Source organism: Pyrus communis, chromosome 11 (genome assembly GCF_963583255.1).
Source record: "Pyrus communis chromosome 11, drPyrComm1.1, whole genome shotgun sequence".
In the NCBI taxonomy this organism is placed as follows: domain Eukaryota; kingdom Viridiplantae; phylum Streptophyta; class Magnoliopsida; order Rosales; family Rosaceae; genus Pyrus; species Pyrus communis.
The window spans coordinates 11,135,769-11,207,857 of NC_084813.1; the positions used below are offsets into that span (position 1 = coordinate 11,135,769).

A 72,089-nucleotide genomic window follows, 5' to 3' on the forward strand; every position below is an offset into this window, starting at 1 on the left:
ACAATATGCCCAACCAAACTCAGGTTCGTCAATAGATTATAATCAAATTCTTAATGAATTGATTTCTTTGGTGCAGGGCTCACAAAATCAAGTTAAGGAGACTCAACAAGGAGAATATTGGCAGCCATATGAGGAGTTCTATACAACACCTATGCAGCCACCACAACCTACCGAAACAAATTCAGGTACGTCTTTGTATAATGATATGCTTATTAAGTTACTCACCAATTTGTCTTAGGGGCAAGAAAATCAAAACAAAGCAATGCAAAATCAAGACAAAAGGTTGGACCACTTGGAAAAGCAAATTGGGCAGATAACGGAGTTCGTAGGATAATTTCGAGACCAAGGCAAACTCCCTAGTTCAACCATTGCAAATCCGAAGGGAGGATTTGAAACTGCCAAGGAAATCATCTTGAGAAGTAGCAAGGAGGTTGGAACAAACCCTAAACCATCAAAATCAAACTACAAGGAAGATGAAAGATTGCAATTTGAGGAAGAGGAACACACCCAACCCACGACAAGGGTGGAAACACCTTTGCCGCAGGCACCTATTGCTCATACGCCATCCAATTCAGGTAAGGTTGTTCCAAATTTAATTATTTCTAACCCCGTTCCACCAAATATCCCTATTCCTTGCAGGATCATGCAATCCAAAGAAGAAGAGGATGAGAAAGGCATCTTCGAATCCTTTCCAAAGAATCAAGAGCAAGATGTGGCTGGGGAATGTCTAGAATTCATCAAAGAGGATATACTTAAGACAACAATTCGCAAAGAAATTGGATTTTATGACACGGGACAAGTCATAACTCTCAAAACACCAAATCTAGCTGAATTTTCTAGTCCTACAACTTTCGAGGGGTGTTTATTCTTGGGTTCATATCGGAGCACACAGGTAAGCCGCCTCCCCGAATTTCAATTTTGTTTTATACTAATATGTTGTTAATGATTCAGGCACCCACTCTAGAATTTAAACCATTACCGGATCATCTCAAGTATTTCCTCCCATTCAAAGATCAATTCCATGCCATGGGACCTAAGCTAGCTTAAAAAGAGGTATCGTCTGGCTGGTAGACGTTAAAGCAAGCGCTTCTTGGGAAGCAACCCATGCATGAAAATAAAGAAGACCTAGGAATCTCCAACACTCCATAACTAGATTTGCGTTCCTAAACACTACTCTTTATTGCTTTTACTTTGCCATGATTGTCGTGTTTGTTAGTTGTGTTATTTGGTTGTTTGTTTGTGAGTCTAATCTTAAAACATTGAGGACAATGTTTGGTTTAAGTGTGGGGGGGGTAAATAAAGTGTTTTTCTTGAAAATTCGTGGGATTTTATCACCTATCACTTCTAAAGTTGTTTCTCACTGTTTTTAAGTGATTTTAGTGTGTTTTGAAGTGTTTTTACGTGTCTTAAACATAGAATTTTAAGAAAAAACCCAAAAAGAGTTGTTTATAGAGTCGGTTTTGTTTTTATGTTTGTTTGTGTCTTAGGATACCTTCCAACACAATGATGAGGATTTGGTTTTAAATTGCATGACTATTAAAGAAGGTTACAAACATGGACGGAAGTTTGATATACTCTTTGGTTTACGCTTAGTTGTAGTTGACATTTACGAATTCACATGTAATCACAAAGGAAAAAAATCAGTTTTTGTAACATGCTTGAAGGAAGAAACTCAAAATAACACTACAACCCTGAGAGACTTGAGCCTAAACTTTATTTGGAGAGTATTAATCTTGATGTTCTTGTTTTCTAAAGTCGTTGCATGATCTCATCATTCTTTGTTTGGTTGTTACTTAGAATGCGCTTCATCATTATAGTTGTCACATCCCAGCCCGGGGCGGATCACTTCCCGGGCCCGCTCCACCACCATAGCACAATATTATCCACTTTGGGCTTACCATTCCCTCACGGTTTTGTTTTTGGGAACTCACGAGCAACTTCCTAACGGGTCACCCATCATGGGATTGCTCTAGCCCCTTTCTCGCTTAACTTCGGAGTTCCTACGGAACCCGAAGCCAGTGAGCTCCCAAAAAGCCTCCTGCAAGGAAGAGATGAGAATATACATATAAGGATCACTACCCTGGACGATGTGGGATGTCACAATCCACCCTCCTTAGGGGCCCGACGTCCTCATCGGCACACTCGCGACCAGGGTTAGGCTCTGATACCAAATTGTCACATATCGGCCAGGGACGGCTCACTTCTCGGGCCCGCTCCACCACCGTAGCACGATATTGTCCGCTTTGGGCTTACCATTCCTTCACGGTTTTGTTTTTGGGAACTCACAAGCAACTTCCCAGTGGGTCACCCATCATGGGATTGCTCTAGCCCCCTTCTCACTTAACTTCGCAGTTCCTACGGAACCCAAAGCCAGTGAGCTCCCAAAAGGCCTCGTCCTAGGCAGGGATGGGAATATACATTGAAGGATCACTCCCTTGGGCGATGTGGGATGTCACAATCCACCCCCCTTAGGAGCCCGACGTCCTCGTCGGCACACACGCGGCCAGGGTTAGGCTATGATACCAATTTGTCACATCCCGGCCCGAGGGGACCACTTCCCGGCCCGCTCTACCACCGTAGCACGATATTGTCCGCTTTGGGCTTACCATTCCCTCACAGTTTTGTTTTTGGGAACTCATGAGCAATTTCCCAGTGGGTCACCCATCATAGGTTCGCTCTAGCCCCGTTCTCGCTTAACTTCGGACTTCCTACGGAACCCGAAGCCAGTGAGCTCCCAAAAAGCCTCGTGCAAGGTAGAGATGGGAATATACATATAAGGATCACTCCCCTGGGCGATGTGGGATGTCACAATCCACCCCCCCTTAGGGGCCCGATGTCCTCGTCGGCACACTCGCGACCAGGGTTAGGCTCTAATACCAAATTGTCACATCTCGGCCCAGGACGACTTACTTCACGGGCCCGCTCCACCACCGTAGCACGATATTGTCCGCTTTGGGCTTACCATTCCTTCACGGTTTTATTTTTGGGAACTCACGAGGAACTTTCCAGTGGGTCACCCATCATGGGATTGCTCTAGCCCCCTTCTCACTTAACTTCGGAGTTCCTATGGAACCCAAAGCCAGTGAGCTCCCAAAAGGCCTCGTCCTTGGTAGAGATGGGAATATACATTGAAGGATCACTCCCTTGGGCGATGTGGGATGTCACAATCCACCCCCCTTAGGAGCCCGACGTCCTCGTCGGCACACACGCGGCCATGGTTATGGTCTGATACCAATTTGTCATATCCCGGCCCGGGGGGATCACTTCCCGGCTCGCTCCACCACCGTAACATGATATTGTCCACTTTGGGCTTACCATTCCCTCACGGTTTTGTTTTTGGGAACTCACGAGCAATTTCCCAGTGGGTCACCCATCATGGGATCGCTCTAGCCCCCTTCTCGCTTAACTTCGGAGTTCCTACGGAACCCGAAGCCAGTGAGCTCCCAAAAAGCATCGTGCAAGGTAGAGATGGGAATATACATATAAGGATCACTCCCCTGGGCAATGTGGGATGTCACAATCCACCCCCCTTAGGGGCCCGACGTCCTCGTCGGCACACTCGCCACCAGGGTTAGGCTCTGATACCAAATTGTCACATCTCGGCCCGGGGCGGCTTACTTCACCGGCCCACTCCACCACTGTAGCACGATATTGTCCACTTTGGGCTTACCATTCCCTCACAGTTTTGTTTTTGGGAACTCACGAGCAATTTCCCAATGGGTCACCCATCATGGGATTGCTTTAGCCCCCTTCTCGCTTAACTTCGGAGTTCCTACGGAACCCGAAGCCAGTGAGCTCCCAAAATGCCTCGTACCAGGTAGGGATGGGAATATACATTTAAGGATCACTCCCCTGGGCTATGTGAGATGTCATAATCTACTCTCCTTAGGAGCCCGATGTCCTCGTCGGCACACACGCGGCCAGGGTTAGGCTGTGATACCAATTGTCATATCCCGGCCCGGGGTGGATCACTTCCCGGGCCCACTCCGCCACCGTCGTACAATATTATCCTCTTTGGCCTTACCATTCCATCACGGTTTTGTTTTTGGGAACTCACGAGCAACTTTCCAGTGGGTCACCCATCATGGGATTGCTCTAGCCCCATTCTCGCTTAACTTCGGAGTTCTTACCGAACCCGAAGCCAGTGAGCTCCCAAAAGGCCTCGTGCTAGGTAGGGATGGGAATAAACATTTAAGGATCACTCCCCTAGGCGATATGGGATGTAACAATCCACCCCCCTTAGGAGCCCGTCGTCCTCGTCAGCACACACGCGGCCGGGGTTAGGCTAGCCTAGGGGAGTGATCCTTAAATGTATATTCCCATCCCTACCAAGTACGAGGCCTTTTGGGAGCTCACTGGCTTTAGGTTCCGTAGGAACTCCGAAGTTAAGCGAGAAGGGAGCTAGAGCAATCTCATGATGGGTGAACCACTGGGAAGTTGCTCGTGAGTTCCCAAAAACAAAACTGTGAGGGAATGGTAAGCCCAAAACGGACAATATCGTGCTACGGTGGTGGAACGGGCCCAGGAAGTAATCCGCCCCGGGCTGAGATGTGACAATTTGGTATCAGAGCCTAACCCTGGTCGCGAATATGCAGACGAGGACGTCGAGCCCTTAAGGGGGGTGGATTGTGACATCCCACATCGCCCAGGGGAGTGATCCTTATACATATATTCCCATCTCTACCTTGCACGAAGCCTTTTGGGAGCTCACTGGCTTCGGGTTCCATAGGAACTCCGAATTTAAGCGAGAAGGGGACTAGAGCAATCCCATGATGGGTGACCCAATGGGAAGTTGCTCGTGAGTTCCCAAAAACAAAACCGTGAAAGAATGGTAAGCCCAAAGCGAACAATATTGTGCTACGGTGGTGGAGCGGGCCCAGGAAGTGTTCCGCCCTAGGCCGGGATGTGACAATTCGTATCAGAGCCTAACCCTGGCCGCGTGTGTGCCGACGAGGACGTCGGGCTCCTAAGGTGGGTGGATTGTGACATCCCACATCGCACAAGGTAGTGATCCTTAAATGTATATTCCCATCATGGGATTGTTCTAGACCCCTTATCGCTTAACTTCGGAGTTCCTACGGAACCCGAAGCCAGTGAGCTGCCAAAAGGCCTCGTGCTAGGTAGGGATGGGAATATACATATAAGGATCACTCCCCTGGGCGATGTGGGATGGCACAATCCACCCCCTTTAGGAGCCCGACGTCCTCGTCGGCACACACGCGACCAGGGTTAGGCTCTGATACCAATTTGTCACATCTCGGCCCAGGGCGGATTACTTCTCGGGCCCGTTCCACCACCTTAGCACGATATTGTCCGCTTTGGCTTTTGACATGTATCTCTATCATGCGTTTCATATTGGACACTTAAGAAAGATAATTTGGTTTAGATGCGTATTCCATCTAATTTAATGAAATAAGGAACATCTGATGGTTAGTTGTGCAATGCAACTAACTTGGGGTGTTGTCATTCATAGTCTAAAGGAAAAATAACTTGAAATTGGTCTATATGCATATATCATGTGTGGAGAAGGACCCTCTAACTAGCCTTTCACCCATTTAATTCACCTAATTTCGTTTTTACAAAGTGTATTCTACAAAGTTTTTGTTTTATGTTTTAAATTCGTCAAAAACAATCCCCCTTTCATTTAGTCTTGTTATTTGAGTCAAAATCTGTTTTCTTTGAGTCTTTTGAGTCAAGTTAAGGTTTATTTTTGTCTAAAACACTTGTTAGGTCTAAAATTGAGTCTTTTTAAGCGTTTATTGCTGTTTGAGTGTTTTAAGTTAGTTTAGAGTCTATATAGTCTAGTTTAGTGTTTTGAGTCTTAATAGTCTAAAATTCATCCAAAGAACTTCTTAGAGTCTGTTTTGAGTCAATTTAACTTGTTTTGTGCTGCTTTGAGTCTTTTTAGTTTGCTTTGAGTCATATAAGCCTATTTCCTTGACCTTTCTTCTAGAAACAAAAGCCTATTTCCATTCACCATCCGCAGCCACCAAAGAAACCACGCAGCCGCGCTATTCTTCGAAAAGTTCAACATCCGAATTGCTTCAAAGGGGTTTCTTCTATGAACTTTAATTTCACTCATGTTGTTCTTGATATTAATATATTTTGTAATAATGTTGTGTAATTAAGTTCATAGCTGGGGATTTTGATGTAGCCTTGCAAACCTAATCTATGTTACTAAGTTAAAGTAATCAAATTACGAATCTGTGTTCCTATTTCATTCACTGATTTTATAGTATAATTTGTTTGTTAATCTTAATGTTTGATCACCATTAGGGCTGCTTACAGATTATTTGATCAAGGTTATAGTTCACATCCTGCTTAATCTTGGTAGGCATGTGAATGAATGAAGAAACTGCTATGCATACATCCTGCCATGTGATTTCTTTGGTTATTTGAAGTTTTCTTGTTCTTAATGGATTCTTATTTGGTAATCTAAGTTGAACATCACCGCTAGGTTGTAGATTAGGATTTCTTGATCACAACTGCATATCAAATGGATGATGTTAAATGAGTAAAATGAACCCTATTATTCATATTTACATTATCTTGCATTTTAAGTTACTTTACTTCTCAAATCAAAATCCAAACTCAATTTGTTAGTTTCATTGTTTAGTTAGGGTTCACGTAAAGCTAGTAATTTGCAGAAGTCTAATCAGTCCCTGTGGTTCGATACCTTTACTTGTGCCATTATACTATCCTTATATTTTCACTTGAAAGGAACATAACATTGACCCACAAAAAGAACATAAGGCTACGTCTATAAGAGTTGGAAGCGTTAGATGAGAGAAAACAACACTTAGATTATTATCAAGCATGACTCTCCAATGTGTTTGACAAAAAGGTCTATCTTCGATCTTTTCAAGTGGGAGACCTCCTCCTAGCAGTACATAGGGCTATCATCATGACGCACAAGACGGGAAACAAGTCTACTTCGAAATCGGATGGCCCTTACATTGTGTGAGAAGTTTACACCAATGGTGCCTACAAGATCGTGGGGGAAGATGACTTAAAGATCGGCGCCATTAATGGCATGTTCTTAAAGCAGTACTATGCCTACGGAGAAGAGAAACCATGCTCCTGGCGCGTAAAAGCCTAAACTGTGTACAATACTAAAAAAAAACAATAATATTGTCCGTTGAGTTGAAAACTTGAAAGGGCAGCTCAAGCAAAATTTAGGACATATATATATAATGTATGTTAAGTTGAAAACCTGAAAGGTCAACTTAAGCAAAAGTTAGGACAAAAAAAAAAAAAAGACCATTAAACTACATGATGACTTGATCCTTCCCCAAATAAGGGTACGTCGGCATCTTGAACCTTCAACTCCTAGTTCAGTTACATCAAAATAAAATAAAGGGTTTGTTCAAGAATTTATACGTTATTCCTCAAAAGGTTCGACTAATGAACATTAGTCTTATCTAAAAAAATACAACTAATGACGGTACTCTAAAACTAAGTCCTTGAAGCCATGACGCCGAGTTTCAAGCAAGCCCTCTAAGGTCATCAAAGTGTTGGCATCAGTCGAAGACAATGTTGGTAGCTCTACAATCATAACTTTCTCACCCTCTAACCGAGTGATCTCATCTCGATGCAGGAAAGGAAAGCCTCTTGCTCAGAAAGATAATGTTGAAGTCGGGATGCCTATTCTTCTAACTGCTCCTGATCCTTCTTCAACGCCTCTATTCGCAAGTTTGTATAAGCTAGAGAGTCTCCCATGAGTTGATAACGATTGGTAGCAGCTTGCTAAAGTGATCGAGCCTGAGTAAGAGACAAGTCAATAGCCGCAAGCTGCTGGTTGAACCTCTAGAGTTAACTCCTTTGAAGAAATGACATGCAGAGATGAGTACTCACACATGTAAAGAGAGTTGGAAATTAAAGATGCAAAGAGAGGTGGGAATTAAATAAAGATAGGAAATGGGAGTTAATGAACTGTGCAAGGAGAGGTAGGAAATAAAAAGTTAAAAATCCCCAAAAATTATGGAGATGCTCGGGATCACACCTCTACGTGATGGTCATGGTCATATGGCGATGTGAAATTATGGAACGATCGAAACGGTGGTACATAGTGTTTCCACTAGATTAGCCATAAATTTGTAAAAAATGAAGTAATTTTTTCATAAATGGAAAAAATGTGAAAAAAATAATAGCAATGCTCGTATAGACAAGGGATACAACTTTCATGAAGAACGGAAGTCCAACCCATGCACCCATAATGCAAAATCCATTGCGGCCAATAGTAACCATCGGATTGTTGTTAACACTTATGCCTTGTTTGGTCATCACTGTTAGGTTTTTTTGGTCATTTTTTTTTTGTTGCAAAGTTTCATAATTTGGGGGATTGCGAGAGATGAATCGTTTGGATTGTTCACATAACGTTCATAAATGTATTTATGATGCGTGGCTTTAAATGGCAGGCTGTGGGGATTAGAGAAATTGTTCAGACTGAAATGGATAGGAACAACGCGTACTGGATGTGGTGGACGATGCTGATGTTGTGGTTTAGGTAAGCATGTCAGCAGGTATAGGCACCATTTATTAATTTTCAAATGCCCATGGATTAATCATTAATCGGGGTGGTGGCCAACCGCTTAGCGCCTAGGCGGGGCCTAGGTGACGCTAGGCGGGGAGTTTTTGAACAGTGAAAGGCGAGGCCTAGGTGACGCTAGTCATGATTGTGTTAAGTAAATTCTAGGCAAGAGTATCATGCAGTTCATAGTTACGAATGCCTTGTCAATGCTTATAATTTTCATAAAACTTAATGACTTTTGATATGTATCTTTATCATGCGTTTCATATAGAGAACTTGAGAAAGATAATTTGGTTGTGATACGTATTCCATCCAATTCAATGAAACTAGGAAAATCTGAAACATGCGAAATATATAAGCACACAAATTAAAACCCTCTTTTGACAATTGTAGTATATGAATAAGTAGGGATCGTTCTAGACCGGGGATTAGGAGGGATTGCTAAATCACTTGAAAACTGACTCAAAAACGTAAAACAAAGGTTAAAACACTAAACTAGACTCAAAGAATGCAAAACTAAACACTTAAATCACTAAAACAAACCAAAAGACTCAAAACAGCACCAAAACACTCAAAACTGCCTTAAAAACACAATCTGGGCAGTTTTGGGCACTTACACTAATTTGGATGAAATTGGGTGATAAATTGAATCAAAACACTTAGAAACACAAACTAAGACACTTTCTAACTAAATTGGACACTAAAGTAAAGGGGGATTTAGTTTTTGACGAAATTAAACAAAATGCACAGATTGTAATAAAGACAGAATGTAATTACGAATTTGATGAAAATATGGATGGAATGCTAGCTAGAAGGTTCTTCTCCACACATGTCACACTTGCATACAAGATGATTTTCAGTTGGTCTTTCGATGAATCATGAAACTCAACACCCCGGGTTAATTAGGTTCGCTTAAATTAACCTTCAAGTTCTCCTTAAGTTAATGAATTGGATGGGACAACGCATACACAATTCAAAACATTCTCCAAAAGTCCTTTACGTGAAAAGCACAATAAAGATACAATCAAAGATCATTAAGCAATATGAAAACTATAAGTGTTGACGAGGCATTCGTTACTATGATGAGCATGAAACTAGTGCCAAGAATTCATTTAACGCGATCGTTTATAAGCGACCTCCACTACTTGTGAATATAAGATTGTAACTATTAGGTGAAACTCACTTATATTCTAGCATCATATTCATGCATGAAAACTAAGCGTGCACTCTCAATAAACATACACAAATAAGTTATCAATCAAGCAGTTAAACAAATTGAATCCACAACTCATGAAATTCCAACCAAAGGTAATCAATTCATATTGCAAGCATAAACATGGTTTTGAATCACCCCCTAGCTAACTAGGGATTTAGCCTCTCATGTTCACAGAAAGAGAAACAAAATTGAAATTAAACATAAAGAACAAAAGATTGATTACACCTAGAACGCCCAACGAATCCACTTTGAATTTCTGCACGTTTCAAGCTCCTCTTTCTTTCTTTCTTCTTCCTGCGGCAGAGAGGGTTTTAGGGTGAGTTTGGATGATTTTCTGGGTTGGGAATGGATTTATGGGGATATGGTGGTGCGGCAAGGAGGTGGGAAGGTGTATGGAGGTTGGGAATGGTGGCTGGAAGGGTGGAGTGGCTGCGGCAACAAGGTTTCTGGGTGATGGTGGCTGCAGATTGAAGGAAGAAAGGGATGGGAGTTGCGGCTGAATGGAATGGTGGCTGAATGAAATAATAGAATGAATGAAAATGTCTCCCCTAGGGTGCGGCTAGGCTTTAGATTATATAGGGTTTCAGAAAATAAAACCCTAGCTTATTTTGGTTAATTAAAATTAAATCAAAGGCTTCTAGAATTAGGAAATAAAATCAGAAATTAAAAGGGGAGTGGCTGCAAGGTGCGGCTAGGGTTTAGTTTAGGAGAGGAGCATGTGATTAATTGCATAACCTAGGACAAAATTGCCCCCCTTGCACGGCAAGGGAAGGAAAGAAAGGGAGAGGCCACGGCAAAGGGGTTTAAGGGGCCTAGGGCCTTTGTTTTGTGTCCTAAAGTGCCTACAAGGTCTTCAAAGTGGCTAGAAAATACGGACGTTTAAGATTAGGAAAGGTTACCAAAACGGGAAACCTAGGGTTAACTTTCCTACTTCAAGTAGGAATCCTCGTTGAAGTAGGAATCCTCGTTGGAGTAGGAATTCATCGTTTCTTCAAGTCTTCCACACATTCATTCCTCTTTTGCTCCAAAAGACTCCAATTTGCATCTTCTTGCACACTTTGGCTTTATAATCTGAAAATGCACAAAAGTGACTTTAAACACTAAAATAACTAAGGAAACACAACATAAATGCACGAGAACAAGCTAATTAAGTCGCATGAATATGCTCCTATCAATTCCATCCAATTCAATGAAACTAGGAAAATCTGAAACTTAATTTGTGCTTCTCATGATTAATTTGGGGCATTGTCATTCATGGTTTAAAGGGATAATAACTGGAAATCAATTTGTGTTTGATATGTGCATGTGTGGAGAAGGATCCTCTAACTAGCCTTTCACCCATTCAATTCACTTAATTTAATGTCTAATCTGTTTAGTTTAATTAATTTCATCCAAATCAATCTCCCATTTTATTAAGTATGTTAGATTAGTTAGAAAAGTGTTTGAATCTGTCCAATTTAGTGTTTTGAGTCTTACTAGTCTAAAATTCATCCAAATAACTCCTTAGAGTCGGTTTTGAGTCCATTGCTAGTATTGTGCTGTTTAGAGTCAGTTTGGTGTTTCTAAGTCTAGTTTAGTGTTATTTAGTCTTTTGAGTCAAGTTAAGTCTAATTTTCGTCAAAATCACTTCTTAGGTCTAGAATTGAGTCTTTTTTATTGTTTGTTGTTGTTTTGAGTGTTTTAATTTAGTTGTGAGTCTATAGAGTCTAATTAAGTGTTTTAAGGTCTTATTTGTGTTGATTAGCATCCCTAGTTAATTCCCGGTCTAGAACAATCCCTACTTGCATATATACTACAATTGTCAACAATAGGGTTTAATTTGTGTGTCAAGTTAATTTTCACATCACCCTACAAGGAAAGATTGGTCACTTAGGTTGAATGATGCACTTTGGGCTTATCAAACGGCATACAAGACCCCAATTGGAATGAGCCTTTATCGACTTGTGTTCGGAAAGGCATGTCATTTGCCAATGGAGCTTGAGCACCACGCATATTGGGCTATAAAAAAGTTCAATTTTGATCTCCAGGAAGCTGGTGTAGCAAGGAAGCTCCAACTTAATAAGTTAGAATAGCTCAGAAATGAAGCATATGAGAATGCTAAAATCTACAAAGAAAGAACCAAGCTCTATCATAACAAAGCAATTCTCCGGAAAGAGTTCCAACCAGGTATGAAAGTGCTTTTGTATGACTCACGTTTGCGACTTTTTCCAGGTAAATTGAAGTTTGGATGGGTTAGACCCATCAAAGTGCTTCAAATATTTCCCCATGGAGCTATGGAGATAGAGAACATCAAGAATGGCACCTATTTTAAGGTCAATGGGCAGCGTTTAAAGCCTTATTTGAAGAATGTTCCCGAGGAGCAGGCCTATCAAGTTGTAGATTCTCTCGAGTTTACGACAACTTAGACACGCTGCCAAGTCTTGCCTAGACATTAAATAAAGCGCTTGCTAGGAGGCAACCTAGTTGGGTTTGTGTTCTTTCCTTTTATTAGTTTTATTTTATTCCACATACTCTGCCTATTTGCACTGCATACATTCCATTCATTTTTAAGCATTGAGCACAATGCTTAGTTGAGGTTTGGGGGTGTGGGATTGAAAATTTTCGTTTGTTTTTAGTTTTGGTTAAGTTTACTTTTGCTTACTAATGTGAATGTATATGAGGGCTATGTTTATAAACAAAACTACAGTGTTGTCATCAAAAAGTTTCGTATCTTATTTTCTTTTGCAAAGTTGTTACTCTTGGAATTATGATGTTTAAAGTACCATGCTCAAATTATGGACGAAGAATAGTGGAGACTACCCTAGTGAGTTCTTTTGAGCCTATTTGCTTTTTTGAAAGGGTTTAAAGTGTTTCTGCCCCTATCGTTTTCTTTCAATTTCACTTTAAATGATCTCATTATTTCTGTTTGATTGAATGCTAAGAATTATTCTTTTTTGCAGATACCATGTGTTTGGTTTCACTCATGAATGAACTCAATGAGACGATGTTAGGCTATGCATGTTTTAACCACCAAAAGGCCAAATTCGCTACCTTTATGTGTGTGCCATTACCGCGTTTTGAAGCCAAATACTTTTAGCATTTTTCTTTTCTCACCACTATATTTCCCTACCATTTCATCTCAATTAGAGATACTTAGCATATTACAGCCATACCCTATAGTTTGGGGAATACCAAAGTGATAAAGCCAAAGATAATGATTGAGCTCTACATCAAGAAAATGGTGTGTATCAAGGTAACATATGCTGGAATTGCAAAATAAAAGAAATTCCAAGACGAAAAGAGAAATAGAAAATAATGAAAAAGAAAAAGAAAAAAAAAAGATGATAAAAGAAAATGCAATTTCCAAGTCCTTTCACTATCGCACATGGGTCGTGGACGCCAAACAACTAAGGTCAATTGAAGAGGAGAGCTTGCTAGTTTCAGAAGGAAGACACTTTGGTATGTTCCAAGCTTTACTATTTCCTATCCATTTTTTTCATAGCCCTTCGCCTAAGCCTTACATTACAACCGTGTGAAAGAACTAGCTGATCTTTGAGGATGTATTCATAGGTGATGGTAAGTATGTGTGTTATCCATATTCTTAGTGTTCGATTCATTTCATGAGATCTGTTCAGAAATTGTGCTTTTATTTCATATTTCATAAGTGAGAATTTTGATTCCCTTTTTTGTAATTTGATTCACATATGTTTGTGGATAGACTACACCTTAGGATCTGAGTGAAAATTTGAGTGATATCTGAGAGGAATAGAGTTGAGGCGAATTCTATCTTTAGCATTTGAGTATGGTGTCTTTGAAGTCATGAGTCATGGAGTAATATTCTTACACTTTACCCATGATACGATTATTTGAAGTGGCAGACTTTTGGTTTGAATGTATGACTAAGCTTTCATTGGTTCGTATTAGTTTGTTTTAAGTATGTTTTAACCAATTTGTTTGCAGAGTCTATAGATGTTTGTGGGCGTCATCACTATAAACCCTTAGGAGACACAACTCCTCCGACTAGGGACACCTAGAGGTTTAAAGGCTTGTTGCACATGCTCAGTGCAATCGTTTAGCCAACGAAATTGGTATAGTTAGATTTTATTGTTTTTGTGTGCTTTTAGTGATAGTTTTGCTCGAGGACTAGCAAAAACCAAGTTTGGGGGTATTTGATAACTCATATATTTCATGCATTTATACCATCCATTTATAGTCTCTTTGTGATGTTTTTGAGTTAAACTGGTTGCATTTTACCCTATTTTGTATTAGTGTGCAGTTACATGTACTTTAGGATCAATTTGAGGGCAAAACAAGTGAAAACATGCCCTTTTGGAAGTTGATCCTTATTCAAACGTGGAGAGAAGTTTAGTGGCCTGTTTTGGAGCCCAGATAAAGTTGTTACTTGTTTTGAAGTTTAAATAAAGAATCCAAGATGAATCTGGCTTGTTAAATGATCAAGTACAGAATGGGAAAGGAAATGGGATATCTAGCCTGATTTGGAGGTGCCAAATAAGGCAAAAACGTGCAAAATAAAGGCTAAGTTGCTGGGATCACTTTGGAATATCTTGTTGCCTTTTTTACCTTATAAAAACTTGCCTTTTAGCCACTTTTACATGCCCTATTTATTCTAGGCGAATTACACAATTATGCGGACATATTTTTTTCCTCTCTTTTCATTCACTCTTATGAAAAACCCTGGCCGTTCCATACACTTTCGCCACTGCTGAAGACTCATCGCAGAAGGCTGTTCTTGGAGAAGTTCTACATCATAATTGCTTCAAGGGTTTCCTTTCCTGAATTTATTTTCACTCGTGTTGCGTATTTTCGTTTTAATTTATTTGAACATGATGTGTAACTAAGTTCATAGCTAGGGATTTCGATGTAACCTTGCAAAATTCATCCATGTTTTTAAGTTGAAGTATTCAGTTTATCAATTTGCTTCCTATTTCATTCACTGAATCTATTGTTAAATTTGTTTGTTGATTTTAACGTTTGATCACCATTAAGGTTAACAACAAATCATCTAATCAATATTATAGTAAACATCATGCTTAATCTTGGTAGATATGTGAATGAATGAAAAGAATGCTATGCAAACATCCTGCCATGTATTTTCTTTGGTTCTTTAACGTTTTCTTGCATGCTAAAGACTCTTAATTAGGAACCAAAGTTGAACATCCCAATTAGGTTGCAGATGAGGATAATTTGATCAAAACCACACATTATATGGCTGATCATATATATGTAAAACAAACTCAGGAAACAAGTTGGTAGTTGAATACGGCATAGCTTTATAAACATGGAATTGGTTTTGTAATGGTGAATTTGAATCCCTGGCTTCATCTCCATTGCTTCTATATCAATATATTATTCATTGCTACATTCTTGCATTTTATTTTAATTAAGTTTATAGCACAAAAACTACTCTCAATTGGTTACTTTCATTCTTTACTTAGAGTTCTTTCAAAGTTAGTACTTCATAAAGGTCCAATCAGTCCCTATGGTTCGACACCCTTACTCGTGCCATTATACTAACCATATTTTTGCACTAGGAAGGAACACAACATATACTGTAAAAAAGGGAAAGACCCACTCATCTGAAGTCCACGGTACAAATCCCTAGCACGAATATCGAGGCATCATGAATGATCGTCACCTAGAACAAATATCAAATCACATCTCAAAATTCTTATTGATAGAACACGTAACTTACATAAAACACATCCCCAAGGGCATTCTAGAATGACTTGTAACCCATTGACCAAAAGCCAACCATCAGTCAAAGGCTGATGATAGGGTCCACAACCCTACATAACTCGATCCGGAAGATCCACACTTCGGATTTCTGATTTGTAACTTCCCAAGAGTTTCAATAATCTTCTAGAACAACATCCCAAAGTTTCGGAACGATCCGACAGTCGAATCTTCGACAATCGCTAAAATTAAGTGGCAGTCGACGTTTAGATTTACACACTTAGAAAACCCATCCGGGAAGATCCATATGTCAGATTCCAGATCCATTAGTTCCTAATATTGTTAAATATTATGTACTATTACGTATTAAAGTGTGGTGACGATCCAATGGTCTGAAGGTCGAATCATATAATAACCAATTGGCGGCCCTTAACGAAAATATAACCAAACAACGCCATTTCATCAATCGGATGTCTAATATGAAATTGGGTCACCCATTTTAGCCTAAGGAAGTCAAATAGTGTCTCTGCCCACGCGCCGTCACCACGCAGTGCCGCAAGCAGCGGTCGATTGCCCTGACTTGCCGAAAAAATCAGCTATTTCCAAAAATTACCAAATTTCACAGAAATGAAGATCTCAATGAGTATAACAAGTTTTATACCTATGGTCAGGTCCAATTTGGCAGGGAAAAGCACCAATTTAGCTCGCACCCGTCAAAAACCCTAAAATGGGAGAGCTTCGATTCGCCGTCTTTGGTGCACCACCGCCCCTACCACCGATTGGGTCTTGTTCCTGGGTCCAAGGGGAGTCTAATGGTGGTGGAAATTGAGGGAATTTTCTTCAAAAATTGATGAATTTCCACCAAGAGCTTCATGGTGCCGACACCATCAATTACCACGAAACGGGCCTAATCTCATTGAATCTTTGGTGATCAATGAAGGAGGAGGGGCATGATGATGTTTGCAGGTGTTGGAGTGTCCTAATTCACCAGAAATAATGGCGGAGATCATAAAAAAGGCTTGGAGAGGTGCGGGTCGAAGGTTGGGTCACGGTTTGTAAATTGGTCAAGGGAAAAGGGTCTTGGTTATGTGCCTCTCTACTCCCTATTTTCCCCTCCTTTCTTCCGTTTCTGATTAGCTAGACTTCTCTCTCCCCTCTCCCGATTCGGCCCCCTCTTTTTTTTTTTTTTTCTCATTCTCCTTCCTTCGGTTGGGCAACAACCATTTTCTCCTCCGTTCATTCTTCTCATTTTCTTCATTTCTCTCAAAATAATCTTAAAATAATAATATAATAATTATGAGAGATAAATAAAATAATAAATAGTAATTTTACTTTTTAGATTTGTAATTCCGTAAAACTTCTATCGTAATTCCAGTTTCGATTCTACTTTCACCCACGCGTTCGTATTGTCGAGTACTACAGGGATACGTTAAAAGAACATTTCGTCAGTTTCACTATAAGTTGGCCAACGAAAGTCAGTACCCTCACCTGTAGGGCATTTTCGTCAATTCACTCGTATAAAATTAATGCAATCGTAAAATTAGGCACGGGTTGTCACACTGCAGTACGAAAGGGGCTCACATGACTCCGTGTTGTACTCAAAGCCCTACTCCAAGAAGATTGATGCCTTGAGGATGCCAATGGGTTATCAGTTGCCAAAATTCATGCAATTTGATGGAAAAGGTAAATCCCAAACAACATATTGCCCATTTCATTGAAAGCTGCAACAATGATGGGATAGAGCAAGACTACTTTGTTAAACAATTCGTGTGCTCGCTAAAAGGTGATGCCTTTTACTGGTACACCGACCTCGAGCTCTTGTCTATCAATAACTGGGACCACCTTGAAAAGGAATTCCTCAACCATTTCTACAGCAATCGCCACACCATAAGCATGCTGGAGCTGACAAGTACAAAATAGTAAAAGGATGAACCTGTTGTCGACTACATCAATAGATGGCATTCATTAAGTCTGGATTGCAAAGATTGGCTTTCTAAAACCTTTACCATTGAGATGTGCATTCAATGCATGCATTATGGGTTACATTACATCCTTCAAGGCATAAAATCGAGAACATTTGAGGAGCTAGCAACTCGTTCCCATGACATGGAGCTGAGTATTGCCAATAATGGGAAGAAAAAGCCGATCACCGACTTTAAGAAGGATAAGGTGTTCACCCTAAAAGTATACAAGATTGGGAAAAAGCTCGCCAATGAAGCTTTTGTCATCCATACTACCCCCATCAAGACTTCCTCAACGCCCGTCAAGATCTCCTCCAAGAACAAATCGAAAGAGATGAAGAGAGGTAAGCCTTCTCGCACCTAAGACAAGTACAAAAACACCTTAAGGGAACTGAAGCAGAAGACGTACCTTTTTCCTGACTTTGACATGGTAGCAATGTTAAACAACTTGCTGGAAAAAGGTGATTGAGCTACCCGAATGCAAGAGCCTCAAAGAGATGAATTGCGTTAACGACCCTAGGTACTGAAAATACCATTATATCGTGAGTTATCCTATTAGCAAGTGATTCGTCCTCAAGGAGCTCATCATGAAGCTGGCACAACAAGGGCAAATTGCACTCGACCTGGAAGACACGGTCGCAACACACACTACCACATTTACGTTTTGATCCATCAATCTCATGCATTTCTCAGTAATGCCTGACCACTCATGTCCATGCTCAAGCTACACGGCACCTTCTGCATAACCATGATTGGGGGTAGGCAACCAAAATGCACCTACCGATGATGAAGAAGGGTGGACATTGGAGGCCTACAAAAATATAAGAAAGCCAAAACCACAAGCCATATAGCTAAAGGTGGAACAGGGGAGAAAGCACCGCCGCCGCAACAGTAGGAAACCCAAAAGAAACTTAAGAGCTGCTAAGCCAATGTACGCTGGGGAACCTATGGAGCAAGAGCCACGCATTCTCGTCTCCTTGTATGAATACTTCCCGAAGGATTTCTTCCAACAGTGCACTTCCATTGCCTGTCATATGGTTGAAATATATATAAAAGAGCCCTCAAAAGGAAAAGTTATCACCGTCAAGGAAGAAAAGATCCTCCGCCCGAAGAAAGCCTGTCGACACACTTTAGCATCGAGGTGGCGCTGTGATTGCTTAAAGAGATGCAAAAGTACTAGTAGCAGTCTTGGCAAGTCCCGACGACCATGAGGTGCAAGAAAGCAAATACGAAGGCTTGAAGCTTTGACCACACGAATATGTCGCGTGTTGTGCTGCTTATGATGCAATCAACTTCACTAACGAAGACTTGCTAATGGGATTAAAGCCTCACAATCGTCCTCTCTTCGTCTCTGGGTATGTGAGAGTGAACAAAATAAACCGCATGCTTGTGGATGATGGGTCAGTCATAAACATCATACCAAAATCAATAATGACCATAATCAGCATCAAGATGGATGAACTATCTAAAAGCCGTCTTCTAATCCAAGGTTTTAACCAAGGAGAACAAAGAGCAATGGGTATGATCCGAGTCAAGATGACCATATGCAAACTTAAGTTAAGCACGCTATTCCATGTGATTGACGCAAAAACTTTCTACAGCTTGCTCTTAGGAAGGCCTTGGATCTATAAGAATGAAGTGGTGTCGTCCACCTTCTACCAATGCTTAAAATTTTATCGAGAAGGAGTGAAGGTGATACAATGTGACACCAAGTCATTCACCAAAGCCGAATCACACTTTACAGATGCCAAGTTTTACATGGATGAAGACATGGTGCCTGAAGCTCTTCCAAAAGAGATCAAATCCATAGGCAAAACCGCACCTAAGAAACAGGAGTGGCAAGCTGATAGGAGCATATTTATGCAACTTTGTTAGCTTGTTTCTTTGCATTAGGTAAGTTAGTTTCTATTTATTATAGTGATTTAAGTTATTTTTGTGTGTTTGTAGGTTTAAATGGCAAAAGAGGCAAGAAAGTGCATTTTGTTGCATTTTAGAGCAATTTTGGGCTGTAATGGATAGTTTGCATATAGAGCAAGGTGGATGGACGAATTTAAAGTTCAAGAAGGGCTAGGAATGTGCTTAACATCTAGAATAATCAATTCAAGACTTGGAAGATAAGGAATCAACTATAAAGAAGGAAACATTATCCAAATTACCTTATCTTATCCAAACCTTAGCCAACCTTATCTTATCTTATCCTAACCTAATCTCTTTCCACCTTAATTCCAGCTGCAAAGGGGACTCCTCTTCACATTAAAACACCTAAATATCAAGTTTCTAGAAGCCCTATCTTTCTCCTACATTGGTGCCGCACCCTTTCATCCCTTTCCTTCTAGAAACCTGCCACAATAACCTTTCTAGAAGGCCCATTCCCTGCCGTAAGTTCTTAATCCCTTTCCCTCTTGGTTTTTGCCAAACCCTAGTCCTTTTTCTTCTTGAATTGTGTAGTCTTTTTCCTTTCAAAAATTATGTGAATCCTAGCCTATAAATACATCATTATGCTGCACAATTCAAATCACCACACCCCATATATTCACACCACATACATAGAAATTCCTCAAGTGCCACAACAAGGAAGGAAGGAGAGGAAGAATGTCGTGTCTGCCACCATTTAAGCGAGTGCCGCTGCCTACTTTGGAGTGTTGGAGTGTTGGAGCATTTCTGGGTACTTTCTATCCTTAGTTTTAGTACGATGTTTATTTTAATTTGGTTTTCAATTATGATGAACATGAGGAACTAAATTCTTTTTAGTTAGAGGCGAATTCAAAGCCATGGACATATGTTTTATATGAATTGATTTCCTCTAGTTATTGTTTTGTATATGTTTGATTTATAACTTATTCTTGTATGTTGATTAAGGATGCATACATAGTTTGCATGCATGAATTTGATGCTAAAATATAAGGGAATTTCACCTAATCGTTATGAACTTCTATTTATAAGTAATGGAAGTCACTAGTCATGATTGTGTTAAGTAAATCCATGGCAGGAGTATCATGCAGTTCATAGTTATGAATGCCTAGTCAATGCTTATGATTTTCATAGAACTTAATGATCTTTGATATGTATCTCTATTAGGCTGTTCATGTAGGGATCTATTGAAGAATAATTTGGTTGCCGATGCATTATCCATCCAATTCAATGAATTTAGGAAAATTTGAAAGTTAATCTGTGCTTTTCACGATTAATTTGGGGCATTGTCATTCATGGTTTAAAGGAATAATAACTGGAAATCGATTTGTGTTGCATATGTGTCATGTGTGGAGAATGACCCTCTAGCTAGCCTTTCAGCCATTCATTCACCCAAATTCGTACCCTTTTACTTTGTTTCTGCAAGTTTATTTGTTTTAAGTTTAAAACTCGTCTAAATACCCCCTTAGTTCTTATTTGTGTTAGTTTAGTTTAAATTCATCAAATTTTGTCCCCATTTAGTATTTTGAGTCTTTTTAGTTTAATTTTCGTCCAAATCACTTACTAGTACCTGTTTTGAGTCAATTTAACTTAGTTTGTGTGTTTTGAGTCAGTTTAGCTTATCTTGAGTTGTTAAGAGTCATGTTTTCTGTTTTTGAGTCTAGTTTAGTGTTTTAGAGTTTAAATTGTGTAGATTAGCATCCCTTCTAATCCTTGGCCTAGAACTATCCCTACTTCCACATACTACAATTATAGGGTTTAATTTGTGTGCTATCTTTTATCACATCACAAGCCATGCCCAAGAAGTAAGTTGGGGAAGCCGTGCCATTTTCAAGCAAAGATGATGATGAGCCTGCCAAGCCCGCAACAATCAAAGGGAGTGTGACACCCTTAAAGGGATCAAACATACCCATCTTCCGATACATCCCAATGTCGAGAAGAAAGAATGGGCAATCCCTATTCGAAACTGGAACAAGCAAAGGCGACACACAGCTGCACAAGGATGATGTAAAGCTGTTCAAGACAAATGCGGTTTTACCTTTGACATAGCTAGGAGACACTAAAGTTTCAAAACCACCACAAGGTTTCATAAAACCCCTGCCAAATGGGGCAGAACCAAGCTCTCTTCCAACCAAGAGGACTGAAGAAGGTTTCGACCCAAACACCTATAAACTCGTGTTAAAGGTTGGGTACGATTTCGCCTCCTTCTCAAATCTTGAAAAGAATAATGCAAACACCGTCAACAACAAAGAATGTGACCTCACCAAGACTAAAAAGAAGTTGAAGGAGCATGGTTACGAAGTTGACAACAACAAAGTTGGACTTGGCTTCACACCAAATATGCCCGTGAACATTTCAAGAAAAGTGAAAAACGCTTGCACTCAACACATCCACGTAAGCGTTGAAAAAAATCAAGAGAAGCCTAAACTCGCCCCTCGAACATCAGTCCTTGATAGGCTGAATCGTTCCAAACCCATAATTTTGTCACTTGATGGCATTGGTAGTCAAGATCGAACTTCTGTCTTCAAACGGCTTAACACGCCAACACCCCAAAGCTCTATTTTTTAAAGGTTGTCAAAACCTAAGAAACAAAGCAACACAACTAGCTCTCCTCCTCGACGGTCAGCCTTGGAAAGACTTGAAGAAACCAATAAGCCTTTTACAAAGAGGAATACAATGCTAAAGGAAGAAAAGCTCGACGGTCTAGCAAAAAAAAACGACATTCGAAGGATGAAACACTAAGCAACCTTGGAGGTTGACACAAAAGGACCACTAAAGGTAAAGAGTCGCAGCATCATCTATACTGGCCAATCTTCATGTCAAAAAAGCCCAAAATGACGGCACTAAAGAGAAGGTCCAAGATGTCTTCCACATCATAATCCAAGATGACAAAGAAGATGAAATCCCCAAGGAAGACGTCACTGCAGCACCACCATAGCTCGAGGATGGGGGGGTAAGCCACGGTTGATGATCTCAATAAGCTCAACTTAGGCATAAGCGAGGAACTGAAGCCTATCTTCGTAAGTGCACTACTAAGTGCAGACGAGATCAATGAGTACTACCAACTGCTCTTGAAATACAAAGACATCTTTGCTTGGACCTACAAAGAAATGCCCAACCTTGACCCTACCATCACCATGCATTGTCTTGTAGTCAAGCCTGGAACACGGCTGATAAAGCAAACTCAAAGAAGCTATCGATTCAAGCTTATCCTTCAAATTGAGATCAAGATTGACAAGCTACTTGAAGTAGGCTTCATTCGAGAGGTGCAATACCCTAAATGGATCTCCAACATCATCATTGTCCTTAAGAAATCTAGACAAATACATGTTTGCATATACTTCCGAGACCTCAACGATGCTTTCCCAAAATATGACTTTCCCTTGCTAATCATTGAAGTTATGGTGGATGCGACCACTGGCCACAAGGTACTATCATTCATGGATGGCTCCTCTAGGTACAATCAAATTTGCATGGCTCCCGAAGATGAAAAACTAACAGCTTTTCGCACTCCAAAAGGTATCTACTGCTACAAGGTAATGCCCTTTGGGTTGAAGAATACTGGAGCCATATATCAACACGCAATGCAGAAGATCTTCAACGGCATGCTACATAAAAATGTAGAATGTTACGTAGACGATGTAGTTGTCAAGACCAAGAAGAAATCCAATCATCTGAAAGATTTACGAATGGTGTTCGACAAACTACGGTACCACAACCTCAAGATGAACCTGTTGAAATGTGCATTTGGCGTCACCTCTCAAAAGTTCCTCGGCTTTATTGTCAAGCACCATGGCATTGAAGTGGACCGATCAAAGATTAAAGCCGTTCAAAGCATGACCAAGCCAAGGAATCTACATGAGCTTAAAAGTTTACAAGGGTGGCTATGTCACATCCCGGCCCGGGAAGGACCACTTCCCGGGCCCGCTCCACCCCTGTAGCACGATATTGTCCGCTTTGGGCCCAGACCACGCCCTCACGGTTTTGTTTTTGGGAACTCACAAGAGAACTTCCCGATGGGTCACCCATCCTGGGAATGCTCTCAGGCGCTACTCGCTTAACTTCGGAGTTCCCATGGAATCCGAAGCCAGTGAGCTCCCAAAAGGCCTCGTGCTAGGTAAAGATGGGAATATACATTTAAGAATCACTCCCCTGGGCGATGTGGGATGTCACAATCCACCCCCCTTAGGGTCCCGACGTCCTCGTCGGCACACACGCGACCAGGGTTAGGCTCTGATACCAAATTGTCACATCCCGGCCCGGGGGGGACCACTTCCCGGGCCCGCTCCACCACCGTAGCACAATATTGTCCGCTTTGGGCCCAGACCACGCCCTCACAGTTTTGTTTTTTGGAACTCGCAAGAGAACTTCCCGATGGGCCACCCATCCTGGGAATGCTCTCACGCGCTACTCGTTTAACTTCGAAGTTCCCATGGAACCCAAAGCCAGTGAGCTCCCAAAAGGCCTCGTGCTAGGTAAGGATGGGAATATACATTTAAGGATCACTCCCCTGGGCGATGTGGGATGTCACAGGCTAGCCTTCATTAGGTGTTTCATCTCTAACCTTCCGGGACACTGTGAACCCTTCAGTCGACTTATGAAGAATGACGCTCCATTCATATGGGATGATGCCTGCCACAAGACCTTCAAGAGCATAAAATGGTACCTGGCAAGCCCACCTATCTTGGGAGCACCCGTACTTAGAAAGCCGTTTATCCCATACATTGATACACAAGAGGGTTCCATTGGAGCAGTCTTGGCATAAGAAAATGAAGAACAAAAGGAAAAAGCACTCTACTACCTAAGTACAACTCTCACTGGTGCAAAACTCAACTACTCACCAATCGAGAAGATGTGTCTGGACTTAGTCTTTGTCGTCTAAAAGCTTAGACACTACATGCATGCTTACACCAACCATTTGGTTGTAAAAGCCGACCTAGTCAAGTACATTATGTCCAAGCTGGTTCTGATAAGGCGACTAGCTAAATGGGTGTTGCTTCTTAATTAACACGAGATAATCTATGTCTCAACTAAAGCCATCTAGGGATAAGCCCTAGTGGACTTCCTTGCCGATCACCCAATCCTAGCTGATTGGAAAATCTTGGATGACTTGCCTGATGAGGAGGTGTTCTACATTGACATCTTCCTAACGTGGACAATGTTCTTCGATGGATCTGCACGAATGGACGGAACGAGGGTAGAAGTAGTATTCATGTCACCACAAAGACAAGTACTACCATATTCCTTCCGATTAAGTGAGTTGTGCTTCAACAACATCGTTGAGTACCAAGCTGATCATTAAACTCCAAATGGCGATCAACATGTAAATCACAACGCTACAAGTGTATGGCGGCTCTAAACTTATAATCAATCAACTCTTGACTGGATATGAAGTGAAGAAAGATGATCTCGTCCCATCATTCCGATTAGCAACTTAACTGCTACAAAATTTCGAGGCCATGACGCTAAAATATGTGCTAAGAAAAGAAAATCAAATGGTGAATGCTCTAGCAAACCTATCCTCAAGTATGGCACTAGGAGAAGACGAAGATGCGGACATGCCAGTTTGCCAAAGATGGGTGATCCCACTCTTCACATAAATGCTACTAAATGACATAAACATCATCTCAGTACATCCAGTCGACACTGAAGAGTGGAGACAACCACTGATCGACTACTTGGAGTATGGAAAGCTTCCAAATGACCGTTCTGAAATACGTCAATGAGCACCTCGCTTTCCCTACTACAAAGAAACACTCTACCAACGCTTTTTTGAAGGAGTGCTTCTAAGATGCCTAGGTGAGGAAGAAGCTAATTAAGCCCTAGAAGAAGCACACTCAAACATATGTGAAGCGTATCTCAAAAGAATGGGTCACTACTGGCCAAGCATGGTGAAGGATTGCTTGTAATACGCCAAAAGGTGCCAAGCCAGCCAATTCCACGCCAACTTCATACATCAATCACCTGAGCTTTAACACCTTCCAGTTGCCTCATAGCCATTTAATGCATGAGGATTGGACGTCGTATGACCAATCACACCAAAGTCATCTACAAGAGAAACTTACATCCTAGTTGCAACAGATTACTTCTCCAAGTAGGCTAAAGTTATACCCCCTAAGGGAAGTCAAGAAGGAAACTGTTGTCCATTTCGTCAAGGAGCATATCATCCACCGATATGGTGTGCCTCGCTACATCATCACCGACAACGAAAAATAGTTCTCCAACCGACTCATGGATGAGCTCTACAAGAAATATAAGTTCAAGCAGCACAAGTCTTCCATGTATCATGCTCTGGCCAACGGTCTTGCGGAAGCATTCAACAAGACGTTGTGCAACCTCCTGAAAAAGGTGATCAGCCGAATAAAGAGATACTAGCATGAAAGAATAAGCGAAGAACTTTGGGCATATAGGACGACACATAGGACCCCTACCCAAGCTACACCTTATTCTCTTTTATATGGCATGGAAGTTGTTTTGCCACTCGAAAGTCAAATCCCCTCACTAAGGATGGTTATACAAGAAGGCTTGACTGAAGAGGAAAATGCAAAGCTACGACTTCAAGAGTTGGAAGCACTAGACAAAAGGAGGCTCGAAGCTCAACAACACTTGGAATGCTACCAAGCACGGCTATCGAAGGTATACAACAAGAAGGTCCGCCCAAGGTCTTTCCAAACTGGAGATCTTGTCTTGGCATTACAAAGGCCTATCATCACAACTCACAAGACAAAAAGCAAGTTCACATCAAAATGGGATGGACTTTACATAATACAAGAGGTCTACACAACGGCGCCTACTTAATCATGGTAGAAGATGGCTTAAAGATTGGCTCCATCAGTGGCAGATTCTTGAAGCGTTACTACCCCTAAACCAAACAAGCAATGTTTTTTTCCTGCATGAGCCTAAACTGCACACAACACAATGTTCCTCGCCTGCACGAGCCTAAACTGCATATGGCACAATGTTCCTCACCTGCATGAGCCTAAACTGTATGGCACAATGCTCCTTGTTCGTATGAGCTTAAAATGTGACACTCAATGCTCCTCGCCTACACAAGCCTAAACTACACACGGCAGTAATGCTCCTTGTTCGCACAAGTTTAAAGGTGACACTCAACACTCCTTGTTCGCATGAGTTTTAAAAGGCAACACTCAACGCTTCTGGCCCGCAAGAGCATAAACTGTGTACGGCAAAATCACTATGAAACTTCAAAACTTCAAGTACAGTCACATCATCAACAAAAACACAAACACTTTGAAGAATAAAGAGCAAATTCAAGAATGTGAATACTTTATTTCTTTAAAGGAAGAATATGGCTACAAAGTCGTATTAGAAAATGAGCAAAAAACAAAGACAACTTCTCCAGTAGTCGACAAGGTGTTATTCCAAGTCACAGCTCTGCTATGGAAGCGATCATCAAGAAGCTCAAACGAAGCTGGTGGATTGTCACGAACATGGTGCGAAGGATTCAAGATAAGAATCCTTGATGTACACACCTTCTTTTTCATATTTGGTGGACCAAAATCTGCCACCTCCCAAGATACTTCAGAAGAGCATGACTTGATATGTATCGAGTTATCTTTCGTAGGAAGAACAAGCACCTTAGGGCCGGTCAATGGCACACAAAGCTTCAACGTCGTTCCCCTATCTTGCGAATTGCCTTCCTTCACAAGAATGGTGATGGTATTGCTCTTAAAGCACTTGAAAAATACCATGGCTGCAACAAAAAAAAGAAAAAAAGTGAAAAGATAACATAAGCACAAGGTGGGACGATAAGAGAAAAAAAAGAAGAAGAAAAAAAAATGCTTCACTAAAACAAAAGACATACGAGACAAACCTCGTAAGCGTTGAAGGATGACGATGACAAAGTCACAACGACGAAAAGAAATCAGCCACAAAATCTTGAAGAGCACGGCAAGGAGGGCAGCTATAAGACAGTCCTTCAACGCATGCTACAATAGCAAAGAAAACCAAAATGCTACGCAATCGTACTACGCAAACCCGCAGCGATTACGTAAGCAGTTTCTTGCACTCCACGGCAAAGAGGGTAGCTACAAGACGGTCCTTCAACACACGCTACAGTAGCAAAGAAAACCAAAATGCTACGCAACCGCACTACGCAACCCCGCAACGACTACGAAAACAGTTTCTTGCACATACCCAATGGTCCTATAAATGGGGTCAATTGCTTCCTAATGCTATAAGGGAAATACATACCCAAAATGGCAAGTTTCAGCCAATCTGCACAAGCAGGACGTTTTTGGTGATAATTCGACTTTCGGGAAGAATTTTGATGCAAGGCCAATTGGAGAAAGAAGCTAAGAGGCTGATGATTATTGTATCCAAATTTCATAATTTTCCCTAAAGCCAAACGTTCCAGTTTTCAAAGTTAACCTTGCAGAAGTTGTTTTCCCGTCAGGACTGCGCAGCTGTGGGAAAATGACAAGTTCAAGGCTTTTCTGATTTTTCCTAGTGGTGTGCGATATATGCCTGAAAAGATAAGAGATAAAGCTACGTTTGCCATATTTTTAAAGAATTTTCCAGAAGAGAAATCAACCTCAAACTTGGCGTGCAAGTCAGAGGACATGTTTCCCAAACCAAGGACAAATCTTCAAAGTTTCCCAAAACAAAAGCATGCTGGTTTTGCACCAAAAATCAGCAAAGAGAACAAAGGGAAACAAAATAAAATAAAATAAGGAAAGGGCTTCAAAATTTCCAAAACAGCAAAGGAAATACCTTTCCTTGCCAAAATATAAAAGGAAATCCCTCCAAAGTAAGGACAAGTCTTCAAGTTTCCCAAACTAAGAGGGAAAATACCCCCTTGGCCGAAACAAAAATGAAAAAAAAAGGGAAAGAAAAAAATGCAAATCCTACTTACCCAAGGACAAGCATTAAACCTTTCCAAAACCTTGAAGCAAATCATCAAAGCTTTCCAAAATCTTGAAGGAAATCATGAAGGCTTTCCAAAACCTTGAAGGAAATCATTAAAGCTTTCCAACATTTTGAAGGAAATCGAAGGAGGTTCCTACCTAAGAAGGAAAAAAAAAAATTTCCTACAACCACAAGGAAAAAATGCAAAATACACCACATGTATTTTGTCAAAATTATGAAAAAAAAAATCAATACGCACAATAAGTATGTACCGATTTATTCATTTCCAAATTTTCTTTCAAGATCAAGCCTCTACGGCCCTTGAAGAAATTTTTTATTTCTTTCAAGATTAAGCCAAAAGTTTCATTTCTTTCAAGATCATGCCTCTACGGCCCTTGAAGAAAAATTTCAAGAAAAGTTTCATTTCATTCAAGATCAAGCCTCAATGGCCCTTGAAGAAATGTTTCGTCCAAGAAATACGCCTCAATGGCCCTTGGCGAAATTCATCATCTCAATTCAAGATCAAGCCTCTACGGCCCTTGAAGAAATGTTTTGTCCAAGAAATACACCTCAACGGCCCTTGACGAAATTCATCATCTCAATTCAAGAAATACACATCAACGGCCTTTGAAGAAATGTTTCATTCAAGATCAAGCCTCTAGGGCCCTTAAAGAAGCAAGCTAATTCAAGATCAAGTCTCAATGTCCCTTGAGTTAAAGCGTTCACATTGCAAGACTTCAAAACACATTTCTTACAAGTGACAAGCACATGCCTGCAATGCGCCTTGAAGTGGGGGCATCTGTAGACATATAAATTTATTTGCATACAAATGATGCATCACAAAGTTCCACGTGGCATATGACTCATTGCAAATGGACAAGTTATTAATGACGTGTGGCACAAATCAAGCAAAGGCAGAATAAAACTTCCCAAAATTCGGCAGAAGGGAGAAAGTATCCCTTAAAATCGGCAAACATGCCCAAAATCTCTCAAAACCGGAAAGAAAGCCAAAACATCTTCACAAAATAAGAAAGAATTGAAGATTGCTCACAACTAGGCAACAAGGCCAATAAATAAATTTCGACCAATAAGAGGAAGGTAGTTGAAATTAAGATACAAAACATGCCTAAATTCTCCCATGGACAAATCAAGACACAAATCAAGGCCAAATCCATCTAAAGGCATGGCTTTGGAAGTCTATAAATACAAGGACCCAAGACACACAAACGGGTTGAAAATTGCACATTGAGAAGAACCACTGCACAAAGACTAATACGCTGTCAAAGCTCTCTTCAAAGAACGTACAACTAAAGTGTTGGAAATGTGCCCTAAAAGCCAATCATATAGTGATACTTTACAAACATTTCACATGTTAAACTAGCCTAGTTTAATATAAAGGGCAAAGATTATTGTTTAAAGCCGTCTTATATAAATGTTATATACTTAAACGATAAGTCCAAGGAATATGTAATTGGGAGAATGTGATCTAAACAAGTTAGATTCATAAGACCATTCTCTTTCGTATACATATCCTAAATGTGCCTGTTCATAGGATTGCCAATTGGGCATTGACAATCCGTTAAGTTCAGTACGTGTTATGTCTTCTCTTAGAGAGAGTGACTGGTCTCGAGTCATTGATGTGACTGACACCAAGACAAGCATGTAGGTGCTTAATAGAGAATGAGTCCACTAAACGTGATCAACAAGGAGTTCTCATACTCATGTCACATGAGAACTCATGGTTGGGATAATGCAAAGTAGTCATTTGACCTGAGGCATCATAGTTGTCCTGTGGTTAGGTCATTGATCTTTGATTATGTCAAAGTCACTTCGTCAAAGGATGTCCATGGCATAGTTGGGATTAAGCCACTTAGCCATGGAGGCAAGTGAATGCACAAGAAGGGATCTGTAACCTTCAAACCATTTGAGGGAGAATACTCTATATATGATTAAGAATCTTTGACCAAAGTATGAATATGAGATTTAGGAAGTCGTTCCAAATCACATTCAAGGTACTTATATAAGTAAAAGAATCACATTGGATAGTAGACATGAATAAACTATCAAACCAAACAATGTGGTCAAGAGTATTGTATTAGAGAAAGACTGTATTGCATTGTAATCCTAAACTGAATAGGTTCTCCACCTCTTCTAATTAGCTTAGGTAGCCATGATATACTGCTAGGGATCACTCATGGTTTATCGAAGCCCTAAAGGTGTATAATCACTAAAGGGAGAATTGAAAGTATGCTTTAATTCACAATCGATTTGAAGAGTTCTAATCGCCCACTGCCTCGCTAAAAGGAACCTAATGGATCATACACCGTGTAAGGTAGAGATTGAAGAAACAATGGAGATGAGTAAGGATAATTAAATGGTTTAATTATTTATGGCTAGGATTAATTAATATGTTAATTAATCAAACGAATAAGTTTTTTTCAGCTTTTGCGTAATTATACGACCTTAAGGCCCATTAAGCTTAGAACCGTTAAGCCCATTAACTTAAGTTGTATGATAACTAAATGACTAAAGACTCAAAAGGCCCCAAATAGCCCAAAGCCTTTAGAAGGCCGGCTATATTGTAAATGAATGGGTTTTGGTTCTTTTTGTCACTTAAGTGAAGTGACTATGTAAAGGACTTTATATCCAAAAGTTCATTAGAGTTTTCTAGAGAGAAAATATGAGAACACAAATCTCTCTCTTCTCTTAGAAGGCCAGCCACCCTAGAAGAAAATAGCTAGCAATCTTTCTTCCTCTAGGTCACTCATCTCTTCTTCAATGCTCTTCTTGGTGTGAAGACTTAGAGCTTCCCTATTTTGGGAACTTGGAGAATCCATTCATCCATCCTCCTCCAAGATATCCATGAAGCTTCAAAGTAAGGAATGAAGACCCTCTCTCTTGGGTGATTAGCCTTTGCTTATTCAAAGAGCAATGAACAAAAGTATTCTCAACTCACTTTGTTCTTGAGTTGAGTTTTGGTTCACCAGAACTACTATGCCTTGAATTTCATGGGTAAAGTTTTGTTTTTGAGTGCATACAAGCATGATTCCGCCTTTTAATTGTTAATTGCATGCATAGATGTTGCTCAAATGAACTAGTTTTCAAAAATACATCATTCAAGTGGTATCAGAGCCTAGGTCTAGTAGTTGGTGAATCCTTTTGGGTTTTGTAGTTCATAATCTTTGATTTGAATGTTGTAATTGTTACAAGCTTTATTCTTGCTTCTTTGAATGTAAATTTTACTTGAAAATTTTTCCATCTCAAATGTTATAGATGTAGTTCATATGAGCATGAATTTGGGAGCTACAATTTGGTGCCATGTTTATGTTGAAATTCGGCCAAATCCAAAGGGTGGATTTTTGGGTTCATGTTTGTCTTGTTAAAAATGTTTTAAAGTGACTTTTGGAACCCCTAAGTACCCTAGGATGTTAACCCTTTTTTTAGTAGTGAAATTTTAAGTTTGATTGAGTGAAAACATTCATGGAGCTCTTATGGGTTTTCATGCATGTTCTTCAATGTTCTTGCTTTGTTCTTGTTGTTCTTACCAATAACAAAAAGTTTGTTGTTTTGATTCAAAAAGGTGTTTGGTTGTTTATTTGTTTTTGTTAGTGATGGATGGTATGATTTTTCAAACAACACCCATACTCTTTTTACTATTCACACCATACCAATCACTTACAACTTTCAATCACCTTTCAAACACACAAATCAACTCACACACACCATCACTACTCACCATGACTGGCCACCCCTATGATGGGGGTACTTTTGGGCTTTTATGCAATTACATAAAGTTTTGATATTTTTGTGTATTTGTACTTTGACCCGAAAGTTTACGTTTTTACGTAAAGGCTCAAAACCACTAAAGGACAAATTGTTTTGCTCCTTTAATGAAGTTTTTGCATTTGTTTTTTTTTTTTGTTCTAGTTGTAATGACATGAAGTAGTGAACTTTTGTGTTTTTACAAAGTGACCTCAAAAGTTTGTGTTTCGCAATATAGCCCAAAAGGGTGAGGTTATTGCATTTTAGCCCAAATTAGTTGTGAACAAAATAGTTTTGTACCTTTAAATGAGAATTGGATTTTCATTTCATTTAGCACCATCTAAATCAATTCTATGGATACAAAAACCAAATGACAAAGTTGCATTCAAGTTTAATTAGTTAAAGCGTTAATTAATTAAAGAAATGGTGATTATGAACCTAAGCTTACGATAATTGAGCTATGTGAAATGCCGTCTCTCAAATTTGTTTGAACGATGGGAATGTGTAGATTAGATTTTGGTTGTAATTTGATATGATCAAATGTTGTAAATGAGCATAAGCTCTTCTTTACTTTAAAACAATTTGATTTGGTCAAATGTTGTAATAGAGCATAAGCTCTTCTTTACTTTGAAGTATTCCTTTCTTTTATTTGATATGCATGAAATTGGAGTAGTAGGGTCCAACGCCCAATAGGAAAACACGCCATAATGTGATTAAATGCATAACTAAAATCAATTACCATCCCTAGACTGAGATCCAACACTAGGTTCGTGTTGGATCGAACTAAAGGTTCATAGTCATCCTAAGGCCCTAAGGCAACTATATAGTCCATCAATGAATGCAAAGCTTATGTTAGTAGTACCATATACTCTTGCTTTAAAAACTGTTTTACAAGCATAGCGTGAGTATCATATACTACTAAATCAATCACATGGACCAATAGTTGTAATAGGACCAAAATTGTTTTAATGAGATTAAAATGCATACTTATATATGATTAGACCTAAAAATCCTCAACCAAACCGTTATTGAGTTGACAAGTGTGAGAGTGCTTTGAACACTCTTTCGTGGCCTTCCACCGTGGTAGGCTCCGATCATTACACCTACTTCACCCTATCATGGAGAGAGTACAAAGTATGTGCTTACACTTGGGAGGAGTTCTATACACATACATGATGTTTTGAAGGTCAGCAATGAGAATGATCATCATCATATCATTGTTAGGTTGTTCTTGAACCCCCTAACCGAACTTGCATGGTGGGAATGACTTAACTAAGTGTAATGGAGCCAACATCATATCATTGTAAGGCATCATTCTCTAGAGGCCAAATAAGATGGGTATTTACATGAGATGTAAATGAGTAAGTGTACTCTCTCATTATTATTGATGCTAGCCAACATCATATCATTGTGAGGTGGGCTTGGTAATAATGAGCATCCCATACCCTACTAAGAGTTTCCTCCAAAACTCTCGAATTCCGATAAGGGATATGGAATTGGCCAAAAAGAGTGGGTGGTGCTATTTGATTTAAAGACCCAGATCAAATAGCTTAAAATCAAACAATTTATATTTTTTATGTATTTATTTACCAATATATTTGCAAACGCTATCCAAAATTGGACAAAGAAAAGCCGAAGGCTTTAGTTTCCGGACTTGGTACCACAATCCCATAGATTGTCTTGAATGGATTATATATGTACTAAAGTAGTCTCATCCTCACAATCTTCCTATTGATAATGTATCAATGGAAGAACATGTTAGATAAGTCTATCATAAAGAGGACAACAAAAACAACTAGTGCTTATTCCTTTGTTGTATGAACAAAGGAACTTAAGAAGATTAGCACAAAGACATGGACACTTTTAGTGTCATAATTCTTCCATTACAAATCGTTGTATGAAGAAATAAGAGTTGCTTTGAACAAACTCTTAGTTAACGCAAATAGTAGTGCTTGTTTCTTTGTTACATGAACAAGGAACTTGAGAAGTAAGCACAAGGGCAAAGACACCTTATGTGCCATGATTCTTCACTTACAAATTGTTGTATGAAGAAATGAGAGTTGCCTTGAACAATTCTTGAAAGTTTGTAATCATGTTCAGAACATAATGGTTGATTGACAAAAATAGTCCATCAAAATGGACTTATGATGATTTTGAATCATAGAATGTTGAAGTGTTAAACCACTTCAGGAGACAAAAACTAAGCAAGGACTTCACCTTTGTGTCCCCATCCACATGGTTCACTAAGTTTATTATAAACTATAAAGTGAACAATAACCGCACGCTCTCCAAATAGTTTGATGTGTATAACACAATTGAAATAAGTTTCAAGAGAGATAGTGGGAGTTTAGGGACCATGACTATTGTAGTCAAAGGAGAAGTCAAATGAAGAAGGCGAAATAACCCGAAGGGAACAAACTTTCTTTATGAAAGGATGGACATTGGAATGAGTATTTGCAAGAAATGTCTTGCAAGTGTCATGAACACACCTTTTGAAGGTGTTGTAAATTGTTCTTGAATAGTTCAAAACAGTTGGTTCTTCTACTTGAATGCTTGATTCAGTATTAGTAACTATATTTTACAATCGTTATAAAAGTGTGGCTAATAAGAAGTAGAAGATCAATGAGAGAATAGTAAGTACTTCACATTCAGAACGTGAATAAAATATAGATCTCTACGAAAACAGTAGTACTTAATTCCTCATATGAACTACCAAAGAAATTGGAAAAACAAAGATTGTCTTTACATTCCAATTTGAATAAGGAACTTAATTCTATTATTGTAATTTTAAGAGATGAATGAATGTTTTGTTTGACAAAACATTTTCTTTATTAATGAATGATTGGATTATTGTAATCTAATTGATTGTCTCTATAGTAGAGATGATGTGTTAGTGTTAATTGTTTAGAATATAACGATGCTTAAAACCCAAAAGGTTGCAAGGTGGTGACTAATCCCACTGAGTTGTGACACCTCTACAACATAAATTACAACTTGGTCATACATGGATGCTTTGGATCGTTAGATCCGGATCCAATGCCTTCTTGTTAAAATTATATAGAGGCGAAATGTTCGAATCTTTATGCTTTTGAAAAAAAGAAAGAATCACAATGTTGTTGAGGTTAATTCACTTAGATGTTAGTGGCACTTGTCCACAACATAATACTACTCATGTTGTATGACATTCACCGAAGATCGCTCTCAGTTGGACTATCGTTTATTTTAAATAAACACAAGTCTGAATACTTTACAAAAGGATTCAAAGAATTTAAGAATGTAAGTTGATGAGTAAGACATCTAAAGTATTTACCTCCTTAGCTTTGATCCAAGAAAAAATAACACTTTAGAAGAGTTTCCTTGAAAGATATCAAGGAAAGTAGCATCATAAGGTACTGGATTTCTCCATTGGGAGAAGAATGAACTCGAATAAGATGTAGTTCGTTGGATGTTATCAATTACCCATATATAGGATATATATACTTCTAAGACAATATGATTATCAATTAGAAGATCTTCCAAAAATTTCCACGACTCCATAGGATGTAGTTGGAAAGAAAGACAAGTCTTAATTGTGTTAAGATTTAGGGTTGTGCGCTAATAAGTAATATTTGTTTGAGAACAATCTTGTGGGATATCCTTAAATTAACCTTTGGATATCACTTCTATAAACCAACTAACAAATGTTATTTGTTGGGTAGTTCATTGTAATCCTACAATAGGATTTGCCTAAGATAGAGCAAATAAATGAGAGATAGAACTAAAAGAATGGGTTCTTGAGTGATAAGATGATAATCAGAAAATATAACAACCTAGTTCCTACGCCGCTAGCTCCAAGGTAGTCGAGAAGGATTTATAAACCATCTCAGTTGAATGTTTTAAACTTTATGACTATGTCATAGAGTTACACCTAGAATCCATTATGCATACGTAGAAAGGTGATTTACGTATTTCATATTGTATGAAACACGTTGATATGAGTTATACCAAGATCGGTACATGATAGGAGCATATTTAGGCGACTTACTTAGCTTGTTTTCGTGCATTTATATTGTTAATTCCTAGTTGTTTTAGTAGTTTCAGCCATTTTCGTGTGTTTTTAGGTTCATATGACTAAGGAAGCAAAAAGATGCATTTTGGAGCAAAATTGGACTTGGAATGGATAGCTTATGCTTGGAGCCGAAGTGTTGGACGAAATTGAAGGCCTTGTATGCACTTTAGGACATAAAACAAAGGACCTAGCCCAATCAAACAAAGCCTTAGCCGTGCAAAACCTTTCAATTCCAGCAACTTCCCTTGTTTGCCGTGGCTCCCCCTTTGCATTTCCAGCTTCCCACTTCATCATTTCAGCACATTATCTTCCATATTCCCTCTTTAATCCACATGCATTCATCATCATTCACCTTAATCATTCCCTCACATGCATTCACTCTTCATAATTCAGCCACATGCACTTCCCCCTTTACCATTGCAGCCACCAACCAACCTAGCTGTCACCCACATGCTATCCCATCATCATTCCCTCTTTAATCCATTCAGCCACATGCTTTCCCATTTGATTATTCAGCCACATATTCACCCATCCTCTCCTTGCCGTGCTTCCCCCTTCATTCCAACCATTCCACATGCATTTCCAACCTAGCAGCACCCTTTAATCATTCACCCTAGCTGTCACTCCCATGCTCTCCCATTAATTAATTCAAGTCCATATCTGATTACCCTAGGGTTTTAAGTGCCTATATATACTCATATTAATCCCTAGATCAGAACACGATCTCTCATACACATTCTCATTCACCATCCAAACAATCACACAACACACGGCACAAAACGGCCATCCTTTGTGCCGTGTATATAAGTTCCATTTTCTGCACATTTTCTCCGCCATTGCAGCCACTCCAACCACTCCCCATCCCTCCAAAACACTTACCACCCCAAAACCTATCCTTAGACCTTGTGCCGCAACAAAGAGGAAGAGAAGAGGGCCTAAACGTTTATACAATTCAAGTTTGAGTTGTTGGAATGTTTAGGTGTTTCTTTGATTTCAATGTTTAATTTCAATTCTCTTTGTCTTGTACGTATGAGGAACTAAACCCCCCCTTTAGCTAGGGGGTGATTCGAAACCATGTTTATGCTTGCAATATGAATTGATTACCTTTGGTTGGAATTTCATAAGTTGTGGATTCAATTTGTTTAACCGTTTGATTGATAACTTATTTATGTATGTTTATTGAGAGTGCACGCTTAATTTTCATGCATGAATATGACGCTAGAATATAAGTGAGTTTCACCTAATAGTTATGAACTTATATTCACAAGTAGTGGAGGTTGCTTATAAACAATCGCGTTAAATGAATTCTTGGCAAGAGTATCATGCTTTTCATAGTTACAAATGCCTTGTTGATGCTTATGATTTCCAAAGAACGTAATGATTCTAACTTGTATCTTTATCATGTTGTTCATATAGAGAACTTGTTAGGAATAATTTGATTGCGATGCATATTCATCCAATTCAATGATTCTAGGGAAATCTGAAGGTTAATTTAAGCGGACCTAATTAACTTGGAGCGTCGAGGTTCATAACTTATCGAAAGACCAACTGAAAATCAATCTTGTATGCAAGTGTAACATGTGTGGAGAAGAACCTTCTAGCTAGCATTTCATCCATATTTTCATCATATTCATCTTTACAATCTGCCTTTAATTACAATCTGTTCATTTAGTTTAATTTCGTCAAAACCTCAATCCCCCTTTACTTTAGTTTCCAATTTAGTTAGAAAGTGTCTTAGTTTGTGTTTATAAGTGTTTTGATTCAATTTGTTACACAAATTCGTCCAAATTCACCAAAGTGCTCAAAACTGCCCAGAAAGTGTTTTTAAGGCAGTTTTGAGTGTTTTGGGTGCTGTTTGAGTCTTTTGGTTTGTTTTAGTGTTTTAAGTGTTTAGTTTTGCATTCTTTGAGTCTAGTTTAGTGTTTTAAACTTTATTTTACGTTTTTGAGTCAGTTTCCAAGTGATTTTGCAATCCCTCCTAATCCCTGGTTAAGAACGATCCCTACTTATACATATACTACAATTGTCACAAGAGGGTTTAATTTGTGTGTCACATAAGTTTCGCATCAGTACAAGATGATATAAGTTCAAGCCCAGGATCAGAACCATGGTAACTGTCAAGTGAGTCCTTAGGTATTTAAGAAATACTCAAAGATAGATTCCTCAAGAATGAGGAAGAATTAGAGTAATGCAATGGAAACGTAAATGTATTAGATTATGAATATAATATCGTAACCATCATTGGATGTCTATTCATTATGAATGAAGAGATAATTGGATATCTCTTTATTATGATTAAAGAGATATTTAGGTGGAAACGTTATAAGTAATGACTTTAGTGTGTTCCATCATGCATGCAAAATATATCGCCATATAGAAGCTTACAACAATGTTGTTTGGATGGGAAAGTTCATCTATGAACTCTCCATTCGATTCCAACCAGAAAGTGTCTCTAGTGTACCCTCACTACGACACTAATGGGGAAATAACTTAAGCCAGGAAATCAAGGTCTCATCAAGATCTAACCTCAAATGAGAGACTGAACCACATGATCGGGAATCATGTACAATGGTGATGTCGTTATTCTCAAGGTTGCTTCTATGGATAACATATAGATATCCATTGTCTAGGCCTACTACTCGACCATTTTTGAAATGAATTCAGAAGAGGTATCATCACTAATCACCAAGCTAATTGGCTCTAGAACAAGTGGGAGATTGTTGGAAATGTGCCTTAAAAGCCAATCATATGATGATACTTTACGGACATTGCACATGTTAAACTAGTCTAGTTTAATATAAAGGGCAAATATTATTGTTTAAAGCTGTCTCATATAAATGTTATATGCTTAAATGATAAGTCCAAGGAATATGTAATTGGGAGAATATGATCTAAAGAAGTTAAATTCATGAGACCAGTCTCTTTCGTATACATATCCTAAACTTTTCTGATCATAGGATTGCCAATTGGGTATTGATAGTCCGTTAAGATCAGTACCTGCTATGTATTCTCTTAGAGAGAATGACTAGTCTTGAGTCATTGGTGTGGCTGACACCAAGACAAGCATGTAGGTGCTTAATAGAACATGAGTCCACTGAACGCGATCAACAAGGAGTTCTCATACAAGTAGTCATTTGACCTGAGGCATCATAGTTGCCTTGTGGTTAGTTCCTTGATCTTTGACTATGTCAAAGTCACTCAATCAAAGGGTGTCCACGGCATAGTTGGGGTTAAGCCACTTAGCCATAGAGGCAAGTGAATGCACAACAAGGGATCTCTAACCTTCAAATCATTTGAGGGAGAATACTCTATGATATGATTAAGAATCTCTGGCCAGAGTATGAATGAGATTTAGGAAGTCGTTCCAAATCACATTCAAGGTAATCATATAAGTAAAAGAATCACATTGGATAGTAGACATGAATAAACTATCAAACCAAACAGTGTGGTCAAGAGTACTATATTAGAGAAAGACCGTATTGCATTGTAATCCTAAACTGAATAGGTTATCCACCTCTTCTGAGTAGGTTGGGTAGCTATGATATATTGCTAGGTGTCACTCATGGTTTATGGAAGCCCTAAAGGTGTATAATCACTAAAGGGAGAATTGAAAGTATGTTTCAATTCACAATCGATTTGAAGAGTTCTAATCGTCCACTGCCTCGCTAAAAGAAACCTAATGGATCGTACACCATGTAAGGTAAAGATTGAAGAAACAATGGAGATGAGTAACGATAATTAAATGGTTTAATTATTTATGGCTAGGATTAGTTAATAAGTTAAGTAATCAAACGAATAAGTTCGTTTTAGCTTTTGAGTAATTATACGACCTCAAGGCCCATTAACTTAAGTTGTATGACAACTAATGACTAAAGACTCGAAAGGGCCCAAAAGCCTAAAGCCTTTAGAAGGCCAGCCATATTGTACATGAATGGGTTTTGGTTCTTTTTGTCACTTAAGTGAAGTGACTATATAAAGGACTTTATAGCCAAAAGTTCATTAGGGTTTTCTAGAGAGAAAATATGAGAACACAAAGCTCTCTCTTCTCTTAGGAGGCCGGCCACCCAAGAGGAAAATAGCTAGCAATATTTATTCCTCCAGATCACTCATCTCTTCCTCAATGCTCTCCTTGGTGTGGAGACTTAGAGGTTCCCTATTTTGGGAACTTGGAGAATCCTTTCATCCATCCTCCTCCAAGAAATCCATGGAGCTAAGAAGTAAGGAATGAAAGCCCTCTCTCTTGGGTGATTAGCCCTTACTTAAGCAAAGAGGAATCAACAAAGGTATAATATTTCTCAACTCACTTTGTTCTTAAGTTGAGTTTTGGTTTACCAGAACTACTCTGCCTTGAATTTCTTGGGTAAAGTTTTGTTTTTGAGTGCATACAAGCATGAGTCCACCTTTTAATTGTTAATTGCATGCATAGATGTTGCTCAAATGAACTAGTTTTCACAAATATGTTCTTCACAAAGCTGAAGCACTCCCCTTGAAGAATTAACAAGCATTCGTGCCGATTCCTTCAAGACTTTGTTGCAAGCTCAAAACTTGTAACGACGTTCGTTTCAAGATTAAGTCGCCAAGACCCTTGAATCAATGAAATCCCGTATCTACATCATCTTTGTCACAGCTTTTAGGTGAAGACCATCCACACATCGTTTCAAGCTCAAAAATTGGAGCAATCGTTCAATCGTTCGTCCAAGATCAAATCATCACGACCCTTGGATCAACAACCTACGCATCTACATCAAATTTGAAGACTAAATCAGAGGAAAGTTATAAACAGAGATTGTAACCTACAAATTCAAATCAATACAAATCTACTTTGTACACGTGTTCTTGTTTCATTCATTATAGAATTTTCGTGTTTACAGTATGATCATCCTTATGTTGAGCCTCTTGGAGTACTCATACTAACACACCAATGACAAAAGAAGAAGTGAGGGATTTGATTGTGCTAGCGAGATCACTTACCTAGATTAAATCTCTTGGGCACACTAACAACCATGAGTTTTTCTCTCTTTTTATCTAAGGGAAAAATATAATCCTTAGGGACATATGAGTGAATAATGGGTATTTATAATACATTAGCGGAACCTTTAGTGGGCTTTAAGCCAAGGAGACTTTCTCCTTCCATCGAATCTATTTCTACTACCCCCCCTTGGGCTTGTGATTTGGACCTCTTTTAATTAACTAAAGACCAAGGCCTATTTTAATTAAAACCATGTCAAATCATATATACATATATATGATCACCATGATGCATCTCATGTTGAAGTAGTTCTTACAAACATAGCTTCATCAATAAGTACTTCCACCAAAGATTTCTAAAATGGATGTTCAAGTGGCTTCAAGTGATATCTCCTCTTATTGTACAATTTTCAGAAAGTGATACATTCCTTGTTATTCATTCATTTATAGCAACACACTATCGGGCCCTGCGAGATAGTGACTTTGAGGTGAATTTGAAGTTCATAACTATAAGCACAAGATATCTGATGAAGCCTCAAGTATGAGAACTATTTTCATACTAAAACCCGTAGCTTTATAACGTTTGACATGTGGTAAGCATCCATACGATAAAGCTTATAGGGTGCCCAATCTCCTATGAACTTATTCAATAGACAAGCACCTTCATATCCACCACATGTTCAACATGGGTAGCATTAGATCATACTAACCTTAATGTGATATACACCGACCTTTCCAAAGAGTCAATGTCTAGTTGACTTTCCAAATGGCTGGGAACTTTGTTTAAGGACTAAGTGACTATGGAATACAAGTTTCCTGCCTTAACCTCATTTAGGACACTGTTTCCATACCTTAAGTTCTATGGACTTATTCATTCTCTATAACATAAAGTCAAAATTATGAATGAATTAAACTTGTCCTATTATTACTTAATTAAAATGGAGTTGTTACATAATAACCTATATTATGAAATTGGCTTCTAGGGCACAATTCCAATAGTACCTGCCTAAGAGCCTTTGATGCCTAAATTAACAAAGCATGTTTAGAGCGCCACATGGGCGGATTTAATGGTAAAATAGTGTTGAATAGTAAACATGATTAAACTTTTGAATGGCAGAGAAGTTATCTTTATAGATGCAACGTTGGAGGAGAATTCTTAACTTGGCTAATATGGGATTGATTGGATTTAAAGTGGTGTTGTCACTTGTCACATTGTGACTAGACTCCAAGTTGGAGGGAAGTCTCTCATTAATTTTAGGAATAGCCACTTATCGTGGCTCTCACTTGTTGTGAGGTCAGTTCGTGTGCTTCGAGAAAGGTGCCAAGGGTCACTGAGACCTCCTATTTGACCAATACTCGGTGATTTCATGGTCAATATAATAGGGTTTAAACTATTGACAAACTTATACTCATAGCGTGCAAGAAAGATTATATACACTATAAACACATGCAATATTTTGTCATAATTCGATCAAATCCAATATAAGTGATAGGAGCATATTTATGCTACTTAGCTATGTTGTTTCCTTGCATTTAGGTAGTTAATTACTACTTATTATAGTCTTTTAAGCTATTTTCGTATGTTTTTAGGTCCTAATGGCAAAAGGAGCAAGAAAGTGCATTTTGGAGCCATTTGGAGCAGTTTTGGGCATGGATTGGATAGCTTAACTATGGAGCTATACATATGTGAGTATTAGTTTACATGTTAATAATTCCAGAAAGTGCCTTCTTTGATTATACATATGTAAGTATTAGTTTACATGTTTACATCAATCTTCTCACATATACTTAGTGTAGGGAGTGTAGTCAGAAAATCTATGTGAAAATAGAGAGTGTATCCAATGAGGAATTGAGGGAATTCTCTAAGGCATGTTACTACATTCAAAATGTTGTTTTAAATTGATTAAATGCGAGCTAGTGAGTGGTAACTATGATTAAGTATGTGCTTGAGGGTAGAGATAACTAAACTTTATGTGAGTGGTGATCTTTAATATGTCATGTTGCATTGGAAATCCCTAAGGCAATTGTTGGAAGGTTTAGGTTATGTTTTGTTGTTTTGTTTATTTCGTTTTGCTCGAGGACTAGCAAAAGCTAAGTGTGGGGGAATTTGATAGGAGCATATTTATGCTACTTAGCTATGTTGTTTCCTTGCATTTAGTTAGTTAATTACTATTTATTATAGTCTTTTAAGCTATTTTCGTATGTTTTTAGGTCCTAATGGCAAAAGGAGCAAGAAAGTGCATTTTGGAGCCATTTGGAGCAGTTTTGGGCATGGATTGGATAGCTTAACTATGGAGCAAAGTGGATGGACGAAATTGAAGTCAAGAGAGGCTAGGAAATGCTACAAATATGGAGAAAGAAGTTCAAATATAAAGAAGATAAGGAAAGAGCAAGAAATAAGGAACATTATCCAACCTTATCTTATCCTATCCTAACCAACCTTATCCTTTCCTAAATCAAATATTATCCTATCTTATCTTATTCAAATCAGTTTGTGCTTTAATTCTAGCTATTTAGAAGGGATTAGTTATACATTTAAACATATAATTTAGATTCTAGGAGCCTAATCCCTTTGTGTGCCGCATATAGGCCATTTCTTGAAGGTTTAGGAGTTATAATCCCTCTTCTACACCTATGTCGTGAGTCCTTGTCCATTTAGGTCCAGAAATATGTCCTAAAACATCCTTTCTAGAAGCCCTATCTTCCTCCTACAAAGGAGCCGCACCCTCTCCATATTCTTTTTGGTTTTCAGATTTCTAGAAGGTCCAAAAACCTAGTCCTTTTCCCATTGGATTGTGTAATCCTTTTCCTTCATAAATTGTGCAAAACCTAGCCTATAAATTCAAGCTTTTGCCGCACCATTCATACCATCCATTCACTCATTCATTCATTCAAACTTTCAGCCATCAAACACCATAATTCACACCACATCACCCTAGTGCCGCAAGCAAGGAAGGAAGGAGAAGAAGACTTGTGCAATCTGCCATCCAAGGGAATGCCATGCATGCCATTGGAGTGTGGAGTGTTTCTAGGTGTATTATGTCCTTAGTTTTAGTTCAATCTTTGTATTAATTTGGTTTTCAATTATGATGAACATGTGGAACTAATTTCTTTTTAGTTGGAGGTGAATTCGAAGTCATGATTATATGTTTTATATGAATTGATTATATCCAGTTATTGTTTCTTAAGTCTTGAATGTGATTTGCTTATCTAAGTTATCAAAACTTGTTTATGTATATTGGTTGAGGGTCGACACTTAATTTGCATGCATGAATTTGATGCTAGAGTATAAGGGAGTTTCACGTAATAGTTATTCACTTATATTCACAAGTAGTGGAGGTTGCTAGTCACAATCGTGTTAAGTAAATCCTTGGTATGAGTCTCATGCGTTTCATAGTGATGAATGCCTTGTCAATGCTTATGATTTTCATAGAACTTAATGACTTTTGATATGTATCTTTATTATGCGTTTCATATAGGGAACTTGAGAAAGATAATTTGGTTGCGATGTGTATTCCATCTAATTCAATGAAATAAGGAAAATCTGATGTTGATTGTGCGATGCAATTAACTTGGAGCGTTATCATTCGTAGTCTAAAGGAATAATAACTGGAAATTGGTTTATATGCATATGTCATGTGTGGAGAAGGACCCTCTAACTAGCCCTTCCCTCTAACTAGCCCTTCACCCATTTAATTCACCCAAATTCATTTTTACAAAGTGTTTTATGCAAAGTTTCTGTTTTAAGTTTTAATTTCATCAAAAACAATCCCCCTTTCATTTAGTCTTGTTATTTGAGTCAAAATCTGTTTTCTTTTAGTCTTTTGAGTCAAGTTAAGTTTTATTTTCGTCAAAATCACTTGGCAGGTCTAAAATTGAGTCTTTTTTATTGTTTGTTGCTGTTTTGAGTGTTTTAAGTTAGTTTTGAGTCTATAGAGTCTAGTTAAGTGTTTTTGAGTCTTATTTGTGTTGATTAGCATCCTTAGTTAATTTCCAGTCTAGAACGATCCCTACTTGCATATATACTACAATTATCACAAATAAGATTTAATTTGTATGTCAAGTTAATTTTCACATCAATAAGCAATGTCCATCCGATTAAAATAGGTGAAATACAACTAGGTGTACAAAGAGGTGCACCCATGTAAATGGCACAAAGTATTGCCTTTCAACAGTAGCCTATAGTCCACCATGATTAGGGATACGTGCAGTTTGAATGGTGCTACCGATTTTGGAAATAAAATTTTGAATCTGGATCCGAAAATTTCGAAATGAATAAATGAAAATTGGAATGCATTAAGGGATTCCGATAATTTCTTAATATGTGTTTCGAATTTTTTTGAAGTGTTCCGAACATATTCTGACAAAAAGTCCCAAAATATTCTAACTTTTTTTGTAGTTATTTACACAAATTATGCATTTTGTAATAAACCTTTATATTTTGTTGTTAGTTTTGGACACCTTTTGTTCATTGTTTTTTATATTAAACATACACAACATGTCACATCCCAACCCGGGCTCCACCACATCCCGGACTCGACTCCGTCGTAGCACGATATTGTCCGCTTTGGGCCCCGACCATGCCCACACGGTTTTATTTCTGGGAACTCACACGAGAACTTCCCGGTAGGTCACCCATCTTGGGAATGCTCTCGTCCGAACTCGCTTAACTTCGGAGTTCTAATGGAATCCGAAGCCAGTGAGTCCCCAAAATGCCTCATGCTAAATGAAGGTGGGCATGCATATATAAAGCATAGAGAATCCACTCCTCTGGACAATGTGGGATCTAACACAACATACTAGTATACCAAAAAATTAATTGAATTTATACAGCACGTGCCATATGTTAAGAAAGAAAAAAAAAAATTGCATGTACGCCTGAGAATATTCAAAAATATATAATTATATTAATTTCAGAATTCTTTCCAAAATTATGAGATTACTCTGATTCCTAAAATTTTAAATTAAAAATTGTGATTCAATTATGAAATTTAGAAATTAAATTGGAAGTGTTGTTTCCAATCCAATATGTTCGAAAATCACCCCTAACCATGACCCTACATAACAAAACCTTTCTTCAACATTAAAAAGAAAAAAGAGGTAAGCGATTCCTTTTCTATTGTATTGCATGTAGTAATAGGTAAGCAAAGAATAAGCGAAAAAAATCGAAGGTGTTTAATTGAGGACCCATAAACACTATATACTTGTATTATTGTCTTTGTCCACCACGTCACACCACACCACACGTGTGCAACTCTTTTCTTTTCTTTTCATGTCTGGCTATTTTGTATTGTTCTGTATAAAAGGAGAGCACTTGTGCTCACAACCCTAACTATAATGTAGGCGAATCATACATTTAATTTTGTTATTATGTGTTCTTTTACTCAACTTTAATTAACTTTTACATTAGATGATATTTTTTTAATTTTGAAAAGAATTGACCAAAGTTAAATGAAATGACATGTGTCAGATGATTAAATGTATAGTTAGCACAAGTGTATAATGAACATATATCAAAGTTTCGGATGGGAACAACAATGTTCCCCTACAAAAGTCTCATAACTTCCAACTTTCCTTTTGACCCTTATTGGCATCCTCCTCTTCATTCTTACCGTCGGAAAGCTCACTATTGTGTCGTCGTCAGCCGCCCAACTACATTTGTTCAAAATAAATTAAAAATAAAAGATCTAATAATTATAAAAAATTAAATTTAAATTTATAAACTAGAAGCACTTTAAACTAGTGTTGAACATTAGTACCATATAAAAGGCATAGAAAATCTTCCAAAAATAGCCGACGAAGGTGTTTGATAAATGACTAGCCAAAGTTTATGCAAGTATGAACTTAACACTGTAACAAGATGTTGGCCATAAAAATTACCAAGCCTACATAGCGCGCAAGCTGAGTAATTGATAAGCTAACTACGTCCTTCGGTTATGTGCAGGGCGTGCCAACTTGACGGTTGAGCTCGGTCAGGGACTAAAATATGCTGATGTCGCGTTGAGTATGCTGCTGACTTCTTGTTCTTGCGACTGCAGCTGAGGAAGGAACACGTCTCGGCCTTCGGGTTCTAGAGCCAAAAGAAAAGGCTACTAGTTCAGAGAAGTTCACAAATCGTCGGCGCCAGATTCGATCACAGTGATTATATTCGTAAGAGTATAAGCACGCCGAACTAGCACCAGGCTATATGGACACAAATACTCAAAAGAGATGCATGTCTGTGGTTCGGCCATCGGAATGCCAAACTCTAAAATGTACTTGTGAATATCCAATCATAAAACAACTCAGCGTTCAATGTGTCGAGCCTAGTAACATGTAACACACCTCACTTCGCCAAGAAGGCTGATAAGATGACCTCTATCAACAAGAACTCGAAAGTCCCTATCGACTGAGACTTGGATAAATAACTAGTCGGTCTCGAAGCAGTGTTGTTTATCCAAACTGAAGGTGCTCCTTGATCAGCTGATTCTACAGCTCTAGTGTTGTTTATCCAAACTGAAGATGTCGCCAGTTGCCTTCATAGTGCTGTTTATCTAACTGAAGATGTGTTGGCGGAAGAAAGGGGAAGAGGATAAAATCTCAGGCTGTTGAGAAGCTTTGCGCAGGGCAATTTGTGTGTTGAATTGGAGAGGCCTTTTTTGTTATTTGCAGCTTTGTATTTATAGCAAGTCTCCTAGATCGCCAATCCAGTAAAGACATTTCCGAATATATTCCCAAAAACAATAACTGATATTATCTTTAATATATTTCGGAAAAAATCTCCCTAGTCTCCTTAGATGCTTGTAGACTTTTACTTAAGAATACTAGAAAAGTAATTTGCTTCTAGAAAGAGATAATAAATATGTGGTGGATTAGTTCATTAGACGGTTTTAAATTCTCTCTTAAACTCTTGCAATTTTTTAAGGTATTGAAAGGTTGAAGACATTCCTACAAATACTTTAAATGTGGGGGAATGTACCCGAGATTAGCAAATTACTTTGTAAGTCCTAACATATATTTTGAAGGACTTAACACTGGAAACAACTGCTCTCAAATGAATTTATTTCCATGCATGGATATGAAGTTTATAACGGCCATAGATTGTAGATAGTCAACATAGATATACCAATTATAAAGGTTTGACTAGAAAGTATGTTGTATCGTTGAGGGGAATGGGTTAAAAGCTTGTAATTAAAGTAGTCGTAATGGAAACCCAACCTAGTTGACTGGTGATCCCAAGATCTAGGTTCAAAAGGGACAACTAAATTATGACAACTCGGAGTAGCACTACGGAGATGTACTATCCTTCCATGTCCCATGATGACAACATTGTTGTCTGCCATTAAGATTAGGTTAAGCTTTATACTTTTAATGATTCCTATAGCTTGGAAGACTTAGAAGTCCAAGTGGGATATTGTAGGATACTCTTAATGGGAAGTTACCTATCTTGAGTGAGGAATGGGGCCGTTCCTATGAGAATTTTTTGAATGGCTTAATTCTCTAGAGCACTCATGAGAAACCGAAAATTGTTTAGGGTCGAAATGAACACAACCAAGCAACCACGAGGTATCTGGAAGGGTATTGTGTAGTTCAAGACATTGGGTTCACTGATTAACCAAGTAAATCAGAAGTAATTCACTAAGGAAGCTTCAAAGCCAAAAGCTACCTATCTCGATGTGGTACTTTTCCTACAAAATTCTCTCTCTAGTGTCTGCATTGTTGTATATGTGCAGAGTTTTGAGTCTATTTCCATTCATGTGGGGGATTGTTAGAAAATTGAATATTATTATTATTAAATAATTGAATGGAAATTTGAAATGGAGCCTTTTGGTAGAAAGATTTGTCTATTCAAATGAAGAGTTTCAACTTTTGACTCTTCATCAATAGTTACATGTTTCTAAAGAGGTATCTCAAATTCTCTAAATAAGGAAGCCCCCTATAATCATTTAACAACTTTTACATTCACATATTCAAACACAGTGTACTATTGTTAGAGTGTTTTGTAGTGTCTCATTTAGTCCATATGAAAGAGTATTCAACACAATTGTGGTTCTTAGAACCTTGTGATTTGAAGTGCTACTAATACAAGGATGTGGTCGTTGTATCCTGGGAGACAACCGCCAACCAACCATAAACACCGTAATAGGGCATAAACTTATCTTAAGGACATAATATCTAACATTTGCCTCAACCGTATTTTCAGGTTTTTTCCAATCCATTATGTCATGTTCATTTAACATTTTATGTGATTTAATATAGCAATCAGACCTTAATTTTTCCAATCGAGACAATGACATCGTCGGGATCGTAGTCGGTATTCACTAAGCAAAACCGCAGAGAAGAATTGAAGAAGAAGCCGAACCGCAGAGAAGAAGAAGAAGAAGAAAAATTGAAGAAGAAGAAGTAGAAGTAGAACTGTAGAACTGCAGAACTACAGAGAAGAAAAAAGAAGAATTGAAGAAGAAGAAGAAGAAGCAGAACGCAGAGAAGAAAGAAGAATAAGAAACGTGTTGTGGGAGGAAGGGATATGGAGAGAACCTATCCCATGGGAAATTGAGTGATTCAAGACCAATCTCAGTCTGGTGAATAACATGGGGACTAATAGTTGACTTATATCTAAGGAAGGGAACATCATCTGTTCCCCTCAGAATTTGGGTTTCTGCCACTCTCTGTGTTATGAACTTATGATGTTACCATATTACAAATTATGTGTATTACGGGCTTCTCATGGAGTCTTCATTTTTTATCATAACTTTCCTCGCACATGGAAATCCATATGGGCAAATTGGTGGGAGCAAATGAGGGTTGGAAGAATATCTCAAGTGACTGATCATCTCTATATATAACTTTTTTATTTTTTATTTTTTTTTATAAACGATAAGACAATTACACTATACTCATTTAAACTATTGCGATATGCCATGAACTTAGGTGCGATGGGCAGATCACACTGTTCTAACCAACTTGACTAAATTTAGGTTTGCGTATATATAACAATTTCCCCTAGTAGAAGAGCATGGTTAAAGGCAGTTATGAAAAGGTACATGGCATTAAAAAGCTATTGATCAGTGGAAGTGCCAGAAAGTTTGATGACTGCAATATTGTCTTTGCTCATATGGTAACAAATGAGGAAAGACAATGCAGGACAACTTTTAACAGACAACTTTGTTCAATTTCTCCCAAAAAGCATAAAAGTTTGCATCTGGCTGAGGAAATCCCAAAAAATGCCATATATATTTTATCATTTTCCCTCGAGTTTTTGTTTGAACTCGGGTGTAAGATGTCCGCCACACCGTTTTGATCAACAGGCCTAACTAGCGTTTTTTGCTTAAGTTAATCCCTTGTTATTATATTAGTGAACTTAGATTTCATTTTCCACAACACTCTCCCCACATAGACCTATAAATTAATTAACAAAAGCCTAATTAAGTATCTAGTTATACCTGAATTGTGTGACAAAGTGGTGTAAGAAAATGGAGGCTTCCAGCCTTGCTAAGTCAAGTCCAGGACACAGCCTTTGCCCACCTCCAAAAGGAGTGAAGTTGCAGCTGCTCATATCTTTGTCCTGCAGAGATTATACAACTCCAATCCATAACTTAAAAACAAAAGAATTCAAATTTACGTACTAACTGGTTAGCGCTACTGCATTTGTATATACGTAGTCATTCTTACTTGCCACCTCCATGGATTGAAGTGATAAGGCCAATCATAGTTATTCTGATCAAGATGAACTGATCTAAAATATGTGAAGACACACCATCCCTTCGGTATTAAATACCCTTTTATCTCCACATCTTTCATGGCCTTCCTCATCACCCCAGTTATGATGTTTCCCATCCTTAGGGTTTCTGTGATCACCTGTTTAATTGCAATAATTAAATTAAAACATATATTAAAAAAACAGAGATAAATTTGATGAATTACTGCTGCAAACTATTTGCTTACGTTTTGCGTAAATGGTAAGGATAAGTAATCACTCCAACACAATGGCTCTCCAAGCTCATCTTTCTGAGTTTTTAACTTCGTGTTCTCCTCCTGAATTCATCATCAAGAATTCATTTATAAAAGGACCAAAACAACATTGGCTTTTTCTGTAAACCTCCTATTTCTTCACAGATAATAACAGATTTACTATTATTTTTTTCTTATGAGAAATGGAAAAATTTTAATTATTCCAATACTTGCATGTACTTATTGGTAAGTAAGAGGTTTTTGGTTTGAATATTGAAAATGAAGAGGTTGCAATTAATTTATTCTCTTACTTTTAGTGTAAATAGTCATTATATTGACATTAAACTATGAAGTAGTAGAGAGTTCATGAAGAGTCTCTGTTTGAGAGAGCGTCCTTAGCATTTTTCTATTGCTTATATATCTTAGAATTCCACTTGCCCCTAGAAACCATATTTCTTTGACAGCCAGAAGTGAAAAAAGCAAAATCACCAAAACGATAAGGAAAATGAAAAATGGCACAAATAAAGTAGTCAAGGTTCCAAAAAAGTTCAATCCTAGAAAAAAAAAAGTGGGATGTTTTAAGTAATAGTAGCTGTGTGGCTGAGCAACCTGAGAATGTTACATACGATCGGAAATATACTCCTCTTCCTACCGCACTCATCGCGATCATTAAATCAGCGTGACGAATGCTTTAATAAAGTAAGAATATTTCACTAAAATAACTCATTGTAGTAAAGAAAATTTCCTATTTACCAAAAGTAAAAGAGAAGAATTTTTGCATACAGCTAATTGTTGGAGAGCAGTGGGGGAATCTGAGAGGTATTTGACTGCAATAGTCATGAGAAGTGGCACTGAATCCTCCCCTGGTATCATCATATCAATCATGTTATCTGCTATCAGATTATCTGTTAATTGCTCACTTGTGTCACTTAGCAGAACATCTACCACATCTTTGGGAACCTTATTGGAGATGATATCACTCTCTTTTTTTCTCGCTTGTATGATTTTCTGTACTAGCTTGACCATTTTCTTCTTTGCCTGAAATTAATTAGGACTCAAAATATCATTACAAGGATATGATAATAAAAAATAAAAACGACGGTAAGTTGCTTATGTTACAAGACTGTAAATTCATATCATATATTAAGACAAAACACAACTCAAACTAAGTTCTGAAATCACATTCCGACAATATAAGCATCTTATGCTGTTAAACTGTCTGAGAAAGTAACGTTTCTCTTGTAAAGTAAAAATTGATAATTAACTTGCCTGTAATGATCTGTAAAGTCTACTTCCAGGAATATTTATTGGGATAGACATGAGGCCAGCAATGAATTCTTGGAACTGTTTCTTTAGGAACTCCATGTCTTCACCAGGATCCAAACTAATCAATGCCTTGACAAGTACTTGGAAGGCAATCTGCAGACAAAAAGGACATCAACTTTTGTAAAGGACTGTTAACAAACATAATAATTATGAATCTAATTCTGCAGACAATATCATTCGTGCAGAGTTATTATGAACCCCATTTGGCATTTCACAACTGGGAAATGATTTTCAAACCCCGTCTTTATCCTTTTGAACTTTCCTTGTTTCTGGTCATGTGATTAGATAAATTAGCAGTGAATTAAGAGGAGGAAACGTATTTATATGAGGCCCATTATGCACTCTATCCTCATATTTGTACGTCTTATTCTAAATCAATGAATATCGTACTTCTGCTAAAAAAAGAGACGGAAACAAATAGGTGAAGAGTGCTGGAGGACAAATATGGAGCATGAAAAGCATTTCCCTATTCATTTCTTTCTAGAAAATCATATTCTTCCTCTTAACTTAAGTAAAACCATTGATAAATATTCAAATATCTGATACATTTTAAATCCAAGAAAAAAAATCCATAGGCAGATGTAAGAGAGATGGCATCTTTTGTTTTGTCTTCTGTACATTGGAACTCTTCTCAAAAACCAAACAATCTCAAACTTCAAAGATTAAATTCTCTCCCATGGACCTAGGAGAGAGACAGAGAGAGAAAGAGAGAGAGAGAGAGAGAGAGAGAGAGAGAGAGAGAGAGAGAGAGAGAGAGCTAACATGTTTGGTTTCATCTTGTATGTAAATGAAATGGTCATCTCTCCACTTTTCCATGGATTGTTGGACATAGTTCTGCATGCCTGTGGTGATTTGAGCTTTGAGATGTGGGGACTTAAAGAAGGCTCCAATGAGTCCATGGATTCTTCTCTGCAGGGCTCCATTGATGAGCAAAATCGAAGACTTCCCCATCAACTCAGTGAGAGATTTTGGGTAAGATGGCACAAAAGATTTTGCATCACTCTGCAGAACAATTTTACTCACTTCTGCATCTGTTGATACAATTGTTGGACTTCCAAATATGTGTGACTTGAACACCTTCCCATACCTACAAATTAAACACCCCAAAGATTCAAATAAGTATGAGATTTTGACTTTCAAAACTAATGAAGTAAATCAGCTGAAACATGAAGCAGAATAATTAGAACTGGAAAGTGCTTATTGGGTTTGCCGTTTGTTATGCAGATCGCAAACCAAATGAAACATATTGATTAAGTCAATCTTAATCAGAAGTTAAGCATGGCAAATATACGCATGGGAATTTTCAAGTTTTCAACTTTAGAAATGACCATTGAAGTTAAATCAGCTGAATCATTAGACCAGAAAAGTGCTTATTGGATTTGTTCTTTGTCATGCAAAACACAAACCCAATGAAGCATATTCATTAGTTCAATCTAATCAAGTTAAGCATGGAAAATTATTAATACAAAACGAAGAGTTTATTTGAAAGTAATGCATGTTATTTGGGTACTAATTAACTTCTTGTCTCACTAATTACGCTATTTTTTTTTTTTTTTTTTAACTTACAAGTGGCAGCGTTTGTTCATGAAGCTCTCAGGGGAGTCAGAGTAAGCACAAGTTACAAACTCAATGGTTTCACCAAGAAATGGAAGCCCAAAAGTTCCCAAAGGAAGTTGGATTCTGTTGTGTTTTGATCTGATGAGTGAAGAAGTAGCAGAAGAACTGAAAAACCTCAGAAAGTTCGAGTTGGTGCTATTGCTGTAGAGGAATATTATGGACAAGATCGACATTGTTGTTGTTGCTGCTGCTGCCAATATTAGTACAATCAACAAATTGTCCATTTTTGAAAAGTTAACGCACGAACGAAAAGAAGCTTAGCTTTAGCACTCTGCTCCCCCTTAAATAATAACATTCGCAATCACGGTTGCAATGAGGATATTTTTGTGGCTCAAGAACGAATGTGCATGTGTACAATGCACGCGTGTGGGGAGAGAAAGGGAGAGAGAGGGGGGTGGGGGAGGGAGGGGGAAGAATGTTTAACAAATTAAGGAATATATGTATTGGGAGATGGATGAGATTTTTTTTGGCGGCTTAAATAAGGTATAAACTTAAAAACTTAGTGCGGTGCCTTGATGAGCATGAGCTAGTTTTTGTTGTTAGTATTCATTTTATACAAGCGATATCGTGAAAGGAAGAAATTAAACACATAGTATATTATGTAATCAACGAGTCGAGGTATAAAGCTCTTTTGATTATGTATTGACTATGAAATTCACAACCACTAATTCGTTAATTTAAAATTCAGTAATTTACATCAATCTAAATATTTAGCAATCAAGCACTTAAGATGCATTGTATTTAATGACAAGCCAACTTTATAGCACAAGGTACATGTTTATAGTTTTGGTGAATTCACTAAGTTGATACCTGTTTGAGTAAGTAAATCAAACCAACAAATTAATAACATGATATGTCTGATGATCTATGGGTAAGAGGACATGCATGTGGCTGATAAGAAATAACTCTCTTTTGCTCTTTTTCTATTCACTTTTTGATGCAAAAGTAGCAGAAAGAACTTGAAATCCTTTCATGATTAAGTTAGTTGGGATATAATACATATATATATATATATATATACATATATATATATATATATACATATACATATATATATATATATATACATATATATATATATATATATATATGTATATATAGGCTAAATATACAAAATGGTCCTTGAGATTCAAAATCAATAGAAATGGTCCCTGAGATTGTCCACCATTCATAATTTTGGTCATTCCGTTAAAAACTCTTTGGGCAATTTTCAAAACTTCGTAACTCAATCAATTCTTAACCAAATTCGACACATAATATATCAAAATGAAGATAGGAGAGTGTAGAACAAGATTATACCTATTTGGAAGCCCAATGGTCACCGGAGATGGCCGGAAAATAGCCTGAAAGGTGACAGGTTCGTGGAAAAACTGGAAACCTCGTTGAAAACTAGGTAAACTTTAAACGTTCATAACTTCTTCAATACTCAACAAAATCGAGTAATTCAAAAACAAAAATCATACTTCTCAATGAGACGAAGATATTGGTTCCTTTATCGATGCAAACTCGCCTTGGTTTGGCCGTAAAACGGCTCAAAAGTAGCTAACTATTTTCTAGTTAGCCATTTTCGAGCCATTTTCCGGCCAAACCATAGCGCTTTAGCAGTCAAGAAAGGTACCATTATCTTCATCTCATCGATAAGTATGATTTTCGTTTTTAAATCACTTGATTTCGTTGAGTATTGAAGAAGTTATGAACGTTTAAAGTTTACCCAGTTTTCGGCGAGTTTTCCAGTTTTCCTTCAAACCAGTCACCTTTCAGGCTATTTTCCAGCCACCTGCAGCATCCATTGGTCTTCCAAATGGTATAAACTTGTTCTACACTTTTCTAATTTCATTTTGATATATTATGGGTCGAATTTGGTTAAGAATCAATTGAGTTACGAAGCTTTAAAAATTACCAAAGAGTTTTTAACAGAAGGACCAAAATCATGGATGGTAGATAATATCAGAGACCATTTCTATTGATTATGCAAATCTCAATAACCATTTTGGATATTTAGCTGTATATATATAATATGTGTGTGTATATAATCGAGAGACAAGTCCCCACAAGTTGATTGATCATCTTGTGTGGAATGTGGATTGAGGCGGCCCCCCATTGGCAGAGGCTCAGTTGGGCGGCCTCGTGCCTTACATGTGAGACTTTGATTTGTCCAACCACACTTCATCATCATCCCCTTACCCTTCCCCTATCCCCCTCCCATAAACTTTTGTCCTCTCTCTCTCTCTCTCTATCTCTCTCTCCCTCTCTAAAATCTGTCTTTCTCTCTCCTCCACAACTACAAGCTTAGACCAACCTCTCATGTCACATTCATTCCCATCCTTCCTCATTTTATATGGCAGATGGGGCTTGAGGCTACATGTGCGTTCCCCCCTTCGGCGAAAGATATTGAGTATACGGATATGCTATTGTGTTAGTCATTTTTATGTGATGAGTAAATACTAGATTTTGGTTAATCGATACTTTTCTTCTGAATGCATAATCAAGTTTCGTGTTCGAACTTGTTTTTCCTATTAATAAAACAATACAATGCAAATTTAGTTGTCAATCTTTTGTAAATAACTGTTGAGCTGAGGATGTTGCAAAGGAGAAACATATTTTCTTTAACTTTTTAAATTTCTTCCAATACCATAGACAAAAATGAAACTTAAAATGTTATTTTTGTTGTGAAATTGAGGACATGTGTGCAATGGAATATAAAGTAAACAATATACAATATTTATGACGTTCGGCAAGTATGCCTATATCCTCAGGGTAGCAGTAGTACTTTCTTTCATTATCTAAAATAGTAGGAGTACAAAATAACTCTAACTATTTTTCTCTTCTCTCTAGCCTGGCTCACTGGTATTTTCTCCTGAACATCTCTTCTTTCTTTTCTCTCTTCCTTTCCTCTTTTCTTTCCTTTCCTCCAAATCTTTCTCTCTATTTTTGTGTTTTTTCTTCAATGATGCAAATACCTCCTTATATAGAGGTTTTCATTTTTCCTTGGTCATATTAGGTTGGCCACGTTTTTCAACCTAACAATCTTACCAAGACTTTTTATCTAACAACATTGTAAAGCTACGGTCATATTTGGTTGTTTATTATTCACACCTCCTTTTGGATGCTCCCCCTGATTTTGAATTCTTCAATTCGACTAATTACAATGTTGATGCAATTCGATATCATGCAAGATAGTTGGAGTGTTTATTTCTGAAGGTGGATCACGTGTGCTCCAAATTTTAATGGGCCACAGGTCTTAACAAACACATGTATTTCTGAGAGATAAGAAGATGTAACAATGAATGGTTGCTTCCTTGATCGTTGTAGGATCAATCTATTTCCACATGTAAATACAAATCTTTTCTGAGAGCGATCTGAATGTAGGCTAGAGAGATATTCAAATTAAGCTTGCCCAATAAGACCATGGCTATTAGTAAGTTCTTTGGAATAGAATAAGCACATGTCTATAATTTTAGGAGATATCAATAGATAAATTTTACTTCATTCTAATACCCATATGTTGATATTGTGCTTCACATGAAATGTAACATCTGATTTAATGTATTGTGCAAAATACAATAAGGCACATGCTCCGCTAAGATATGGTACTTCTGAACCAAATATCAATTCATCATTTCCCTCACGAGGATGGATGATCTTTCTAAGTGTCTTAATAATTGTTAATAATTTGAGTGTTCAACTCATACTCTTCAATCCATATGGTTCTTTAACCATAAACCTTTAGTGGATAAGAATTCGTGTTGGCATATTGTTCGATTTACAGCTTGAGACAATATTCTTTTCAACATTACATAATTTTTGTACACTCTTCAGGAGTCCCATGATTTACAGCTTGAGACAATATTCTTTTCAACATTACATAATTTTTGTACACTCTTCAGGAGTTCCATTCTAATATCAACTCTTGCAAGAGATTTATTATGTTGCAACAATTTCTTAAAGAAAGTACTCACTAAGCAATTTATACCATCCATTGTTATTGAGTACATAACTTTTGCTTGTCCCTTCCAGGGTTTACTTCAAGCAATTTGGATCCTTCAGGGATTTTCTACACTTCATGACACATTCTCCTTTGAAATTTATACAGAGCAATTTGCTTCTATGTATACTTGAGGGATTTACTTATGGAGATATGCTTCGGGCATATATATAATTCTCCACTGAAATGAACAAGTTTCACAATGAGAAATCAAGTTTCCAGGAGTGTATTACAATTTCAGGTTTTAACTAGGAACCTTGTGTCATATCATGTGAGTGTATTTCATTGTATTACAAATGCCCATATGTAACCTTCTGGATTCAACATCATTTGGCAATTTGTACTATAGGTCCATTTTTCTACATTCTTACTAAATTGTAATGGAATTGCCTTTCTCTATTTTTGGCTAATGATTTTTCTTTTCATCAACAAACAAAATAACGTCACTCAAGATCAACACAACTCATTGATGAATTTAGTAGCTACTGTAAAATCAAAATTAACATTGGTCATCATCAATTCGTGATCCACAATTATCATGTACATGTGCACAAATATTTTATAAGCATTTCATTACTTTGGATATCCTTGTTTCTTCAAGGGCTTTACATTGTCTCTTATAGGACAGTCATCTCTTATTCAATGAATCGTTTGGAGAATTTGGATCATAATCTCCTCTAGAGCGTTATAAAGCTTGGATTTTTTAATCTCCACTTCTGGGGAGTTGAATCATTGGAACCTATACATTGATTGATAGGAGCATATTTATGCGATTTTGTTAGCTTATTTATTTGCATTTACTTACTTAGTTTCTATTTATTATAGTGATTTAAGCTATTTTCGTGTGTTTGTAGGTCCAATTGGCAAAGATGACAATAAATGGCTAAATGGAGCAATTTGGAGCAGTTTTGGACTTGGATTGGATAGCATGCATGGGGAGCACTTTGGATGGACGTTTTTGGTGTTTAAATAATGCTAGAAATGTGCTACAATCTGGAGGAATTAAGAGTGAGGCTTAGGAGACAAGGAATCGGAAATTAAAGGGAAACCTTATCCAACCTTATCCTTAACAAACGTTATCTAATCCTATCCTATCCTTATTCTATCTTACCTTATCTCCAGCTACAAGGGGGATTCCTTATCACATTCAACCACTTCTAATCTGATTTAAGGAGTCCTAAAACACTGCAAACAACTCAATCCTTTTCCACCACAAAGTAGGCCGTGCCCTAGCCCCTATAAATACAAGTTATTGCTGCAGCTTTCAGGGGTAAAAAACAAAAAAAAAAAACAAGATAGAAAAAAATAGAGAGAAATAGAGGTGTGTCGTAGCCTTGGGAGGAGAGGAGGAGCCAAATCTGTCATCTAGAAGATGGGGTGCCGAATCTGCCATTGCTGGAGCTTTTCTCGGTTCTTTCTATCCTTAGTTTTAGTTTTAATGTTTAAATTAGATTGTTTTTATTTAATTATGACGAACATGTGTAACTAAATTTCTTTTTAGTTAGAGGTGAATTCGAAGCCATGAACATATGTTTTATATGAATTGATTATATCCAGTTATTGTTTCATAAAACATGAATGCGATTTACTTATCTGATTTATTAAGAACTTGTTCTTGTGTGTTGATTAAGGGTGCACACTTAGTTTGCATGGAGGGATTTGATGCTAGAATATAAGGGAATTTCATCTAATCGTTATGAACTTATATTTACAAGTAGTAAAGGTCACTAGTCATGATTGTGTTAAGTAAATTCCTGGTAGGAGTATCATGCAGTTCATAGTTACGAATGCCTTGTCAATGCTTATGATTTTCACAAAACTTAATGATCTTTGAGATGTATCTCTATCATGTTGTTCATATAGGGAACTTGATAAGAATAATTTGATTGTGTCGCTAAGTCCAATTCAATGAAATTAAGAAAATCTGAGAGTTAATTAGTGTTGGTCACGATTAATTTGGGGCATTGTCATTCATGGTTTATAGGAATAATAACTGAAAATTGATTTGTATGCATATATTTTATGTGTGGAGAAGAATCCTCTAGCTAGCTTTTCACCCAATTTTCGTCCAAATTCACTTTGTTTCTGCAATTTAGTCGTTTCAGTGCAAAATTCATCCAAACCCCCCCTTAGTTCTTATTTGTGTTAGTTTCGCCTAGTTTACAATTTTTAAGTCCAGTTTGTGTTGATTAGCATCCCTTCTAGTCCTTGGCTTAGAACGATCCTTACTTACTCATACTACAATTGTCTAAAAAGGGTTTAATTTGTGTGTTAGTTTCTACCACATCATCGATCATGCTTCAGGCATGAGATATATTAAAATTGCTATGTCCATGGATTGTCCTTTCGGGACTTGAATCCATGTGCCAGCTGTCATGCTTGAGGCATGCAATAATTTAGTAGTACCGAGTCTATGGATTGTCTTGTTAAGACCTCTATCCATCGACATCTTTATAACCTATTAACACATTTGGTAATTTATTAGTAATCGTGAAGATTATATTACCTTTTCTACATCATTGAATGATATAAAATGGTGAGGTAGAATAATAGTTGAAGTTGTTCTTGCCCTTTGGTCGTCATAGACTCAGGTAGAGTTTGTTGAGCCTGTGAGTAGGATTCTCATCATTGAATTTTGATTTTTCATTTAGTGAGCCACTCATTCTCCCTTTAAACTTATATGGGTTCATTATTGATCTTTTAGCTTTAGCCTTCTGCATAACATAAGTGGTGTGCAACCTTTGCCTTTGAATGATCCTTTAAAACATCATCTCTTGATGACTCATCCATGCTTGGCATCTTCAGTGTAAATAGCCAACAACGTACCAATTGCTCTGCGACGTTGGTGACTTGAAACCCAACTCCAACAACAATTGAAGATGACTACTTGAGAGCAATGCAAGGTATGAAATTAGGCAAAGGTTCCAAGAAATTGGTTTCGAACCAGAAGTTTGATTTCAAGTTCCAACTGATTTCTTTCTTTCTCTTTGTCTTGCAAGAAAGAGCAAGGGCAAAAGAAAAGACAGGAAAAAAACATGATATGAGATACTTTTGCTCTTGACCTTAATGATATAAGGTACTTTTGCTTTTGAAGAACAACTGTAGAAGAATTTGATACTGATTTAAAACTTCTCGATCAAAAATATTTTCTTATTGAAGAAATGAATTGGCATTTTGAAGGTCTTGATTGAAGAGGTATTCTCAAAGAGCAAGAAAGTTGAGTATTTTGGGATACTTGGTTGAAGATGCATTCTCAGCAAAGAAGAAGAGTTAGATATTTTTGGAGCTCTGCCTTGCCATGGAGGATGGAGGTCGACATATATAGGATTTCCCAATAGTAGGTAGCGGTGCTGTTGGGACCATCTCCTTCACGCTTGTCGGCAACAACATTGTAGTTGGAACAGTAAAATTCACACGTTTCAACTTTGTTATAGATATTTTGATAGAGTTGTCCTTGATATCCAGAAACCTAAGATTATGCCTGAAAAAAGCCAATGAACTTTATTTAGAAAAAATCCAACTTTTGAAATTTGGAGAGCGGTGTTTCTTTGATCTTTGAATAAGTGGCCTTGTTGCCTCTTCTTTTATAAGGGCATCAATTATGTCCAAAATGCATGCTAAGAAAGTTGCCGCCTGTGGAAATCAACCTTATTGCATTAATGAGATTTCAATTTATCTGGATTCTTTTTCTTTCATCATTTCTAAAAATGGCTTGCCATCTGACTGTTGTTTTGATTTGAATGTTGTGGAATATGCAAACGTGCCTCTTCAAGACAATATCAGGCGCCCATTCTTCTTATCCACTAATGGTCCTCTTACAGTTAAGGACTCTATAATGAAGAATGATATAATCACCATAGTAGTAGCTACGAACCTTCTCGCTCCCGAAGCGAAAATAATACTTTCAAAAATGTCTGATAAATTAGCTATTCAAGACTTTTTGGTTTTCATTGTTCTATGTGCCAATTCTGTATCCAACATAGGCCAACATCTACTTGCTTGAACTCGCCAAGTTGAATCATTAATGGCTGAGGTGGCAAGTCTTAGATGAGAGATTAGAGGACTTAAGCATAAGAATAAACAGTTGCACATACTTGCAAATAATTACTCGATGAACATGAAACAAAAGCTCGACTAGCTGCAAAAATCTGAAAGTCGGATTCAAAGTGACCATCAAAGGTTCGTGGCTCTATTATGAAGGCACCCATTGCCTCCACCATTTGGAGTTCTACCAAGGACTGAAGCTTTAAATGATCAACCTCTGGTGCCTCCTTCTTCTGGAGTTCCGCCAAGTACTGAGGTATCACATGATCAATCTCCAGTGCCTCCCCTTTCAAGGGTTCTACCAAGTACTAAGGCTTCACATTAGCAATCTATAGTGCCTTCTCCTTCTGGGATTCTGCCAAGTACTAAGGCTTCACATGGTTAACTTTTGAGAAACCTTCCTTTTTTTTTTTCGTTTTTGTAGTTGTAACTTATGTGTATGAACCTATATATACCAAATGGGGCGGAACTTAGGCGGTAAAACCGTACATAGAATCAAGAGTGCGGAAGTAAAGCATATATAAACAAATCAACATTTCAGGATATTGAATCAAGAAGAAATGAGGCTGATTGAATTGAAATATCCATGGATGACAGATTATAACATGAAAACACAAAACTAAATTGAATATAGGTGTTATTTCCATGAAAATAATGAATTAAAATTAATGATGCAGATAGGTTATGAAAATAAGTTTTATTAAAACTTACTGCAAATTACAAACTGTTTTGCCTAATGGCAGATGATGAACATAAACAACATGGAGCTCGTAGGCATCCTTCGTAATATAAATTATAAGTGTTTGATTTTCTACTGAAGGTTTTCTCTGTTCTTTCGAATACGCAGAGAATTTTGTTCGACTAAAAGTCCCCTTCTTCTGAGAATGAGTTCTCCTTTTATCCTGCTGGAAGGAATGATTGAAGCTGAGATAATTGAGCCGGGAATTCCGCTTGCATGTGCTGGAAGCTGGAAAAGGCTGGTGAATTATGAAAATTCACTGTGGAATCACGCTGTGTCTTCAGAAAAGCTGGATGAACAGTAAATTGTCTGCTTTTTACTGTTGATGAATAATGACTTGTCAGGAATCTGAAATGATGACTGTTATTGCTGACAATGCTTTTCGGATACGATCACATGGGAAATTATTACAATTCTGAAATTCTAAATTCTAAAAGATCTTGGGCATCCGGGAGGTCTACCCACTTGGCGAGAAGCTGAGACGAAGCGTCCGAAGCGTCCGAAGCGTCTGAGTCTGAATCTGAGCTTCCTCTTTTGTGAAGCATTGCTGCTTCTGCCATAAGCTACTGAGCCAAATCCAGGAGTTGTGAAGACTTTGAGGATCCTCCAGTTCAAAGAAAAAAGAAAAAAGAGAAATCCTCAAAGTCCTCCAGATCCTCCAGTTCAAAGAAAAAACGAGAAATCCTCAAAGTCTTCACAACTCCTGGATTTGGCTCAGCAGCTTATGGCAGAAGTAGCAATGCTTCACAAAAGAGGAAGTTCAGATTCAGACTCAGACGCTTCGGACGCTTCGTCTCAACTTCCCGCCAAGTGGGCAGACCTCCTGGATGCCCAAGATCCTTTTGAATTTTGAATTTCAGAATTGTAATAATTTCCCATGTGATCGTATCTGAAAAGCATTGTCAGCAGTAACAATCATCATTTCAGATTCCTGACAAGTCATTATTCATCAACAATAAAAAGCAGACAATTTACTGTTCATCCAACTTTTCTGAAGACACAGCGTGATTCCACAGTGAATTTTCATATTTCACCAGCCTTTTCCAGCTACCAGCACATGCAAGCGGGATTCCCGGCTCAATTATCTTAGCTTCAATCATTCCTTCCAGCAGGTTAAAAGGAGAACTCATTCTCAGAAGAAGGGGACTTTAGTCGAAAAAAATTCTCTGCGTATTCGAAAGAATAGAGAAAACCTTCAGTAGAAAATCAAACACTTATAATTTATATTACGAGGGATGCCTACGAGCTCCATGTTGTTTATGTTCATCATCTGCCATTAGGCAAAACAGTTTGTAATTTGCAGTAAGTTTTAATAAAACTTATTTTCATAACCTATCTGCATCATTAATTTTAATTCATTATTTTCATGGAAATAACACCTATATTCAATTTAGTTTTGTGTTTTCATGTTAGAACCTGTCATCCATGGATATTTCAATTCAATCAGCTTCATTTCTTCTTGATTCAATATACTGAAATGTTGATTTGTTTATATATGCTTTACTTCCGCACTCTTGATTCTATGGACGGTTTTACTGCCTAAGTTCCGCCCCATTTATATATATATATATATATATAGAAAATTTTCATCTCTTCTGGTTTTATACATGCCTGAAACTTCTGGTTCATTTTGTTAGATATGAAAATCTATGGAAACTTCTGGTTTCATTAATATGTATCATGAGTTTGTAAGCAAAGTGGTTCACAATATCATATGCTTTCACATGAATTCTCAGCCATCATAAATCCCTGAAAATATTTGTTGCCTATAATGTTGATGGTGACAAAATCGAGCTTTGTTAAGTTCACTATTTTCTTATTGGAAAAAGGAAGAAATTCATGTATGACAGAACTTGCGATAATTAATTCATACCATATATAACACACGTCTACACAAAATGTTAGAACTTCAAGTTCTTAACATTATTATTTTGAACTTTAGGTCAAAACATTATTCATATGTACTCCAAATTTATTCTCGATATTGACATCATTAGAACCTTTAAGTTCATGCTTTTGGAATTCCATACTTAATCGGTACATGGATTAAGGAAGTTATGGTCTTCATTTACATGAATCAAGGAACTTTTGGTCCAATCATTGTATATGATGAGGATCAAGAAACTTCAGGTCTGATTATTTTATATGATGGAACTTCATGTCCAATCATTTTGTATGATGAGGATCAAGAAACTTCATGTTCTAATTTGATCAAGGAACCTTGGGTCTTGTATATATTCATCATAACAAAATGTAGTACAATAAATAAATTAAAGCAGAAGGAGGTAATTCTAGCTACTATAAATAAATTACTTTAAATAAGTAAATAATGTGACAAGGGCTTAATTCAACATTATTCACATAAATATCAAACTTAAAGACAATAATTGTTATTATAGGAAGGGCGACAGTGCCACACACACACACACACACACACACACACACATATATTAATATATGAAGGGTGAGGGTGATCAATCCATACCATTTTTTTTTTATAATATATATAGTGTATGATGGGCGATTATATGGGACCAATCACATTATTAACAAGATTACTAATGATAAGGAAAAAGTAAATATTAATTCACTATACTTCCCTTTTTCGTTCTAACCTTGGTCATTTATCAATGGCAATGTCTGAGAATTATAGGAAGAACAAACCGTTGGATTTGACCCAAATTTTATAATGATATGGATAGGAGGATAAAGAACAACTTTCTTGAAGAAACCGTATCAATCTGAGCTACTGAAAAATGGGGTTTTGGCACTCATAAGATGGTTGTCCAATTTGCTACGGAATTGGAAACTGGGTTCGTGCTTCAAACATCTGTGTTGATCGCATCGTTGGATTTTTCTAAAATTTGGATGTGTTACAGGTACTAGGCGGATGAACAACTTTTAAGAAGAAGTATTTCAATCCAAGGTTAGGAAGTTGAAATTCAAAGGCTGTTTACATAGCTGTGAGATTTTCTGCCAATAATAATAATAGTTATATAATTAGATGTATATTAGCTTTAAGAACATTAGTCGTACAGAAGTATGAAGATAAAGTAAAAGGACTTTCTTATCTGTGAGATTCCAGCCGACAGAAGTGAGAGGTAGGTAGTGCTTCACCGAATTTATGGCGTTGTGCTTTCCACCAACACGAGAGCTTCTCGTGCTGATAGCGTGTTGTGAAATTGATGATTTGTGTGCAATGGAACATAAAGTAAATAATATACAATGTTTACGATGTCTAACAAGTGTGCCTACGTCCTTAGTGCAACAATAATACTTTCTTTCATTATCTAAAATAATAGGAGTACAAAATAACTCTTACTATTTTTTCTCTTCTCTCTAGCATAGCTCACTGGTACTTTCTTTTGCATATCTCTTCTTTCTTCTCTCTTCCTTTCCTCTTTTCTTTAATTTCCTCCATATCTTTCTCTCTATTTTGTGTAGTTTTCTTCAATGATGCAAATACCTTTTTATATAGAGATTTTCATTCTTTCTTGATCATATTTGGTTGGTCATGTTTTTCAACCTAGCAATCTTACCAAGACTTTTTCTCTAACAACATTGTAAAGCTACGGTCATATTTCGTTGCCTATTACTATAGTCATTCATACCTCCATTTACAACAATTGTAATGTTAATTCATTACTTTATGCTTCTTCACTTAACTAGTAACTAGTTTCCCAATTACCCAATTCAAATTATATCAAATTACATGAATGAACCATTTGTTATTGCCCATCTTCTTTATGCAGCCTTGCTTTTATTTCCTTGTTCAAACTTCAAACTAACCTAACTTATGATTACTCTTGTATATTTAGTCAGGTGATGTCATCATTTTATAGGTAACATAATTAATACTTTATTCACATACATCATCATTTCATCAAATAATTGGGCTCTTAATCGGCTCCCATTCGGTTAACTTTCCACCATATCTTCAGAATCCAAGAGAATATTTTGGATATATTTGTTGATCATCTCCAAACCATCGGGTTTTGGAATCTTTGCAATAGTCTAGCTTGTGTGTATTCCAATTTCCTTGCAATAGTGAAGTCGTGGAAAGGTTTCTGCCGTTTAACTCCCAAACTATCATGTGATTGTCAATTTACTCAAAGGATGCAATGGCTGAAAATAAATAAATAAATAAATAATAATAATAATAATAATGAGGTAAACTAACAAGGATAAGCGATAATTTGCTCAAATAAAATTCACCATCTTCATAGCAAAAATCGGTCGCAGAAAGGTTTCTTCATTGTCCTTTCTTGTTTCAGATCATGCGAAAGTTTTCTCAATTATGGCCACGTTTGCAAACTTGAGTCCCAACCAGACCTCACACTGATGACTGATTTGTAAAGAATGACGAGCACAGTTCCAGGTCCAAAAGCACCATATATTCACCGATTCAAATGAACAATAATCTTCTATTCAAAAAAAAAAAAAAAAAAAAAAATGAACAATAATCTTTGTATCACACAAAGGAAAGACGATTTTCAGAACCTTCTTCAATGGACAATGACAGTTAAATTTGTGCAGCATGACACAATCCACTCTAGAGACGAATCAAGGAAATACAGCAAACCAGTCAAATCAGGAGAAATGGCTATTTCTGTTAGATTGTTGGAAGAGATTTCGCCCGTAGAAACTGTTTAAGAATTGCTTTCTCCTCATCAAGGTGCTTCTTCTCTTCAGGATCTTTTGGTTTAACCTTTCTTTTCTCTTCCAGCATCCACTTGAAAAGTTGGTGTTGGTGATCCTCCGGGATTGGTTCCAGCAGTTTTACGGGCTCTGTGATGGTTGGTGAAGGTAGGGGTTTCTCAGTAGTAGTTGTTTGAGCTGTTGTTGAAACTGTAGCAATCACGTTTTCCTCTACGTCTTTCCTTTTTGTTCTCATAAACAGGTAAGCTACAAAAGTAATTCCAAACCTCAGTGTCCAAATAAGAGTCCATTAAGATCCATAATTATGCAAGAAAGAAGCAAATAAAGTATTGCAGCAATCATATTCCTAGTGAGGTATTTTTCCACTCTAGCACATCCTATATCCATACACACAAGTGTTAATAGAATCATGGGCAGGTAAACTAAAGGAAAGCCAGGTTTAGAGTTTTAAAATGTTTCAAAAAACTTCATCCCTTTTCTGTTGCAAACAGAAGCAGAGAATGCAGACGGTAAATAGCCAGTTCATATTAACAGGGATAACGATCTGGTAAGAAGACATTCTATGCTGGTCAAGTTCACAAAGTTAGTTGCATTTGGTCTATCATAAGGTTCCTCACTGATGAACAAGGTCTTTCAATTGAACTGCTGCTAAAACAAAATTGTGAAGTGCAACCTACACTAAATGGCAAATTTCTCCTCTCTTTATTTTACCCATCAGCATCCCTAGTTGCACAATGGCCATTAAGTATCAGCATCCCTAGTTACACAACGGCCATATTCTTGTAATCAACAACAGAAGTTGAACTAATGCTGCAAGCCATCATAGTCACACAACGATAGAAAGATTAATGTAAACTTGATATCATGAAGTTTACTATGAGCTTATAGCATTGTACTAAGTAACATACAAACTACCCTTCCTCAGTACATCTTGTCATGTAGTACATGTGAGGAAAAAGTTCAAGAGAAAGTTAAAAGCCGCCAGAGTTATTTTAAGCTTATGCTGATACAATTTCCATCAGATACAATTCACCTCTTGAAAGCTGATACAGCCTACAATCCCCCCACCTTTCTGTATTCGCGATTATTACAGGAAGCATAATGCTGGGAAAATAAAACTTCATCTGTCTAATTAACTACATATGAGTAGCAATCATCTGTGTAAAGTAGGCACTCTCAAACATGTTTTGGGATTGGTAATTATTTGTGAGCATCACGCACACCATGATTTAGACATCCAATCTACGCTTCTTCCTCATAAATAGACATTAATGTACTACCAATCATCACTTCTCATGACAAATTTCACGCGACTTCAGCAAATAGGAGTAACAATGAGAAAACATTCCAATTATATGTCATAACAATTCAGACCTAACAGCGCTCACGCTTTACTCGGCAGGTGCACTCAATTCCCTTCACGGAAAAATTCAAAATAAAACTCATTCTTTCATAGTCAAAGTTGGAACAGGAAAAAAGTTCAAAGGTTTTCCCCACTTGATTCGTATAATTAAATTTAGAATAACGACCACAAAGGGTGGAGGGCAGAACTTACACCTACACAACCAACTTCCAAGAAAGAAACAAATGCCAAATAGTTCATACACTGCACCAAAACTCTCTACTCTTTCAAGACGTCCTCATTGGCCACCTATTATACTTGCCTGATTCACTCATCTAACAGTATTCAGTCCACACATTCACAACACAAATCCCATACATAATACCAAAGGCACTTCAATTCTCCAGCCTACACGTCATGCAGTGGAACCTACTCCGATACCAAATGGAATGAACCCACGAGAGGAAGTTCTCCCTCTAAAACCAACTTAAAACAGGAGCTCAAGAGATCATAAACTAACCCACCACGTTTTTCTTCTCTTCTTTTATGTGGAACAATTGGGTTTGGGTTCTGACCAAACATATACAATCAGAGTGGATTAGCAGTTAAGCGACAACTTAACAAGCAAAACCGCCATCAAGAAATGCATTAATAAGCACCAAAATCAATTTCCAAGCCATGATCTCAAAACCCATTTCATCTCTCATACTTTCTGTCACAAACAGATATCATGATTACAAAACAAAACCCAACAAAGGATTCAATCAAAGAATAAGAGAATGGGAATATACCTCCAACGCCCAGATTGACAGTCAAGAGCAGAGGCCAGAGAAACTTGTAACGCCGAGCAAACGACTCCTTCGGGGGCTGAGGTGGCGGCGCAGACGAAGCCTGAGCCGCCGCCATTGTCGGCGACGAAAGCGAAGAACAATCCTTCCCTTTGTGTTGATCCTGAAACTCTTTCAGCTGCGCTGTTTTTCGAAAACACAGAAAGCGATCAATAAATCCCAAAACCCCAATTACTGAAAAGCAAACAAGATTCTGGTTTCAACAGCGGTTGAGAAAAAGCTGCTTCTGATTTTGGATAAAAGCAGAAATGACTGGCAGGGAAGTTGAGCTTTTACCTTTCTTGGGTTTGTTGGCGTAAAGCTTCGGACCATCTTCGCTCATTGTTGCTGGAACGCCTGAAGTTCCTTTCTTTCTTCTCACGAAAGTTCCAAAGTCGTCTTCCTCTGCTTACTCTACAATCTACACCAAAGTCCAGTTTTTCTACTTTTGCAACCAGGTTGTGAATGGGCCAGGCCGGGTTTGATGAGGGTCCGGTTTTTGACCGGACAGATCCAGAGCTCGAATTAGGAAGTTTCAACTCGAGCCCAAAATCAATGAAATTTTATCCCGGGGAGCTGAGTTAGGATTGGGCTCGAGTTCATGTTACGCAGAACTCGGTCTTTACTAGAATCCATCTAAATTAATATATACCAAAACTTATTTTACTCTAAGTTACTGTTTATAAGCACAATGTTCTCCCACTTTTACCCCTGCTTGATTTTTTTTTAATTTCATTTCTGCAACTTCTGACATGCAGGATCGCACTTTCTTCTTCACCTTTTCCATCCTGCTTCATTTTGATTCCAACAAAAAACACATGCTCGAACAAAAAGATTCTCGCTCTAGCTCTTCAATGATGGACCCAAAAGATCACAATTTTCATCTCCTTCCACAGACCAACATATCCCATGTCCTTTATCTGATCTGAACCAAGCGATGTTGCCGCAACAAAGAATTCATCCATTGATTGGCAACAATTTTCCCAAGTGAGCATCACTCTAGGTACCTTCTAAACTTATTGGATGTGAACATCTTATTTGAATTTATGATTAAAATAATTTGATTTTATTAAAATTTTCAGATTTCATGAAACTTTTTCATAAATTTGTAGGTTTTAGAGACTTCTTCATTAAATTTTTGGGTTCTTTTGGGCATGCTAGGCTCAACAATTAAGACAAATCATGAAACCTTCTTAACAGTCCACACTAGCAAAATTTTGAAAAAATTATGTACAAAAGTATGGATGCACCACAGCAAAAGAAACATTGGAAGCCCTACAAAGGAAGGAAATATAAGTTCTTCGGAAAAAAGAACAAATCCTCTTTGTGGGACCATAATTTTTCAAGTCCAGAGTAAAGCTAATCTGAATATTGTTACCTCGGAAGTCTGGACATGGATTCACCAGCTCCGAGCTAAGTTGTATTAGATGGAGTAGGGTGCCACCATCACTCTACTTCGGGGCAATAGGATGACCATGCTTGTTCCGTAAAACATGCAATTTGATTTAGGATATGGACTTAATCAAATCTTATAAGTCTTGGAGTCCCTACAATCTAGGGATAGGCGTGCGCCATAAGTAATCACACTCATAAGGGGATGTAATATCTACTTACTAGAAATCCTCAAGGATTCTGCCGGCTTAGAACAAGGATTATACAGTAAAAAGGTCTCTCCCACGGTATAAATGCACCCATCTAGGGTTCATCTACGGTAACGCAATCTATTCACTTGAATTCTCTTGCCCACTGCTTGAATCTAAAATCATTCGCCAACTTGACCGTCAAAGAGCCTTTCGCCAGCACACCCCCTCCTCCAGGCCCGTGTGGCCTAAGGTTTGCATACAATTGTTTCACCATTTTGGTTCCATACTACACGAATTTGTGCACAACCACCGCTCACGGAGATACACAGATTTGGTTTCAACAATTGGTGCTTTCATTGAGAGAGAACCCATATTCCTCTTGACCAGACTTATCCACCCTCTGATATGTTAGAGAGCTTAGTTAACAACAAGGTCCTACCTTTCCCCAGATGACGCCTACTAGGGGCACAGTGGTGTCACGGCCATTGACGAGATGTGGAAAATGTCATGAATGTTTATTTTTCATTCGAAGTCTTTCGTCACAATTTATTGGCCAGAGAACCTGCCCGACTTGTTGATATAAAGGCTCGCATCAACCCCAAGAAGCAATTTCACACTTAGAGAAATTGGCTACTCGAGGGACGGAGGTGATCAATCTAACCTCTGAAGAATCATCCCAACATTCCTTCCTAGAAAAGCATCGCAGGAAATCTAAGAGGCTCTTGAAACTTCATTCAGTCCAATCGACTTCTAGGATTAACTGCATGTATGGGGAACAAGAATACCTTGGAAACACCAGAAAAGAAAGGAATGTAGTTTGCAAGAAACCAAGGCTGGTTGCTAACATCAACAAGCCATTTGCCATTGACTCTAACATCCTAATGTTCTCTGATCGAGATTTGGAAGACATCAACTCACCTTGTTGTTAAGGTCCAGATCTCAAACCCCCTAGTCAGTTGTGTTTTAGTAGACAATGTTTGGGATTCAGCATCCTCTTCAAAGATGCTGCTGAAAATATGGCAATTCTCGACAACATCAATATAGAGAATATAACCTTGCACACCTTCAATAGGGCACTAGTACAATCCCTAAGAACTATG

At 37.8% G+C, this 72,089-nt stretch overlaps 2 protein-coding genes across 2 annotated transcripts; both read right to left on the reverse strand.

The window, feature by feature from the left end:
- Positions 1-25,405: 25,405 nt before the first annotated feature.
- Positions 25,406-54,034, reverse strand: LOC137709005 (3-epi-6-deoxocathasterone 23-monooxygenase CYP90D1-like). The gene is made up of 11 exons (XM_068448150.1): positions 53,760-54,034; positions 52,956-53,280; positions 52,137-52,286; positions 51,651-51,905; positions 50,862-50,951; positions 50,589-50,774; positions 50,360-50,481; positions 46,487-46,589; positions 27,126-27,240; positions 26,638-27,005; positions 25,406-25,630 (listed from the first exon to the last, which is right to left on the reverse strand). Exons 1-11 carry the CDS (start codon positions 54,032-54,034, stop codon positions 25,406-25,408), a joined length of 2,214 nt encoding a protein of 737 aa, XP_068304251.1.
- A 12,654-nt stretch (positions 54,035-66,688) lies between these two features.
- LOC137708813 (uncharacterized) lies at positions 66,689-69,850 on the reverse strand. The gene is made up of 3 exons (XM_068447964.1): positions 69,704-69,850; positions 69,371-69,550; positions 66,689-67,483 (listed from the first exon to the last, which is right to left on the reverse strand). Exons 1-3 carry the CDS (start codon positions 69,747-69,749, stop codon positions 67,191-67,193), a joined length of 519 nt encoding a protein of 172 aa, XP_068304065.1. The 5' UTR covers positions 69,750-69,850; the 3' UTR covers positions 66,689-67,190.
- Positions 69,851-72,089: the final 2,239 nt, after the last annotated feature.

Coding starts and splice junctions, on each gene's coding strand:
- LOC137708813 (XM_068447964.1), bottom strand. CDS start 69,749: ATGAGCGAAGATGGTCCGAAGCTTTACGCCAACAAACCCAAGAAAG. Junction 69,551..69,703: donor CGCCAACAAACCCAAGAAAG/GTAAAAGCTCAA, acceptor TTCGAAAAACAG/CGCAGCTGAAAGAGTTTCAG. Junction 67,484..69,370: donor TGTCAATCTGGGCGTTGGAG/GTATATTCCCAT, acceptor TTACTTTTGTAG/CTTACCTGTTTATGAGAACA.
- LOC137709005 (XM_068448150.1), bottom strand. CDS start 54,034: ATGGACAATTTGTTGATTGTACTAATATTGGCAGCAGCAGCAACAACA. Junction 52,287..52,955: donor TACAAGATGAAACCAAACAT/GTTAGCTCTCTC, acceptor TTTTGTCTGCAG/ATTGCCTTCCAAGTACTTGT. Junction 51,906..52,136: donor GACTTTACAGATCATTACAG/GCAAGTTAATTA, acceptor AATTAATTTCAG/GCAAAGAAGAAAATGGTCAA.